Source organism: Schistocerca cancellata, chromosome 4 (genome assembly GCF_023864275.1).
Source record: "Schistocerca cancellata isolate TAMUIC-IGC-003103 chromosome 4, iqSchCanc2.1, whole genome shotgun sequence".
Classification (NCBI taxonomy): domain Eukaryota; kingdom Metazoa; phylum Arthropoda; class Insecta; order Orthoptera; family Acrididae; genus Schistocerca; species Schistocerca cancellata.
Genome location: NC_064629.1, coordinates 80,098,725 through 80,170,813, shown reverse-complemented (window position 1 = coordinate 80,170,813; position 72,089 = coordinate 80,098,725).

Genomic DNA, 72,089 nt, shown 5'->3' with positions numbered 1-72,089 from the left:
ACAGACTGTATTTCCTATAATCAACTACTAAATAACACCAGAATCTACCAAAATACACATACACACGCACACACACACACACACACACACACACACACACACACACACACTAACGCGCGCGCGTGCGCGGTTACTAGCGCACGTTCGGGAGTGTGGCCGTGCACACACGCAGCATAAAGGGCAAACTATTGGACAAAACACGATCTTATGACAAATGTTTTATTGCGATGTAACATATATACTGCGAAATTTTGACAATAAAATGGTTCAAATGGCTCTGAGCAGTATGAGACTTAACATCTGAGGTCATCAGCCCCCTAGAACTTAGAACTACTTAAGCCTAACCAACCTAAGGACATCACACACATCCATGCCCGAGGCAGTATTCGAACCTGCGACCGTAACAGTTACGCGGTTCCGGACTGAAGCGCCTAGAACCGCTCGCTCACAACGACCGGCTTTGGCAATAATTTGGAGAGCTTCTGCAGTGTTTGCATTCATCATAACACGACACCAAAGATGGTGCTGGAACAAGAGGTAGATGAATCACAGCCAAGAACGATGGTGCAACAATACAGAGATTGAAGGTTGATATCTCAAAAATAAAATCTTTGGATCAAAATTAAATTATTTATCATAACAAACAGCGATTTCCAAGTACATTACGCACGTGAGTTGCTTACTGTACTGTACAAGTATAGTTACAAATCTCTGTTCACAAACTAAAATTAAAAATTGCAGAAAAATAAATTTATATTATTTGTTAAAATATTTAAAACTTCGCACATGAAACACATATGACACTACTGTCGTAATTTAATCACTCTATAAGCTTTTTCTTACAAACACACATGGCTTGCATATTGATTATAGATGTAAACAGCACTTGTTAATAAGAAAATTCGACTGTCCTTCCACACTTTGTAACCAGAATAGACCTTCAAATTTAATAGTTTCACCTCTAAATTGTCTGTGTTACATTCTCAAATACATGTAACTCATTTACTGAAACTACTTATAAAAATCATAGATTAGTCAACGACCATAGTTCGATCTTATTACCAAGCATTACATTAATCAAAATACATGAAATTTGATTCTATAACGTTGCAAAACATAGATGAACACCACAGCTTAATGTGCGCTTTTCGATGTTACTTCAACATCATTGGCAGTATCCATCCTTTTTATTGAATGCATACTTATCAGTTTGGATTTACTTATAGCGCCTGTTTGAATTTAATAATTTGTAGGAGACATAGCTTTGCTATGAGTTTCCGTAGCCCTGAGAATTTTCTTTCGTGACTTGTTTTGAACACCATCACCGACATCCTCAGTATATTCGTCATCATCATCATCACCACCAACATCATCATCACCATCTTCTTCTTCTTCTTCTTCTCTGCTTTCTGCTTCCATAAATACATTGTTTTCTTTGGTTTCATATCCTTTACCCTGGTCTGGCTTCTTTCAGATTTTCTCCTCTGACACAACCTGGTGAGATCTTCTGTATCCAACATTACGCACAGCTCGAGTAGAGTCTGAAATTGAGATTCATATATCTCGATTAAGTGATGATAAGAGACTATATAAATAATATATTTAACGTTGTTTTACATATTGATTCAACGTGCTTTTTGTGGGTATAGAAGCAAATTTGAAAATTAATTCATTGTAAAATAATCACTCTGTTACTTTAAATAAAATAATGTAGTCTTATCTAATTAAACTGTAGGAAATATGCATCTAGAAATAGTATTACCAGAAGAATGAGTTTCCACATTTTGACGAAAATCTATTCCGCATTTATTAGCTGTGTTCCTAAGTGAAAACTCAGCTGTTACTTCTTTTGTCACTTTTCTATATGTTTCTTTTCGTGCTGTGCCTCTGTTTCCTTGTAATTTCTCATATTGCCTTCTCAAGGTAAATAAGATTTCTACACCACAACAAATCACAAATAACTGTAAAAAAACAATCGACGTATCATCATTTTATATTTGGTTCACATAAGCAGTTTCCCATTCGTCAGCATTGTTTCCATGTTACACCAAAAATGTAAGAAACTGACATCCATTTTACAGAAAAATTTCAACATTGTAAAATTAATACGGGTTGTATCCACCCCTCCTCACCTTTATGAGGACTTGAACTCTTCTGGGGATGCTTTCAGTCAGCTGTTTCAATGTCTGCTCACTCCTCCTTAAAAGCCAAAATCAGAAAAAGTAGTAATGTTGGATACTGGGGCCTGGAATAAAGTCGACGATTTAACTCATCCCGAAAGTGTACTATTGGGTTCAGGTTGTAACTCTGGGTTAGTTTGTCCATTTCACGAATGTTATTGTCCACAAAACGTTGCCTGACCACGGAGGACAGTTTGCTAAAGTTTTCCTGTAAAAGGGAGGGAAACTTGTTACGGTTTACATCTACAGGGTAAACTGTTATTGTTTCAGGGTATGTTGTCACAGTTTCAGCAGGCATTTGATACGGTTTTTGTGGCAAGTAGTTCCTATTGCAGGGCAAGCCGGAACAGTTATGTGGGGAAAGTTACTACAGTTGTGGGGAAATTTGTTACAGTTATGCAGCAAGTTGTTTCAGTTGCACAGAAGTTGTTACAGTTACAGGGAAAATTGTACCAGTTGCAGGGCAAGTTTTTACAGTTTTGGAGGGGAAGGGCAAGTTGTTACAGTTATGCTGTAACATGGGGCAGCTGTTGAAACAGGTGGCAACTTGCCAGAACAAGTCTCAACCTGCTTAATTAATGTCGTGATTAGACTTGCTAACTTCTCTGCTTGTGTCTTGAGGAAACCTCCAAATATGTCATATTTCATCAAGTAAGATAAATGCTGGTGTAGGTAAATTGCAGTCACAATGTCAGCCGACCATCATTGCCCTACAAGTTGATTCAAAACTATAAGTTCCCCATGATACAGTGAACCTGTAACAACTTGCGCATATTACAGCAAAACTGTAGCAAGTCCCCTCCATGCTGCAGCAAAACTGTAACAAGCTGCTCTGCACGACAATGTTTTGTGGGCAATAGCATTATTAAAGTGAGCAGGACTGCCCAGAGTTCTAACGTGAACCAATTTGCGATGAACTGGAATGTCAGCTTTGCGCCAGACCCCAGTGTCCGACGTCACAGTCTCCTCTGGTTTCGGCTCTTGAGGAAGGGTGGGCTGCCTTCAAAAAATGGTTCAAATGGCTCTGAGCACTATGGGACTTAACTTCTGAGGTCATCAGTCCCCTAGAACGTAGAACTACTTAAACCTAACTAACCTAAGGACGTCACACACATCCATGCCCGAGGCAGGATTCGAACCTGCGACCGTAGCGGTCGCGCAGTTTCAGACTGTAGCGCCTAGAACCACTCGGCCACCCCGGCCGGCGGGCTGCCTTCCTGTGTAGATATTCAAATACCACAATGAAAGCGTGCCACAGCAGAGATGATGGCATCATAAAGGTGACATGTGGACATAACTCATATTAAATTTACAATGTTGCAATTTGGCTGTAGAACAGAAGGCAATCTGTTACAGTTTCGCTGCAACATGACAACAATGCTAACATATGGGGAATAATTATCTATAACCAAATGTAAAATGATGACGTATGGACTATTTGTTACAGTTTGTTGTGATCTGATGTGGTATTACCAACTAATTTTCCATCCGAAGGCAATATGAGAAATTACAAAAAGACGACAAACAGAGGAACAACAATAAAAGAAACATATTATGAAACAGAAGCATATGTAATAGCATGAATTTCATGACACTACAGTAATTCTGTAACAAAATCACAACTGATTCTGCTGGTAATAATATTTATAGTTACACATTTTCTACTGTTTGATTAGATTAGAAAACATTATTTTATATAAATTAACTGAGTGAATATATTATTGTGAATTAATTTTCCTAAATATTTCTATCATCTCCAACAAGCATGAGGAAACAATGCCTAAATGAAAGTTAAACAGAGTATTTGTAAAATATTCCCTCATTATCACGTCATTGGGTATTATATTAATCTCAGTTTCAGACCTTAACCCAGCTGTGGCCAGTACTGGATACAAAACATCTCCTCAGGTTGTACCAGAGAAGAAACTCTGAAAGAAAGCAGGCGAGGACAAAACAGATAGCGCCAAAAAATACAACGCATTTACGAAAGCAGAAATATTGTGAGAGCAGAAATCAGAGAAGGGGAAGAGGAAAAAGAAGAAGAAGATGATGATTATTAATAGAATGAGGATTATGATGATGAAGTTGAACAAGGGTCACGAAAGAAAATTCTCAGGGCTACCGATGCTCATAACAAAGCTATATCTCCTACAGACTATTACACTCAAACAGGTGCTACAGAAAAGAAGAAGAAGATGATGATTATTAATAGAATGGGGATTATGATGATGAAGTTGAACAAGGGTCACGAAAGAAAATTCTCAGGGCTACGATGCTCGTAACAAAGCTGTATCTCCTACAGACTATTACACTCAAACAGGTGCTACAGAGTATTACACTCAAACAGGTGCTATAAATATATTCAAATCGCTAAGCCTGTATTAAATAAACCTGGTGGATCGTTACTGAGTGACGATGATATACGTATTGGTATGGGGGAGAATGAAAATTTACTCTTGACACTCACAGCTGGAATAATACAAATGAATTCGTGGAGCTATTAGTTTACCTGTTCGCTTCAATAGCAGTAGGCAATAAATCACATGATAATGAAGTAATAACTACTGTAAAAGAACTTTGAGAAGCATGTGTTATTCTATTATGTGTGTGAAATCTTATGGGACTTAACTGCTAAGGTCATCAGTACCTAAGCTTACACACTACTTAACCTACATTATCCTAAGGACAAACACACAATCACCCATGCCCGAGAGAGGAATCGAACCTCCGCCAGGACTAGCCGCACAGTCCGTGACTGCAGCGCCCTAGACCGCTCGGCTAATCCCGCGCGGCTGAGAAGCATCGATTACTGATTGAAGTTCTCAATAGAATAATTTTTGCTACGAAAACGAATGTAGAACAAAATTATTTCCAGTTTCAGAACACTCATTACAATTAATCTAGTAGCCTAGCTATGGGTTCTCCTCTCAGTCCTACACTATCTGAAATTTCTAACAGAAGATCTACTGGATTGTGTCAGAGGAGGAAATCTGAAAGGAGGCAGGCCAGGACAAAGGAGATGGTGCCAAAGAAAGCAACTCATTTGTGAAAGCAGAAATCAGAGAAGAGGAAGAGGAGGAGAAGAAGAAGAAGAAGAAGAAGAAGAAGAAGATGAAGAAGTTGTTGTTGTTGATGACGATGATGATGAAAATGGTCATGATTAATGTGGTGTCACCGCCAGACACCACACTTGCTAGGTGGTAGCCTTTAAATCGGCCGCGGTCCGTTAGTATACGTCGGACCCGCGTGACGCCACTATCAGTGATTGCAGACCGAGCGCCGCAACACGGCAGGTCTAGTCTAGAGAGACTCCCTAGCACTCGCCCCAGTTGTACAGCCGACTTTGCTAGCTATGATTCACTGACTACAGACGCTCTCATTTGCAGAAACGACAATTTAGCATAGCCTTCAGCTACGTCATTTGCAACGACCTAGCAAGGCACCATATTCAGTTACTATTGATATTGATATTGTGAATCATGTACCGTCAAGAGTGACGTTCATCATTAATGGATTAAAGTTAAGTATTAACTAATGACGTCCGCTTCATAAATTCTAATTCCTTGTCATGTTCCAGACCTCACGTCAGTATAGTCCTTCCCTCCTCACGCCTGACTGCGTGAGCTAAAACGCGTGCATTTCGGCCTCCTCTAGTAACACTGTGTTGGCTCTTCTGCCAACTACAACAATTAATACAACGGCACCACTAGACAGTTAGATGCAAACTTCAATATTTAAACTTCCAGCATGAGAAAACTGAATTCACATAGGAGCTGGGAGCTCTTCTGTCAACTTATTTGACCTTAATATAGATATTACCACAAAAAATCTCTTATTTAACATTTACAGAAAAACAATAGTTACAGATACAGTAACCCCTGCAACTTCCCCGTACCCACTTAGCCAAACATGCATCTTTCCATTCAATGGGTTCATGCCTTATATCTGCTCTGTTATCTCAATCTGCCTTTCAAACATAAATACAGACCAACAAACATATCGCTTAAAGTAATGGTTTGCCGGCCGGTGTGGCCGTGCGGTTAAAGGCGCTTCAGTCTGGAACCGCGTGACCGCTACGGTCGCAGGTTCGAATCCTGCCTCGGGCATGGATGTGTGGGATGTCCTTAGGTTAGTTAGGTTTAATTAGTTCTAAGTTCTAGGCGACTGATGACCTCAGAAGTTAAGTCGCATAGTGCTCAGAGCCATTTAGCCAAAGTAATGGTTGCAGCTCTGTCCCCATTGATAAAATAGTACACAAAAAGAAATTAAGTAACATTACACCATTCCTGAGAGTTGGCCAACAGGAACCAGTCAGTAGCCAGGAAAACTGGTGCATCATCCCATATACTTGCAAAATTAGAGATAACCTCGCTAAAATGTTCAAGTGTCAAAAGTACACACCTGCATTTTATAATGCCAACAGAATTTTTAAAATAATCAACAGTTAAGACCCTTGGCATAGAGTGGTGTATGTAAAATCACACGCAAGCGGTGTGAGAATGTAGTGCATATAGTGATCTGTCAGGTAGAACTGTGACAATTAGGTTATCTGAACATGAGAGAAACTGGAGATTGAGATAGAAGGATTCAAGCTTTTCCGATCATCTCTGAACAGAAAATCACTCACATGATGTAGAATGAGAAATTTTACATTCTGTAAAGTAGAAAGATGACTCTACTGAAAATGCTGGTAATCAGCAAACGTATAACACAGAATGCCAGCTTAGTATTAAAAAAACCATACTCAATTTCCTTTTACTCACTCTGTAGATTTAAATAGTAAATTTAATTTTATTTTTAAATCGGTTGTTAAATGTATTTCCACATAAAAACTTTGTTTCCTTTTTTAGTTAACGTAACTATTTCTGTGTGACAAAAAGAGTATTACTTTCCTATGTACACTCTCTACATGCCACTATTTTTGTATCACTTGTATCTTCGGCGTAAAGAAGATTTGTGTAAGTCACATGTCATTTTATTTGTGTTTCCAACTATATCAACATGTAAATGGCCTAAGAAGCCGACAGACGGTTCATGTCTAAATAAATATAATTTTGCAGAACATCAGGAAGTGTTTCATTTATAACATTAATTTTTTATAACTGTCCAAATGTATTACCTCAGTACGTATCAAAGATAGTTACCTCCATCTTCAATATTTATTCATCCTTCCTGTAATGGTTACCTGACGTGGCAAATGTATTTCATTGTCAATGTCTCTGCTAAATTTGTAGCACCTTCTACCATATTGCAAGGGTGTGTTCGCATTTCTTAATACCTTTCAATAAATCCCAGAGAAAGAAATCCAGAGATGTAAGTGTTGTGATCCAGGTGGGCAATTTATTCTAGAAATCTTCCGATCCACCAACCACTTAACTTTGATCTGACAGCTGCCGTGTTTCTCGAGAGAAATCGTCAAACTAGACTTCATGATCTGAAATTCGTGAAGATTAAAATCTTCCAGCAATAACTGTAATGTCTCCTCCAAAATGCTTACAAACGTTGGCCATTTAACAGCCACAAGACAATAAAGTCCAACAGGCCGCGAGGTGTTAACTGATCGAGGACGCTCTTGCTGTTTCACTAAACGAATACAGTTTTGCCAGACGTCGGTGTATCACATTCTATCTACTGGCCTCGCCATGAGTCGTGAAATTTAATACATATGAGAAAAAAACATGGCGTAAAAATATGAATTTATTTCTCTTTGAAACACTGAGTGATTACGAAAACAATCCCTATGAAGTTCCTGACGCATCTGAATATGATAGGGTGTACGCCGTAGTATTTTGAGAAACATCCGGAAAACTTAAATAAGGGTTTACGAAAACTATACAGTAAAGATTTCGGTCTCATTCTTTTCCACCTTTACCGTTCTTATAAGTGCCCTTCTGTTGTACTCTTTCATTAATGGTGAACTCCTTCAAAAATAAAATAAAACGAAGCACGAGACGGTATTTACGACGCAAAAAGCCTACATAAAGGTTGACAGAATTTTTTACTATTTTTGCGTTTTCTCTATAAAATTAAATCATTTAAAAAAAATGGCTCTGAGCACTATGGGACTTAACATCTGTGGTCATCAGTCCCCTAGAACTTAGAACTACTTAAATCTAACTAACCTAAGGACATCACACACATCCATGCCCGAGGCAGGATTCGAACCTGCGACCGTAGCGGTCCCGCGGTTCCAGACTGAAGCCTTGAACCGCACGGCCACATCGGCCGGCTAAATCATTTCAGTTTGTTCATTAACAGTGTATACCATTTCACTCACTACTTAAACTACTGATTCCCGCCATAACTACACATATACAAAAAACAGCAGAGGTAACTAATAAAAATCTGCAGTATTCTACAAGGCAGTATGACGGTAAAAACAAAACAAGGCTCTTGAGCCGTAGGTATTTACGACAGAAGGTCCTGTAACGACTACCTACAGCGCGATGCTGTTTCACAAGACAGAATGAATCAGGACTAACGCTCAGTAAAGCACTGTTCGGTATTAGTACTTACATAAACTTAAATAGTGATGGTACAGCTGACATAACGTCACATTTAAACTCCGTGTATGAATTCATGCTTATAACTTCGGTTTCGTACTTCATTTGAAAGTAACGTTTCAATAACTTCTGGAGTTAAAAAGAAGGATTCTTATTTTTGTTTAATTAATTTGTACGCTATTTTACAGGCCATAGCACTGTCTAGTAGAAAGGGGATAGTGCTATTTTGCCAGCCCCTGTCATTCATGGGGATTTGGTCTTTATTATTTTCGAGAAGGATTCACAGTTGTTGAGATATTTTGCTATCATCTTTTACATCTAAATCTTTGATTAAGATGGAAACTACAACAGCTGACCTAACTGGCTCACTCGAGTGAATGCTTCACAGTGTCTAAAATACACACTCGGATTTGTTAACATGCTGAGATCCCAATGTGCTACACCTACCTTGTCTAGAAAGTCTGTTGGCTATGAGAAATTACAGTATGTCACAAGTGTTGCAGACGTGCCATGTTTAAGCTGCTAATAAACACTACGGTGCTAGTATACACTTTCCTGGCGCAGATGAGTCAGATGAAAGTGTTTACTTTACTGTCTGAGCTAACTCTACCGGCAAACGTTCTGAGGTCACAGGCTACAATGAACTGTACGAAAACCATGTTCGTTGGAACCTCGCTAGTATTTTATTTTAAACCAATCGTTAGGATTCATTGGGCGTACTGACGTAACGAATCGTTTGCTCATCACTGTATGATTGTGAGAGAAATGTCTGTCTGCATCGCGTGTGCTGAATTGAATTGTTATGGCCTTGAAATGGGTGAGCCGGTGAAACTCTCGGGACGACACACTTTTCTGCTTGCTCTATCGATATTCGAACCGGCCTCGGGGCAGAGGGCCACTGCGTGGTCCAGCAACTTTCGCAACGGTGCCGCGTATTCCGATAACAACTACTCATTAAGTTCATTCGAAGGAAGGCAGCTTGAAGTTTAAATTCACAGTAACAACATGTGGGACTGGTTGCTTTGACTGTAGGGCTGAGAAGGCATTTTTCGTAAGTTTCGTTTGCTCCCTGTGTCCTTTGAGAAAACTGAAATTTACTGGCGCCTCTTATAGGAAATTTAACGTACTTGCACGTGAAGTAGGGCTTTTGTTGATAACAAGTATATTTTTCGAGTTGTAAGGGAGGGGTGGGCGTTTTTGCAGAAGGGCTAAAAGACTGCTTCTTTTCAACGCGCTCTAGCGCCGATGTGGCAAGTCAGAATATCAAATCTAACTAGTGCAATTTGTAGGAAATTCTTGTTTATTTTAATTTTGTGTAGAGCGGTCATCTTCGAAAGCTGCGTAGTCTTCAAGAAATAAAGATAAAACTGATAAAAAGCGAAACTTTTGTGGTTTCTTGAGGTTTAAGTTGTGAAGCCGAGCTCCTAAAAGACAGCAAACTATAAATTCTGATTCAGCACTCCATGAAACATACTATAGAAGTTCTGATGAAAAAACTTATGCACTACAGGCTCCCTGCCGACTTCCCTCCAAGAGACTAATTCCGCCCTCAGGAGTTGTCTAGCCATTAGGCGGGTCATGGGCTATTACATAAGCGTCTAGGACATTGTCGGAGTCGTTGTGCTAGTGTACATCCACGATATTGGCGCAGCTATGGTCACCGCATGGAACCTCTCCTGGGAGTCCAGTAGCTTGTAACCGATGCTCCTCTGCCCGTTTACTGTAACCCTCCCATCCTCACACTGACGATACGATACAGAAATTGCTTCGCCATTGCACACTTCAGGCTCCCGGCCGACTTCCCTCCAAGAGACTAATGTGGTCCTCAGGAATTGTCTCGCCATTAGGCGGGATCTAGACGACTGCATAAACCTTAAGGACATTGTCAGAGTGATTGTTCAAGTGTACATCTATCATACTGGAGCTGCTATGGTAACCGTATGGAACCTCTCCTGCGAGTCCAGCAGCATGTAACTAATGCACCACTACCCGGTTACTGTAAACTTCGCACTTTCACATGGACGATATGACACAGAAATTGCTTCATGATTGCATACTACAGGCTCTGTGCCAACTTCCCTCCAAACGACTAACGCTGCTCTCAAGAGTTGTCTCGCCATTAGGCGAGTGGTGGTCTACTACATAAGCCTTGGGGACATTTTCGGAGTCATTGTGCTAGTGTACATCTACGATAATGGCACGGCTGCTGTAGTATAAGGGCAAGGCTGTTACCACCCCACTTTCCATTAGTGCCAGATGTATCCAAGATGGCGGCGATGATGTCATCCAAGATGGCGGCTATGACGTCATTCAAGATGGTGGATTTTGGCTGGAAGTCTGAATTTTGGCGGGAAGAATTGGGATACCTCCACTAACGCCGGCCGCAGTGGCCGTGCGGTTCTAGGCGCTGTAGTCTGGAACTGCGCGACTGCTACGGTCGCAGGTTCGAATCCTGCCTCGGGCATGGATGTGTGTGATGTCCTTAGGTTAGTTAGGTTTAACTAGTTCTAAGTTCTAGGGGACTGATAGATGTTAAGTCCCATAGTGCTCAGAGCCATTTGAACCACCCCACTAACTAACCACCTCACCTCCATCAGGAAAACAGTGGGAAGTTCAGATTCTAGCAGGGTAATGCACCACAATACGGTTATCTCTACTAAGCAAAGAAAATCACTGGAAGATAGGCCACTTGGGCTACCTCCACTAACCTAAGTCACCCAGCCACCACTTCCTCCTATGAACTGGCGCCAAAATTTGAATTTTGGTGGTAAACAAAGGTCAATTCGTGTATATCTACTAAGCTAAGAAAATGGCACAAAAGAAAGGACACTTGCACTGACCTTAGTCACCTGACGGCCACCTCCTTCTAAGGATTTGTGGGAAAAGGACTTGGACATAAGTCTTTATTTAAACAATTTCAGGTAGTACAGGTATCCGGTGTGTTCACCATGAGGTGCAGACCCCAACTGACTTAGTACACATCGCCACCACCAGAGTGAGCTCTCATCTGTGACATAATCCAAGATGGCACCCAACATTGCGTTCACCAAGAGCTCCAGACTCCAACTGACTTAGTACACAGTACGGGCACCAGAGAGGGCTGTCGTGACGTCAGGTGATGACGCAAGTACCATTATGCAAGTTGGCAGCATACAATCTGTTCACCATAAGTTCTAGTACATATCGACACCACCAGAGAGCGTTACTGTGGACTTGGAATGAATTTTCGCGAATGTCATGCCCACCTGGACTTGGAAGTAAACAGTTAAAGTCTCTACCACGTTCCTCAACCGACAGCCACATCCCCCTACCAGCCGGTGTTGTCAGGCTAATGTGCACTAACGTGTACTAACGTGCATAGTGCATGACGTAATCCAAGATGGTGGGGGGAAATGGCGGGAAAACGACTCTGAGTATGATGGACATAAGTTTTTATTTCGCAAACAATGTCTCCACCACGAGATCTAGACTCCAACTGACCTAGTACACATTACTGCCACCAGAGGGTACTGTCATCCCTCCTGTGATGTACTCCCAGATCGTGGTCTGTAGGTGGAAAATTGCCTGAAAATGACTCAACCCGTGTTGGGCTCCTGGGGAGAGTAAGGAAGGAGTGCAATCTATTTATTTTGGAGCATTTTATTTAGGGATGGTGTACATTTATCAAACTGATACAAAACACACGCTCTGACATACTAGGGACCATCTCACACAACCCACAGACCTGCAAACTACTTCAAAATAACGCTCTCTAGACACTCAAACAACTCCTAAATTAACGAAATAATTTCAGTACACACTTGCAGACTCCTCTTAAATACTGCAGCACATTGATGTGCAGACACGCTCAGTACTTATAAACTGTCCAAATAACACATATCACATCCTACAGACCTGCTCCAAAATAATGCAACAGACAGCACAAGCTCCCTCCGCCACACCAGGCACACCTTCCCCCCCTCCCCCCCCACCGCGATGTGAAGCGGCCATCAGCTGTCAAACCATATACAGACACCCGTTCAGGAACGTGCTCACCGTCACACCCGCCAGCCACCACCGCCGGACGCAGGTGAAAGCTGCTTCTGTTTTTGAGTATACATTTACTGTTATATACTGACATCACAGAACTCTAAGGCGGGCTCACACGAGATGCTTCTGGGCAGCATGTGTTTTTGCCACTAATGACAGGGTACACAGGGCCCATTGCTCCTAGCGTGACATGAGACACGCATTTCTGATGCAGCACCATGAGGTGCTTGCGTGTAGCTACAAACTCATCTACAATGTTCCCAATGTTATTCTTACATCACATGGCTTTGTAGAAAAATAAAAGGCAAGTCGACCTCTCGAGAATTGAATAGTGTCTCAGAAATAAATAACGCTCGCTTTCTGGATGTCTCGACTTGTATGCACAGAAATTCTTGCCCTGACAGAACCTGTTTACGAAAATAACATCGAATGCACTCTTCCCAGCGCTCCTAACGTGATATTCTTCCTGCTCTCAACATACGCAAGCGTTCTCACCACTATGTAGAGGCTCCTATATCCCAGCACAAAAGATGTGAATGAATCGAGCACCACCAGATTGACTCTTATCGAATTTACCCGCCGATTTACTGTTGCCACTGGTATACAAGCACCATCCACCTTTTCTGGGACTTTCATAGATAAAATTATTTTGCACAGATCGCTAAACTGTATTGACAGTTAAACCCACAGAGTTGTCTACAGATCATCAAATACCTATGAGACTCGCGAGAATATTGGGAGCCAGGAAGATATTTACCTGTGTAACCACAACTAAATATTACTATTGCTGCTACAGTCTGACACCAGTCGATGTACAGGTAATGTCTCCTCTTGACAATTTTGCTTCTGGAACAAATCTCAGTATCTATATCGCACACAATTTTCCACATAAAAATCTCTCTCATACCCTCGCGGTTATCGATGTGCTGAATCTATATGTCCCTCACGATAGAACACACAGTCATCCTCTCTAGTCATGCCACAACATAAACCACATCAACTTTACAATGCAATATATACACATTTTACACAATATAAGCCACAGTAACTTTACAATACAATATATACACATTTTACACAGATAGTGCAGTTATCTTTTATATCTGTACAGCACCCGAAAAAATTATGGCATGCCTACACTCACACCGGCTATATTTCACGACGCTCCTCAGCCCTAGGGAAGCACCGTCCACCTTTTCTTTCTTTCTACAGACGTGACATTCAGTTAATAAACTATTTTACACTGATCACCCTACTGCACTGACAACTGAACATAGCAAATTTGTCTACAGCTCATCAAATACATACGAGACTCACAAGAATATTGGGGCATGTAACCGATCACCATCCCAGCAATATATCACCGCGTACCGTGCCGATCTAGTAAACATACAATTCATATCCTCCGCCATACAGAATCATCCCTTTTACGTCAGAGCACACTCAGCAGACCGAAGTCGCTCTCAGAAGTCTTCTACAAATTCGGGATCGTTTCCCCTCGGCACCAAGCGTTAATGTTTCTGATCCAAATCTGTTTCCTTGCTTGCTCGCTTTTCTGCGCACATCTCCAGTCTCGGGTATTACAAGAACACACTTATTTTCGCATGGTTCGCCTTAGTATTATACCGTTTTCACGATACTTCTCGCTATCAAGCACTAGACAGCATCCTACCGATCGCCTGCGCAACATAATTCCCAAGATATAGACTGGAAATTATTTCTCTACAGACCCCAAACTTTAGCGAGGTGCTGCAAGGTGTAAACCACTGAGTAACTAGAAACAAATAGAGGAGACTGATATTTCCACTCTCGAATACCGAAGTCGGTGATATAACAAATTCCAAATCATCTCTATAATTTACAAGCCAACTAAGGTCTTTCCCATGTCTAGACAACAGACAAACGTGTCTTCCACACACACGATAATCGATCTTCTCTCAACTAAATAAAGGCGCGAAATGTGCATAAGCAGTCAACCGAACAATTTACATGGGAGGGAATAACGGTTCAGCGCAAACGCACATCCATACACAATCTTCTCAAATTTCCACTTGATCACGAAAGGCGCCCAACACATACTAAGTATTAGTTCGCTATTCAGTCGCTAGAGGACAGCAAAGTTAACTCAAATATATTCCTACACTCCAACAGGCCTATACATTTGGAAGGCTGCTGCCATTATTGGGAAACATGAATCATTCCCACCACAGGCCATGAATACACGGATTCATTCTAGAAAACCAGTCACATATATGTTTTATCATTATACTTACAATTAAATGTTACGATCGCGGTCTCAGCTGAACAGCATTCAACAGTGAGTAAGGTATCGGAAATACACCTTGCTGTCGGCAATGGCTCTGGAAATAGAAATAGCACTACCTTTCTTATGATTTGACATACTCTTCCCTTTGCTATCATAGTACTCCAAGTCAACTCCATACCCTCCTTACGACTGGAGATAGTCATTTCCTTTCTACAAACACATACTTTATAAACTCAATGCTCAAATGCAAACATATCACGCACGCACCACTACTACTAAGTATAATACTTCGTCAATAACTGATTGCGTACGATAAGAAATAATACCGACGAAAATTAGCGATGGGTGGACATGTCTCTAAGTTTTATTGTTGCGAGTTCTACCACCGTGTCCTAGAAAGAGAGACGTATTCTATCAGATGTTAAAAAAAACTCGATCGGAACAACTACTGCGTGCTACTGTCACAAGCAGTCTTGGTTCTACAGTATCCATTTCAAAAATTATACCCGCTTTACGAATCGAGATACGACATTACCTCTGAAAGTCGTGGTATGTAAGCAGTATTTGCGACTCCATCACACCGATAATTCTATAGTATTTGTAGCGCATTCTGTCTCGAGACCATATCAGAGTTTCCACGATATATCCACTGAGTTATAGGCGATAACTGATTGAGAAGGAGCACAAACAGTAGTAGTAGATGATGTGGCATTTGAGGTCGTAAGAAAATGAACACTAGCTTCTCAGATCTCTAGTGTTATGCTATCCGCTAGAAATGATGTCCATGATTTGTAATTGGGTCTTTACATTCAAACACATACCTGCGTTTGATCCTATTGACAATTCCTTTAATGGTTAAAACCACTACTAAATCATATTTCTGGCACTCCCATATCTCAAAATGAGTAACCTTTCCTGAACCTAGCTGCTACAGTAAAATTCTAATGTGGTTTTAGTCATCCCCCGTGCATCATGCAACTGCTCCCATTTCTACACCTTCCGAATGTGACCATTTCAATTTAAGTCGGAACTGAGCATAAGTCAGAGAAAGACATATCCACCACCTTCTGCAACCCATGTAGAAGCAGAATGACCTGAGTTACTGCAACAGGATTGTGCCATTCGGCGGAAATGCGAGCAATGTGGTACGTCACCAAACTAGATACAAGTACTACAGTCCGAAGCAGATCCGCGACCATTCGAATCAATCAGCCCAACATGCTATCATCGTTATTCTCTACCCCAGAACAGAGAAAAATTATGAACTATAAAAGCTCATACGATTTAGAAGTCACCTAGGCACTGATGTTTGCGCAATGATGCAAAGCTGCAGTGGTGCTTCAGCACGGAGAAAGAAATTTCGCAATACTCAACAGAATAGTTCAGCGTCCAGCCATCCAAGCATTCCTAACGGTATACACAGTCCCTCTCCGAATTTACACCTCAAACTGCTGCTGCTACTGCCTCCTTTGTCTTACAGCGGATACCATAACATGCCACACATTGGCTGGTTTAAAATAATAGACCCTTACAACATAAGGAAATGGGAAGAGTTTGCTCGCCTTGTGCAGAGTCCCCAAACTACAGTCCGGAGGTCATTCACGAGCTGTACATTTAGACTCGTCTCTCACACTGATGGAATAGCTGATAACTCTCATGGTGAACACATTGTATGCCACCATCTTGGATAACGGTACCTGCGTCATCACTTGACGTCACAACAGACCCCTCTGGTGTGGGTACTGTGTACTAAGTCAGTTGGAGTCTGGAGCTCTTGGTGAACGCAATGTTTGCCGCCATCTTGGTTTACGTCACAGATGAGAGCGTTCTCTGGTGGTGGCGATGTGTACTAAGTCAGTAGGGCTCTGCCACTCATGGTGAACACACTGGATGCCTGTACTGCTTGAAATTGTTTAAATAAAGACTTATGTCCAAGTCCTTTTCCCACAAATCCTTAGGAGGAGGTGGCGGTCGGGTGACTGAGGTTCGTACAAGTGTCCTTTCTTTCAGGCCATTTTCTTAGCTTAGAGATACACGAATTAACCTTTGTTTATCACCAAAATTCAAACTTGGCGCCAGTTTATAGGAGAAAGTGGCGGCCGGGTGACTTAGGTTAGTGGAGGTAGCCCAAGTGGTCCATCTTCCAGTGATTTTCTTTGCTCAGTAGATAAGCGTAGTGTGGTGCATTATCCTGCTGGAATCTGGGAGTACAGTAGCTTGTAACCGATGCGCCACTGCCTTTTTACTGTAACCCTCACACCCTCATACTGACGATGTGACACAGAAATTGCTTCATAATTGCATACTACACGCTCCATACCAACATTTCCAGAAGAGACTAGTGCCACCCTCAGGAGTTGTGTCACCATTAGGTAGGTGCTGGGCTATTGCTCAAGCGTCGAGGATATTGTCGCAGTCATTGTGTGTAGTGTAAATCTGATACTGGCGTGGCTACGTTCACCGCATGGAAAATATCCTGGGAGTCCAGTAGTTCTTTTCCGATGCAACGTTCCCTTTTACTGTACCTCTCGGACCATCACATTGACAATGCCGGACAGAAATTTCTTCACGATTACATGCCACAGGCTCCATGCTGACTTCTCTCTAAGATACTAATGCGATCCTCAGGAGTTGTCACTCCATTAGGCAGGCGCTGGGTTAATACACAAGCCTCAAGAACGATATCAGACTCATTCTCCTAGTGTACATCTATGATCCTGGTGCGGATACGGTCACCACATGGAACCTCTCCTGGGAGTCCATTAGCTTCTATACGATGCACCACGGCCCATTTACTGTAACCCTCGCTCCCTGACATTGACCATGTGACACAGAAGTTACTTCACGATAGTATACTACAGGCTCCATGCCGACATCTCTCCAGGAGGCTAACGCCGCCCTCAGTAGTTGTCACGCTATTATGCTGGTGCCGGGCTATTGCATAAGCCTCAAGGATATTTTTGGAGTCATTCTGCTTGTGTACATCTAAGATACTGGCGCGGCTATGGTCACTCGATGGAACCCCCATTGGTAACGCAGTAGCTTGTGTCCGATGCACCACTGTTCCTCACACCACGAAATTGACTATGCGACACAGAAATTACTTCTCCACTAGAAACTACATACTCCCTGCAGACTTCTCTGCAGGAGACTTCTGCCGCCCTCAAGAGTGGTCTCGGCTTCAGGAGGGTGCTGGGCTACTGTATAAGCCTCGAGTATATTGCTGGAGTCATTCTTCTACTGGATATCTATGATCAGGGCGTGGATATGGGCACCACATGGAACCTCTCCTGGGAATCCAGTAGCTTGTAACCGATGCATCGCTGCCCATTTACTGCAACCCTCGTATCCTCACATTGACAATGCTACCAAGAAATTGCTTGGCAGTTGCTCACTACACGCTCCATACCGACTTCTCTCCAACAAACTAATGCCGCACTTAAGAGTTGTCACATCATTACGTGATTGATGGGCTACTGCATAAGCCTCTATGATATTTATGGAGTCATTCATCTAGTGCACTTCTGATACTGGCTTGCCTACGATCACTGCATGGAACCTATCTTGGGAGGCCAGAAACTTCTATCTGATGCACCGCTGCCCATTTAGTGTACCCCTCACACCTTCACATTGACGATGCAGCACAGAAATTTCTTCGCAACTGCATACACAGGCTCCATGCCAACTTCTCTCCAAGAGACTAATGCCGCACTTAAGAGTTGTCTCACCATTATGTGGGTGCTGGGCTACTGCATAAGCCTTGAAGACATTTATGGAGTCATTCATCTGCTGAACAACTATGATCCAGACGAAGCTATTTTCACCACTTGGAACCTATCCTGGGAGTCCAGTAGTTCGTAACCGATGCACAGATCCCAGTTCACTGTAATCTTCGTACCATCACATTGAGGAAACGACACAGAAATTGCTTCTTTATTGCATACTACAAGCTCCCAGCTGACCTTCCTCCAAGAGACTAGTGCCTCCCTCAGCTGGCGCAGCTACAGTCACTGCATGGAACCTCTCCTAGGAGTCATGTAGTCTGTATTCATTGCACCACTGCCCATTTACTGTAACCCTCGCACCATCACATTGACCATGCAACACAGAAATTGTTTCGCGATTGCATACTACAGGCTCCCTACCGACTTCCATTCAAGAGACTAATGCCGCCTTCAGGAGTTGTCCCGCCATTAGGTGGGTGCTGGGCTACTGCATAAGCCTCGGGGACATTGTCAGAATCAGTCTGCTAGTCTACATATAATGATATGGTCACCACATAGAACCTATCCTGGGAGTCCATTTGCTTGTAAACGCACCCCCACATTGACGAAAAGACACACAAATTGCTTTACGATGGCATACTACAAGTTCCCAGGGGACATTCCTCAAAGATACTAACGCCACCCTGAGGAGTTGTCTCGCTATTAAGCGTATGCTGGGCTACTGAATGAGCCATGAAAATCTTGTTGGAGTCATTCTTCTAGTGTACATCTATGATCCTGGAACGACTACAGTCACCGCATCTTACCTCTCATGGGAATCCAGTGGCTTGTATCTGATGCACTATAGCCCATTTACTATAAACTTCAATTCCTCAAATTGACGATGCGACACAGACTTAATGCATGATGGCCTACTACAAGCTCAATGCCAACTTCACTCCAAGATACCAATGCCGCCCTCTGAAGTTTTTGGGCTATTCCATAAGTATCGAAGACATTGTCACAGTCATTTTGCCAGTGCACATATATGATACTTTAGCAGCCACGGACAAAGCAGGGAACACCTCCAGGGATTCCAGTGGCTTGTATCCGATGCACCAGTTCCCCTTAACTGTAACTCTTGGAGCCTCACAATGACGATGCGACATAGAAATTGCTTTGAGATTGCATACTACACACTCCATGCCGACTTCTCTCCATGAGACTAATGCCGCCCTCAGGACTTGTCTCGCCATTAGGCAGGTGTTGGGCTAATGCATAAGCCTCGAGGACAGTGTCAGAGTTATTCTCCTAGTGTACATCTAAGATCTTGTTGCAGCTTTGGTTAGGTTAGGTTAGGTTAGGTTAGGTTAGGTTAGGTTAGGTTAATGCATAAGCCTCGAGGACAGTGTCAGAGTTATTCTCCTAGTGTACATCTAAGATCTTGTTGCAGCTTTGGTTACCGCATGGAACCTATCCTGGGAGTCCACTAACTTGTAACCGATGCACTGCTGTCCATTTATGTAACACTAGCACCCACACATTGACGATGTGACACTGAAATTGCTTTGTGATTGCATACTACAGGCTACCTGCCGATCTCCCTCCAAGAGACTAATGCCACCCTCAGCAGCTGTCTCACCATTAAGCGGGTGCTGGACTACTGCATACACCTCAAGGACATTGTCGGAGTCTTTCTGGTAGTATGAATCATGGCCCTTGCCGTTGGTGGGGAGGCTTGCGTGCCTCAGCGATACAGATGGCTGTACCGTAGGTGCAAACACAACGGAGGGGTATCTGTTGAGAGGCTACACAAACATGTGGTTCCTGAAGAGGGGCAGCAGCCTTTTCAGTAGTTGCAGGGGCAACAGTCTGGATCATTGACTGATCTGGCCTTGTAACACTAACCAAAACGGCCTTGCTGTTGTGGTACTGCGAACGGCTGAAAGCAAGGGGAAACTACAGCCATAATTTTTCCCGAGGGCATGCAACTTTACTGTATGGTTAAATGATGATGCCGTCCTCTTGGGTAAAATATTCCAGAGGTAAAATAGTCCCCCATTCGGGTGTCCGGGCGTGGACTACTCAGGAGGACGTCGTTATCAGGAGAAAGAAAACTGGCATTCTACGGATCGGAGCGTGGAATGTCAGCTCCCTTAATCGGGCAGGTAGGTTAGAAAATTTAAAAAGGGAAATGGAAAGGTTAAAGTTAGATATAGTGGGAATTAGTGAAGTTCGGTGGCAGGAGGAACAAGACTTTCGGTCAGGTGAATACAGGGTTATAAATACAAAATCAAATAGGGGTACTGCAGCAGTAGGTTTATTAATGAATAAAAAAATAGGAGTGCCGGTAAGCTACTACAAACAGCATAGTGAACGCATTATTGTGGCCAAGATACACACGAAGCCCATGCCTACTATAGTAGTACAAGTTTATATGCCAACTGGCTCTGCAGGTGATGAAGAAATTGAAGAAATGTATGATGAAATAAAAGAAATTATTCAGGTAGTGAAGGGAGACGAAAATTTAATAGTCATGGGTGACTGGAATTCGAGAGTAGGAAAAGGGATGGAGAGAAGGAAACATAGTGGGTGAATATGGATTGGGGGAGAGAAATGAAAGAGAAAGCCATCTGGTAGAATTTTGCACAGAGCATAACTTAATCATAGCTAACACTTGGTTCAAGAATCATAAAAGAAGGTTGTATACATGGAAGAGTCCTGGAGATACTAGAAGGTATCAGATAGATTATATAAGTAAGACATTTCCAGGGGCAGATGAGGACTCTGACCACAATCTATTGGTTATGAACTGTAGATTAAAACCGAAGAAACTGCAAAAAGGTGGGAATTTAAGGAGATGGGACCTGGATAAACTGACTAAACCAGATGTTGTACAGAGTTTCAGGGAGAGCATAAGGGAACAATTGACAGAAATGGGGGAAAGAAATACAGTAGAAGAAGAATGGGTAGCTCTGAGGGATGAAGTAGTGTAGGCAGCAGAGGATCAAGTGGGTAAAAAGACAAGGGCTAGTAGAAATCCTTCGTTAACCGAAGAAATATTGAATTTAATTGATGAAAGGAGAAAATATAAAAACGCAGTAAATGGACCAGGCAAAAAGGAATACAAACGTCTCAAAAATGAGATTGACAGGAAGTGCAAAATGGCTAAGCAGGGATGGCTAGAGGACAAATGTAAGGATGTAGAGGCTTATCTCACGAGGGGTAAGATAGATACTGCGTACAGGAAAAATAAAGAGACCTTTGGAGAAAAGAGAGCCACTTGTATGAATATCAAGAGCTCAGATGGAAACCCAGTTCTAAGCAAAGAAGGGAAAGCAGAAAGGTGGAAGGAGTATATAGAGGGTCTATACAAGGGCGATGTACTTGAGGACAATATTATGGAAATTGAAGAGGATGTAGATGAAGATGAAATGGGAGACACGATACTGCGTGGAGAGTTTGACAGAGCACTGAAAGACCTCAGTCGAAACAAGGCCCCGGGAGTAGACAACATTCCATTGGAACTACTGACGGTCTTGGGAGAGCCAGTCCTGACAAAACTCTACCACCTGGTGAGCAAGATGTATGAGACAGGTGAAATACCCCCAGATTTAGGGAAGAATATAATAATTCCAATTTCAAAGAAAGCAGGTGTTGACAGGTGTGAAAATTACCAAACTATCAGTTTAATAAGTCACAGCTGCAAAGTACTAACGCGAATTCTTTACAGACGAACGGAAAAAACTGGTAGAAGCCGAGCTTGGGGAAGATCAGTTTGGATTACGTAGAAATGTTGGAACACGTGAGGCAATACTGACCCTACGACTTATCCTAGAAAATAGATTAAGGAAAGGCAAACGTACGTTTCCAGCATTCTTAGACTTAGAGAAAGCTTTCGACAATGTTGACTGAAATACTCTCTTTGAAATTCTAAAGGTGGCAGGGGAAAAATACAGGGAGCGAAAGGCTATTTACAATTTGTGCAGAAAGCAGATGGCAGTTATAAGAGTCGAGGGGCATGAAAGGGACGCAGCGGTTGGGAAGGGAGTGAGACAGGGTTGTAGCCTCTCCCCGATGTTATTCAATCTGTATATTGAGCAAGCAGTAAAGCAAACAAAAGAAAAATTCGGAGTAGGTATTAAAATCCATGGAGAAGAAATAAAAATGTTGAGGTTCGCCGATGACATTGTAATTCTGTTAGGGACAGCAAAAGACTTGGAAGAGTAGTTGAACGGAATGGACAGTGTCTTGAAAGGAGGATATAAGATGAACATCAACAAAAGCAAAACGAGGATAATGGAATGTAGTCGAATTAAGTCGGGTGATGCTGAGGGAATTAGATTAGGAAATGAGACACTTAAAGTAGTAAAGGAGTTTTGCTATTTGGGGAGCAAAATAACTGATGATGGTCGAAGTAGAGAGGATATAAAATGTAGACTGGCATTGGAAAGGAAAGCGTTTCTGAAGAAGAGAAATTTGTTAACAGCGAGTATAGATTTATGTGTAAGGAAGTCGTTTCTGAAAGTATTTGTATGGAGTGTAGCCATGTATGGAAGTGAAACATGGACGATAAATAGTTTGGACAAGAAGAGAATAGAAGCTTTCGAAATGTGGTGCTACAGAAGAATGCTGAAGATTAGGTTGGTAGATCACATAACTAATGAGGAGGTATTGAATAGAATTGGGGAGAAGAGGAGTTTGTGGCACAAATTGACAAGAAGAAGGGACCGGTTGGTAGGACATGTTCTGAGGCATGAGGGGATCACAAATTTAGCATTGGAGGGCAGCGTGGAGGGTAAAAATCGTAGAGGGAGAGCAATAGACGAATACGCTAAGCAGATTCAGAGGGATGTAGGTTGCAGTAAGTACTGGGAGATGAAGAAGCTTGCACAGGATAGGGTAGCAAGGAGAGCTGCATCAAACCAATCTCAGGACTGAAGACAACAACAACAATAACAACATCTTTGATACCAATGCGTCTACACTACTGCATGGAACCTATCCTTGGAGTCCAGCAGCTTGTAACTGATATATCGCTGCTCATTTACTTTAACCTTCGCACCCTCACATGGACGATGCGATTCAATGTGATTCGATATTACAAGCTCCATTCCGATGTACCTCCATGAGAACTATGCCACCCTCAGGAGGTGTCTCGCCACTGGGGGCGTGCAGCGCTACCGCGTAAGTGTCGAGAATATTGTCAGAGCCATTCAGTTAGTGTACATCTATGATACTGGCTTGGCTACAGCAAGTCCAGTAGCTCTCAACTGATGTTCTGCCGCCCAATAAGAGTGACCCTCGCAGCCTCATATTGACAGTGCAACACAGGAACAGCTTCGCGATTCAATACTACAGTCTCCATGCCGACTTCTCTCCAACAGACAAAAGCCGCCCTCTGGTGTTCTCTCGTCATTAAGTGGGTGCTGAGCTGCTGCGTAAGACTCGAGGACATCGTCAGAGTGGTCGTGCGGTAGCGTTCTCGCTTCCCACGCCCGGGTTCCCGGGTTCGATTCCCGGCCGGGTCAGGGATTTTCTCTGCCTCGTGATGACTGGGTGTTGTGTGATGTCCTTAGGTTAGTTAGGTTTAAGTAGTTCTAAGTTCTAGGGGACTGATGACCATAGATGTTAAGTCCCATAGTGCTCAGAGCCATTTTTGAACATCGTCAGAGTCATTGTGCTTGTGGACATCTACGATCGGGATGCAGCTACGGTCACTGCATACAACCAATCCTGGGTGTAAAGTACCTCGGAATCGATGCACTGCTGCCTGTTTAGTGTAACACAGGAGTTGCCTCACGATTGCATACTACAGGCTCCCTGCCGACTTCAGTCCAAGCGTCTAATGCCGCCCTCAAGAGTTTTCTTGCCATTAGGCGGGTACTGGGCTAGTGCATAAGCCTCGATACTATTGTCTGATTCAATCTGCTAGTGTACTTTCACGATACTGGCTCGGCTTCGGACACCAAATGGAACCGCGCATGTGAGTCCAGTACCCTGTAACCTATGCACCACTGCCCATTTGCTGTAATTGTTGTACCGTCACACTGATGATGTGACACAGAAATTACTATGCGACTGTTTTCTACAGGTTCACTACCGACTTCCCTCCGAGAGACTAATGCTGCCATCAGGAGTTGTCTCGCCTTTAGGCAGGTTCTTAGCTATTGCAGAAGCATCGAGGACATTATCAGAGTCATTCTGCCACTGTACATCTACGATACAGGCATTGTTAGAGTCACCGCGCGGAACCTACCCTGGGAGTGCAGTAGCTCGTAACTCATATATCGCTGCCTGTTTACTGTAACCCTCGCAGCCTCACATTGACGATGAAACACAGATATCTTCGCGATTCCATATTACAGGCTCCATTCCGATTTACTTCCATGAGAACTATGCCACACTCAAGAGGTTTCTCGCCATAAGGTGCATGCACCGCTAATGCATAAGTGTCAAGAATATTGTCCGAGTCATTCTGTTAGTGTACATCTATGATACTGGCGGGGCTATGGCCACCACATGAAACCTATCTGTGGGTGAAGAAGCTTTTAACCAATGCATCGCTGCTTGTTTACTGTAACCCATGCTCCATCACATTGACGATATAGAACAGAAACTGCTTAGCGATTGCATACTGCATACTCCATTCCGACATCTCTCCGAGAGATTAATGCTGCCCTCAGTTATCGACTCGCCATTAGGCGGGTGATGGGGTATTGCATAAGCCTCTAGGACATTATAGAAGTTATTCTCCTAGTGTACATCGATAATGCCAGCACAGCTACGATCACCGTATGGAGTCTATCCTGTGAGTCCAGTAGCTTGTATCCTATGCGCCGCTGCTCGTTTACTGTAACACACGCACCCTCACATTCGTGATGTGATACAAAAAATTGCTTTGCGATCCCGTACTACAGACTCCCTCCCGACATCTGTCCGAGAGACTAATGCCACTCTCAGGTGTTGTCTCACCATTAGGCGATCGCTGGGCTATAGCATAAGTCTCAACTACATACACTCCTGGAAATTGAAATAAGAACACCGTGAATTCATTGTCCCAGGAAGGGGAAACTTTATTGACACATTCCTGGGGTCAGATGCATCACATGATCACACTGACAGAACCACAGGAACATAGACACAGGCAACAGAGCATGCACAATGTCGGCACTAGTACAGTGTATATCCACCTTTCGCAGCAATGCAGGCTGCTATTCTCCCATGGAGACGATCGTAGAGATGCTGGATGTAGTCCTGTGGAACGGCTTGCCATGCCATTTCCACCTGGCGCCTCAGTTGGACCAGCGTTCGTGCTGGACGTGCAGACCGCGTGAGACGACGCTTCATCCAGTCCCAAACATGCTCAATGGGGGACAGATCCGGAGATCTTGCTGGCCAGGGTAGTTGACTTACACCTTCTAGAGCACGTTGGGTGGCACGGGATACATGCGGACGTGCATTGTCCTGTTGGAACAGCAAGTTCCCTTGCCGGTCTAGGAATGGTAGAACGATGGGTTCGATGACGGTTTGGATGTACCGTGCACTATTCAGTGTCCCCTCGACGATCACCAGTGGTGTACGGCCAGTGTAGGAGATCGCTCCCCACACCATGATGCCGGGTGTTGGCCCTGTGTGCCTCGGTCGTATGCAGTCCTGATTGTGGCGCTCACCTGCACGGCGCCAAACACGCATACGACCATCATCGGCACCAAGGCAGAAGCGACTCTCATCGCTGAAGACGACACGTCTCCATTCGTCCCTCCATTCACGCCTGTCGCGACACCACTGGAGGCGGGCTGCACGATGTTGGGGCGTGAGCGGAAGACGGCCTAACGGTGTGCGGGACCGTAGCCCAGCTTCATGGAGACGGTTGCGAATGGTCCTCGCCGATACCCCAGGAGCAACAGTGTCCCTAATTTGCTGGGAAGTGGCGGTGCGGTCCCCTACGGCACTGCGTAGGATCCTACGGTCTTGGCGTGCATCCGTGCGTCGCTGCGGTCCGGTCCCAGGTCGACGGGCACGTGCACCTTCCGCCGACCACTGGCGACAACATCGATGTACTGTGGAGACCTCACGCCCCACGTGCTGAGCAATTCGGCGGTACGTCCACCCGGCCTCCCGCATGCCCACTATACGCCCTCGCTCAAAGTCCGTCAACTGCACATACGGTTCACGTCCACGCTGTCGCGGCATGCTACCAGTGTTAAAGACTGCGATGGAGCTCCGTATGCCACGGCAAACTGGCTGACACTGACGGCGGCGGTGCACAAATGCTGCGCAGCTAGCGCCATTCGACGGCCAACACCGCGGTTCCTGGTGTGTCCGCTGTGCCGTGCGTGTGATCATTGCTTGTACAGCCCTCTCGCAGTGTCCGGAGCATGTATGGTGGGTCTGACACACCGGTGTCAATGTGTTCTTTTTTCCATTTCCAGGAGTGTAGTTGTAGTCATTCTGCAGGTGTGCATCTATGATCCCGGCGCAGCTGCAGTCATCACGTGGAACCTATCCTGGAAATAGTGCAGACTGTAACCGATGCACCACTGCCTGTTTACTGTAACCCTTGCACCCTAGCCGGCCTCGGTGGCCGTGCGGTTCTAGGCGCTCCAGTCCGGAGCCGCGCTGCTGCTACGGTCGCAGGTTCGAATCCTGCCTCGGGCATGGGTGTCTGTGATGTCCTTAGGTTAGTTAGGTTTAAGTAGTTCTAAGTTCTAGGGGACTGACGACCACAGCAGTTGAGTCCCATAGTGCTCAGAGCCATTTGAACCTTGCACCCTCACATTGACAAATGTGACTGAGAAACTGCATCGCCAATGAATAGTACAGACTCCGTGCCGAATCCTCTCCGAGAGCCTAATGACGGCATCAGCAGTTGTTGCGCCATTAGGTGGGTTGCGGGCTCTTGCCTAAGCCTCGAGGATGTTTTCGGAGTTATTCTGCTAGTGCGCATCTATGATACCGGAGCGGCTAAGGTCACCACATGGAGCCTATCCTGGCAGTTTTATAGCATGTATCCGGTGCACCACTGCCTGCTTAGTGTAACCCCCGCACCCACACATTGATCACGTGACACACGAATTGCTGGCGATTACATACTACAGGCTCAATGAGGACTTCTCTGCGAGATACTAATGCCGCACTCAGGAGTTTTCTTGCCATTAATCGGGTGCTGGGCTACTTCATAATACTCGAGCACATTGTTGGAGTCAGTCTGCTTCTGTACATCTATTATCCTGACAGAAGTACGGTCAGCATATGTAAACTCTCCTGGGAAGCCAGTAACTTGTATCTGATGCACCACTGCCTGTTTACTGTAACCCATGCACCTTCAGATTGACGAAATGTCGCCCTCAGGAGTTGCCTCGCAATTAGGGTGTGCTGGGCTATTGCATAAGCCTCGAGGACATTCTCGGAGTCATTCTGTTAGTGTACATCTATGAAACCGGCACTGCTACAGTCATCGCATGGAAGCTGTACTGTGAGTAGAGTAGCTTGTATCAGACGCACAGCTGACCATTTAATTTTCCCTCCTACCATCACAAATACGATGTGACACACAAACTGGTACCCAGTTGCATACTACAGGCTCCATGCAGACTTCTCTCAAGAAAGTAATGTCGCGCTCAGCAGTTGTCTCTCCCATAGACGCAGATGGGTTATTGCATAAGCCTCAAGGATATTGTTATGGTCATTCTGCTAGTGTACAATTATTATACTGGCTCGGCTAGGGTCACCGCATGGAACTTCTCCTGGGAGTCCAGTAGCTTGTATCCGATGCAGCACTGCCCATTTATTGCAACCCTTGTACTGGCATATTGACGATGCGACATAGGAATTGCTTCGCACTTGTATACTGTTGGCTCCATTCCGACATCTCTCCAAGAGACTAATGCATTCCTCAGGAGTTGTCCAGCTACTAGGTGGGTGCTGGGCTATTACATTAGCCTCAAGGACAATGTCGGAGTTATTCCTCTAGTGTAGATCTATGATCCTGGCATAGCTACGGTCACAGCATGGAACCATTCGTGGGAGTCTAGTAGCTTGTAACTGTTGCACCGCTGCCCATTTACCGTAACCCTCACACCCTCACATTGATGATGCGACACAGACATTGCTACGTAACTGCGTACCACAGGCTGTCTGCTGAATTCCCTCCATGCGACACCGCCCTCGGGAGTTGCCTCGCCACTAGGTGGTTGCTGGGCTACTGCACAAGCCTCGAGGACATTCTCGGGGACATTCTGCTGGTGTACATCTATGAACCTGGCGCGGATACAGTTACGCACAGAACCTATCCTGGGAGTCCAGTAACTTGTCTCCTATGCACCGCTGCCTGTTTACTGTAATCCATGCACCCTCACATATAGACTGCGACACAGAAATTGCATCGCAATTAGTTACTACAGGCTGCATGACCATTTTTCTCCTAGAGATTAATGCAGCCGTCAGGAGTTGTCTCACCATTAGGCGGGTGCTGGGTTATTGCATTAGCTTTCAAATGGTTCAAATGGCTCTGAGCACTATGGGACTTAACATCTATGGTCATCAGTCCCCTAGAACTTAGAACTACTTAAACCTAACTAACCTAAGGACATCACACAACACCCAGCCATCACGAGGCAGAGAAAATCCCTGACCCCGCCGGGAATCGAACCCGGGAACCCGGGCGTGGGAAGCGAGAACGCTACCGCACGACCACGAGATGCGGGCCATTAGCTTTCAGCACACTGTCAGAGTATTCTGCTAGTGGACATCTATGATGCCGGCACAGCTGCAATCACCGTGTTGAAACTATCATGCGGGTCCAATAGCTTGTATCGGATGCACCACTGGCCGTTTACTGTATCACTCGCACCCTCACATTGACGATGTGACACAGAAACTGCTTAGTGATTGTATACTACAGGTCCCTGCCGTCTTCCCTAAAAGAGAAAAAAACTTTGCCCTCATGTGTTGTCTCACCATGAGGCGGGTGCTCGCCTATTGCATAACCCTCGAGGACTTTCTTGGCGTCTTTCACGTAGTATACATCAATAATGCCAGCACGGCTTCGATCACCACATGGAGTCTATTCTGGGAGTCCAGTAGCTTGTATCCTATGCACCGCTGTTCGTTTAATGTACCACATGCAACCTCATATTGGCGATGTGATACAGCAATTGCTTCACGATCGCATACTACAGGCTCCCTCCCGACATCCCTCCAGGAGACTAGTGCTGTCCTCAGATGCTGTCTCGGCATTGCATAAGCCTCGACTAAGTAGTCGGAGTCATTCTGCAGGTGTCTATGATCCTGGCCGTGCTGTGGTCACCGCATGGAACCTATCCTGGGAGTAAAGCAGCTTGTAACCGATGCCTGGCTGCAAATTTAATGTAACCCTCGCTCCCTCGCACTGACGATGTGACGCACAAATTGCCCTGTGATTGAACACTACAGGCTACATTCTGACTTCTCTCGAAGAGACTAATGCCGCCCTGAGGAGTTGTCTCTCCACTAGACGAATGCAGCGCTTGTGCATAAGCCTCGAGGATATTGTCAGAGTCTTGCTGTTAGTGTACGCTTACGATACTGGTGAATCTACCGTCATCGCACGAAACCTACCCCGTTTACTATAACCATCGCACCCTCCACTGATGATGCGACACAGAAATTGCATCTTCATTGAATACTACAGGCTCCGTGCCGACTTATGTCCGAGAGACTTGTGACACTGTCAGGAATAGTCTCGCCATTAGGTGGGTTGAGCACTACTGCATATGGATCAAGCATATTGTCGCTGTCATTTGGCTAGTGTACATCTATGATAGTGGCGCTGATACGGTCACCACATGGAACCTATCCTGGAAGTCCTGTAGTTTGTGTTCAATGCCTTACTCCCGTTTAGTGTACCACTCACAACATCACATTGACGATGCAACACACATGTTGCTTCGCGATTGCATACAACAATCTCACTGGCGACTTCCCTCGCTTCCGCACATTGACAGTCCACACAGAAGTATCTTTGTGATTGCATACTACAGGTTCACTGCCGACTTCTCTCCAAGAGACTAATGGCGCCCTCAGGAGTTCTCTCGTCATTGGCGGGTGCTGGGCTATGGCATATTCCTCGAGGATATTATCGGAGTCAATTTGCTAGTGTGTATCTATGATACCAGCGCGGCTACGATCGACACATAGATCCTATCCTGCGAGTCCAGTACCTTCTATACGATTCGACACTGCCTGTTTCCTGTAATCCTCGCACCATCACATTGACGATCAGATACAGAAATTGCTTCGCAACTGCATACTACTGGCTGCCAGCCAACTTCCCTCCAAGAGACTAATGCTACCCTCAAGCGTTGTCTCGCCATTAGGCAGCTGCTGGACTATTGCACGAGCGTCGAGGATTCACCGATTCATTCTGCTTGTCTACACGTATGATACTGGCTCGGCTATGGTCACAGCATTGAAACTGTTGTAACCACGACTGTTCCGGTTGCGGGGTTGCCGAGGACGAAGCGTGGGGAGACCAAATGGAAGCGGCCCGCGAACAAACAAACGAACGGGAAATGACGGACACGAACGACGGCAGACGACCGAGCAAGACCTTACGAACAACAACACGCAAGAAGGAACGGGGTCACAATCGACAACGTAACGAATCCACAGCGTCCACTCGTACGCAGAAACAAAGTAAACTAAACACACTGTCTGTAGGTGAGATGTCGATAGACTCACTCGAATATCAGACTGCCTCGCTGAGCTTTTTTTTTTTTTTTTTCTTTATTGTTATTTTCAAACCTGGGTGCAGGCAGGCCAACAGCAGCATGCTACGCCGCTCTTGGGCCTCAGAGATACACACAAGATATAAAGGAAGAAATCGAGAGAAAAAACATGGTGGACATAGAAACGGAGACAATCACTATTTAAAACACATGGAGCAGTTCACGGGCGTAGAGTCCAAGATAAAATTTGTTCAGACACTTGGACAGAGACGAATATTGTCACACGTGAACAGAGGTGCACAAAACGAATAATACAGAACCACTAAAGCACAAAACGACGATACACACAGAACACGAGGCGTAGATCTCTGGCGCGCGAATGTTCACTAACCGTGTACGAGTCCGGGGACCTGCCAAGAAAGGAGGAGGGGGGGTGGGAGAGGGAGAGGGAGAGGGAGAGGGGAGAGCAGATGCCAAGGGCAGGGTAGACGGGTGGAAGGGAGGAAGGGGGAGGGGAAGCCCGGGGGAAGAGGGGAGGAGGGAGGAGACAGGGGAAAAGGAAAGAGAAGGGAAGGGAAGAGAAGGGAGGGAGGGTGCCGAAAGGAAGGGACACAGGAAGTGAGGGGGAGGATCAAAGTTGGTAGGAGGGGTAAATGGAGGGGAGGAGGACATCATCAGGGAGGGGGAGATGGCGGAAACCACCTTGGGAGAGGGTAAGGAGGGTGGAGAGATGGAGACCGGGTGGGACGTGGGAATACAGGCGCGGCAGCGGGCGGGGGTGGGAGAGGATCGGGGAGACTAGCGGGTGAGGAGGATCAAGTTTACGGGAGGTGTACAGGATCCGTATCCTTTCAAGGAAAAGGAGGAGGTGGGGGAAGGGGATGAGATCGTACAGGATCCGCGTGGGGGAGGGGAGACGGATGCGATAGGCGAGGCGGAGAGCATGGCGTTCAAAGATTTGGAGGGATTTGTAAAAGGTAGGGGGGTGGGGGCGGAGATCCAAGCCGGATGGGCATAACAAAGGATAGGGCGGATGAGGGACTTATAGGTGTGGAGGATGGTGGAGGGGTCCAGACCCCACGTACGGCCGGAGAGGAGCTTGAGGAGACTGAGTCGGGCGCGTGCCTTGGCTTGGATCTCGCTGAGCGAGACGCAGGCGCTTAAATACAGGATAGGGTACGTCGCTATTGGCTGCTGGGACCACGTGCTCCACCGCGGCGCCCTCACGCTATACGCGGGCCAGGAACGCACGCAGCCACGGCTTACGGTGCGACGGCTGCAGAGACCTCTAGTGGTAATGGAGGTCAGTGCCGTCTAGTGCCGATTCGAAACCCACTGCGCTCGGTACCAGATCCCTCTCCCCTGAAACTTGCGCACAGGGGCGGAAACGCCCCGGGCGGTGCCGAGGTGGTCGGCAGATGGGAGAAGACGTGGGCGCGTCGACCGCCGTTGGCAGGGAGGAAGGGACGTCCGAGCTGTTCACGACAGGCGACCCAGAGGCCAGGGCGGCGGAGGGAGGCGGGGAGGACCGGTGGCAGGCCCGCGGGTTTAGTGGCGGCGACTCGACGAACGAAGGAGGAGGCGGCGGTGGGCGTCCTGCGGAGGCACGCGGCCGGAGCTGGTTGTGATGGCAGTGCTCCGACCCTTTTGACGTCTGCAGCGACGTCAGCGCCACCCGTGGGCCGCGACGACCGTGGCGGGCGCCCAACCGCCTCGTTCCCGCCCACACGGCCGCTTATCCCACCCCAGACCGTAAGGCCTCGGGTGGGGCTAGTGTACCTCAGACGAATGCACTCTATGAGACAGCGCTCATCGGGTCTACGTCGTATGCGCGAACAACCGTCACTCGCGTGCAGACAGAGGTCGCTTTCACCGCTGAAGACCACAGAGCGCCATTCCATCTTCCGAGTGACCTCCGACAAGTCGATGCTGTGGCAAGAGCGGAAGACGGGCTAGAGGTGTGCGTACTTGTAGTTCCACTGCTAATAACGGGTCCACAACAGTTACTGTTGACACATCTGGGCTCACAAGCCCTCTTTCCTGTGCTGTGGTAGCTGTAAGCTCTGCCACTGCTGCCTTTACAGTACGACGATACAGGCGGGCGTCTGTGCTGCGTTGGCGTCCAGAACCTCGAGCACCCACTTTGCTGACCCCCTATCAAAGTATAATAACTAAAATAAAGGGTAGGGACTATCATCAGTGCGCGTAGCCTTAGATTTGAATGATGATCATTGTTTCATTATTTATCGTGGATTTAGTTGTGTGTGACGTCACAAGAAGTATTTCAGGGCGGGCGGCAACACGCAGGCTGTATTTTGACGGTAGGCTATCGTCGTTTGAGGTTTTCATCTCTTCTGAGTGGTACTGTGTCACCGAATGTCCTTGGGGGCATTCGAGATGGTCTGGGTGGCAGAACAGCGGTGCCAGTTAAATACTTTAACTTTCTGTTCGTCTTAGAATATTTGGCGGTGGCTTTGGTAATTGATTTTGAGGGTCAAAATAATCTTCCACTTTATTTTGTTGGACTAGACACAGCTGAGAATTTTAACTATTTCGCTGCAGTTTTGGATACGTCTGCTTGCTTTTGCAGCGATTATTTAGGATAACGAACTTTAGTTTTATGTCGTGATTAATTGCCAGAAACTGTGCTGCCAGACTTTGACTGTTTACTTTCGAATTCCGAGGTTAAGTTTTTTAACGAACTTTGCACACACATGTTCGATTTACGTTGCACTGTAGGACTAGATTAATTATTACTTATCATTGTTTTTCTTTGGTGCCGCAACTGTGTAAGGCTACCATTAGCAAACGTACACATTATCTGCAAGAAACGTTTATTTGATTTAAACGATAATTATTCTGTTTCGACGATATTATTAAATTACCCATGCATTTTCTTTACTTATAAACTATTTTGCTCGTTTCCCTACTACATTATAATGGCACAAGTGTCCTGCCTGTAGTACCTTTCCCGAATTGTCATTCAAGATGTGTCAACACATTTATTCAAATGCTTTCTTTATTTGGTCACTATTTTCTGTCACAAAGGTAGGAGGAAGCCCTTGGAAACAGCAGTCTGAATTTATCCCGCCCCAGATAGGGACAGAAGATGCCGCAGGAGATAATAACGTAACATGACATAGATTCAAATAAAAAAATAACCAAGTTACCAGTAACTTACGATAGCCAGGTGATAGTGTATTATTAACTGGGAACGAAGATTACGCAGTCAGATCTGAGAGATAACTTACATAAAGTTCTCAGAACGCAGATTTCCGTAAATATAAAATCCGATCAATTGACATAAATAAACAGCTTTGGCGGCTCATTTCTAACTTCAGTATTTCGCTGAAATTTTTATCTTTACTCTGAATAGTGCGTAAAACGAAATTTCAACTGAAACAGCTACTATTTTCATGTTCTTTGCAGTTTTTTTACATGTCGTTGCTAACAGATATTTTCTGAGGGTAACTTTATATTGTCACGTATAAGAAAGTGTAATTAGATGAATGACTAACACTAACTTCAGTTAACGAAGGTTTATTCAGCACATACACTATATATAGAGCTACAGAACATTCCAATACAATGGTTCTTGACATTTGTGGACACTTCTAGAATGTACTCGAACCGAATACAGAAATCAAAATCGTATAGACGACGGGAGTTTTGAACTCACGACCCTTCATGCAATCCATCAGTATCATAAGCACTACACCACGGGTCTACTCGCCTGCTGCTGCAACATTGCTCTCTCCTTAAGGGGCTCCGGAAAGGCTCAAAATCATGAAAAGTTCAATTTTTACTTTTTTGCGTTTTCTGAATCTGCAGACTATTACCTTTTAATAGATATATAATTTATTCAATTCCGAAGACTACAACTATTTTTAATTTTTTTTTAATGTGTTCTACATGGGCGTGACCCACTGTGGCGCTGTGCGATATGTTAATTACCTTGGTGACGGTGATTCTAAAAGTTTCAAACATGTTCAAGGACTGAAGCCCTATGGTGATGATGTTGTAGTGCAGAAATTTGAGTGTATTGGACAAGTACAGAAGCGAATGGGAACAAGACTTCGGCGACTGAAAGCTTCGTAAAAAAAACGAAAACTCAGTGATGGTAAAGGGTTGGATGGGAAGGGAAGGTTAGCTGACAGTGTAATTGACAAAATACAGAACTATTATGGAATGGCTAATAGGCAAAATACACAAAGTGTCGACGAAATGAAGAAGGCTGTTTGGGCTCTTTTTTTTCATACTTCTTCAACCGATGAAAATCCCCAACATAGCTTGTGTCCCAAAGAAGAAGACAGTTGGTGTAAATATAACAAAGGATTGCTAACTGGTGAAGTGTACACTCATAAGCATAGTCTGCCTCATGCAATAATGGGGGTGATAAAACCTATTTTCAGAGACTTAGCAGCACCTGACCTGTTGAAAAAGTGTATTCACGGAAAAACTCAAAACCCCAATGAAAGTGTAAATAGTGTTATATGGTAGAGAATCCCCAAGACTGTATTTGTTGGAATAGAAACACTTCACTTTGGTGTGTATGATGCTGTTGCGACTTTCAATGATGGCAACATTGTAAGGTGCAAGGTATTTAGAAATATGGGAATGAAGATAGGTTCTAACATGGTGCGAGCGATGCTTGCTTTAGACAAGGAACGCCTTCGGGCTGCAGACAGGGCTGTAAAGAGTCTAGAAATATAAGTAAGAGTAAACAGGAGGAGGAACAAGAGGAAGCTGGAGGAGGAGTTTGTAGAGGATGAAGATAATCCATCCTATGGACCTGGAATGCACTAAAAAGTTAATCCAATCTTCGTCGCTCGATTCCCAAAACTTTTATTTTCTCATACTAATTACATGTTTTCTAAGGATCTTCCAAACATATTTGTTTCAAACTTTCAGTAAATGTTACACAGTACCTTCTGCATAACTTAACACAGCCTTTTTCCAAAAAACCTTATATTTTTGAATATATAAATAAAAAATTGCAAAAAAATGTTGTGAATTTTCATTACAATTGAAAAAAAAATCATCTTTAATAACTGAACTAAAATTTTGTAAAATCCCTGTGTTAAGTTGTAGCCCATATTCCAATACATAATCTGTAAAAAGTTCAACTTCCTACCTCAAATACTTTGTGAGGAAAGATGTAATTAGAAGCGTTATTTTAACATTGCAAGTATAGGGCGTTCCGGAGCTCCTTAAGGTAAAAGCGTCTCTGTGCTACGTCGTCCTAGTCCGGGAACGTGCCATCGGTCCTGCATACTCCGAATCGCGATGACTGATTCTCGCCCTGGCGGTGATCTTCTTACAACTTCTTTTGCCCCTACGCTCTTCGTCACCTTTTCGCTTGATGTCTGTCACTGGAGCTTCGAATTTACCCTGGGTTGCAGGACCCTTATAGGGCTTCATTTGAAGAGCGTGGATCGTATCTGTGATTTTCGTAAGTAATATCAGACAACTCTCTTACAACCTTATAAGGTCCAAAGTAGCGCCTGAGGAGCTTCTCAGAGAGACCAACCTTCCGAACAGGAGTGCAGATCCAGACGAGGTCACCAGGCCGGTAGACAACGGAGCGGTGGCTCGCGTCATACCTTCGCCGATCGCTTTCTTGAGACCGCAGCGTGCAGAGTCGAGCTAACTGCCGAGCTTTCTCAGCTCTGGTTAACACCTGGCCGATGTAGTCGTCGTCCACGCCGTCTGGATGTAACGGAAACACAATGTCCATCGTTGTAGTCACCTCACGCCCATGCACCAGGAAAAAGGGCGTAAACCCTATGGTGTCTTGTTTCGTGGTGTTGTAGGCAAATATCACGAAAGGTAGCACCTCATCCCAGTTGCTCTGCTCAACACTGACGATCATTGATAGCAAGCTGGCCAAGGGCTTATTAAGGCGTTCAGGAAGCCCGTAAGTTTGCTGATGGTAGGCAGTCGCCATGTGATCAGTAATGTTGCACCGACGAGTTATCTCTGTTACAAGGTTCGATTGAAAAACTTTCGCTCGATCCGTAGTTAAAGATCTTGGGGCACCGTGTTTTAATACAATGTCTTCCACGATGAATTTGGCTACCTCGGATGTTTCGGTTGTTTCCGCGGCTTTTGTAATGGCATAGAGTGTCAGATACTCAGTACAAACAATAATCCATCCATTGCCACTAGCAGACGTTGGATACCGTCCGATGAGGTCAATACCAACACGCTGGAAAGGCATTTCGGCTGGTGTAATTGGTGTAAGTCGACCAGGTGGTTTCTGAGGAACTGCCTGTTGTGGCGTATCAAGACAGCCACGCCACTCGGAAGTAGCCGAAATGCACGCGTTACACACGCCGGCTGGCGTGGATTGGATGGCAATGGTGTCGTTCGGATCGACAGCGCTCGATTTCTGTACTGGAACAAGGAACTTTCAGAAGGTGTTGCCACATGCTGGCAAGGGTTATTGCACGAACCTGGGACTTGACTTCCTGAATGCATATCACGTAAAAATTGACCTTTCAAAATACACGATCAAACGCAGTGGAACATTGTTTCAGCTGGGAACGAACAGTGCAAGACTCACCTATCGTGAAGATGGTACCAAATAAACTGCAAATGTTCAAATGTGTGTGGAATCTTATGGGACTTAACTACTAAGGTCATCAGTCCCTAAGCTTACACACTACTTAACCTAAATTATCCTAAGGAAAAACACACAAACACCCATGCCCGGGTCCGCAGCTCGTGGTCGTGCGGTAGCGTTCTCGCTTCCCGCGCCCGGGTTCCCGGGTTCGATTCCCGGCGGGGTCAGGGATTTTCTCTGCCTCGTGATGACTGGGTGTTGTGTGATGTCCTTAGGTTAGTTAGGTTTAAGTAGTTCTAAGTTCTATGGGATTGATGACCATAGATGTTAAGTACCATAGTGCTCAGAGCCATTTGAACCAACCCATGCCCGGGAGAGGATTCGAAGCTCCGCCGGGACTAGCCGCACAGCCCATTACTGCAGCGCCCGAGACCGCTCGGCTAATCCCGCGTGGCTATAAACTGCAGACGTGTGCACTAAACATTAGTTCACATGATAAAGTGCCGAGAGGCATGGGAAAGTTACTCTGGCTTAGTGTGGATATCGACCAGCTGAGTGAAATGTTGTCTATTGTGAAGTTATTAGAGTGCAATCGTGATTTGAATGCATCACATTGCTTTGCGTGTAGAGGTGTAGTGTGTGTGAGAGATGTAGATGGGGTAACATAGTTCTAATGAGAACAGTTACTTTCGGCATGGAGGATGTGAGTCTGCCAAAGGCATTTTTAATTAGAGTTTGATTGTCCTGTATTAGGATGATCTCGATAGGTTGGAAGACAGCCTTGGCCACAAGCAAGCCATCAAAATATCTGCAGTGCATGAAAAGATAAGTCTACTACGGACGCTCTGTTGTTGAGATTTACAGACCGCTTTAATAAAGAAGGATCGTTGGTGGCAACACCTGTGACACAGCATACAATACCAACAGTTAGTAATTCTACAGTGTACAGAAAACCATATAGAATTCAGAGGCATTTATGACCATGATGGAAAAGTTTATTCACCAGTAGTTAGCTGATGGTATCATTGAGTATAATGACAGGCCATGCTGTGCAAGTTTCATCACTGTCCCAAATAAACAAATAGATGACACAAGAAAATATAGGTTTTGTTGTGATTACTCTACCTGAATTCAAGGATGCGTCTCCAATACCAAATATAATGGGGACTCTGGACAACTTGGGTCAATGTAAGTATTTGTCAACAATGGACTTGGGAAGTGGTTATCATCAGTTGGAAGTGGTTCTAAAGGACCATCCAAAGACGACTTTTACAGTACTACAGAATGCCATTTGTCCTTAAGAAAGAACCGGCTACCTTCCTGAGGCTACTAGATGGAGTGCTGAGAGGACTGAATCCAAAACAATATATGTCTTATCTCGATGACATTACTGTATATTTATGGAAGAGTATTTGGAAAGGCTGGAGGAAGTTTTTAAGAGGTTATGCGCAGCATGATTGACGTTCAGTATCCATAAATGTCACTTCATAGCTATTCACAAGGAACTGGTCCAATCAGACATGTCAAAACCGACCATGAAATTGAAGCAGTGACGAGGGGACGTAGCGCCACATGGCACGAAGTCCAAAGTTCACACACGCCAAGTTTAAGCGCTTAACTATATCGAAAATGGCTCAAATCTTTAATTTTTTGAGTAACTTGCAGTTCATATCGACAGCTAAGATGTTGCACATGTAATTGTTACACAAGTGACTAGCAGAGGGAAAAAATCGAAGCAGTGTATGATGTTACATTACAGACGACTTTCATCAACTGGGACTTCAGTTTCTAGACAACAACTCCTGAAACATCGTCCTTTCGATAATTTTTCAATAATGTATATTTTGCTAACTATGAAAGTTCCTTTTTATTCCCTGTAGTTCTCACAAAAACACAAAGTTTTTATTGGATGAGGAAAACAAACATTTTCCTTATGCCAAGCACACCTCATAAAAGAAAAATCATTGCATTCAGACACTTCACAGTAGTTATTAGTTTTACTTAAACAGAAATTGGATGGAGTAAGAAATAGTAGTGACCGTATACTGTACAATGCGCTGTGTACCAGGCAAACTTGATCAAATTCGTAAAATGTGGTGATGCCAACCAACAGTGCAGAAATGACTGAAGTTTAACAGTGCAGTTTGATGTGTTGGCAAATCTGCCAACACCTTGTAGATAGAGGAGGCCTAAATGCACGCTATAATCTAACGCAGACGGGCGTGAGGTCTGGAACAGGATACTTAATGAATGCTATAAAGAAAAGTACGTAGCTGCGGTTATACTTAACTTTTAATCCATCATTTGTATGCAGCGTTCTTGATGATACAAGTGAGACTCTCTATAGAAATGGTTAATGGCGCCTTGCTAGGTCGTAGCCATGGACTTAGCTGAAGGCTATTCTAACTATCTCTCGGCAAATGAGAGAAAGGCTTCGTCAGTGTAGTCGCTAGCAAAGTCGTCGTACAACTGGGCCGAGTGCTAGTACGTCTCTCTAGACCTGCCGTGTGGTGGCGCTCGGTCTGCAATTACTGACAGTGGCGACACGCGGGTCCGACATGTACTAATGGACCGCGGCCGATTTAAAGCTACCACCTAGCAAGTGTGGTGTCTGGCGGTGACACCACACTCAGTTCACAGCCGACCAACCTGGCGTTAGGATTTGCATCTGTCCATCCTCTGTTCATGGAGACCGTCTTCAAACAGTCCTGCAGCAGGACTTTGCCACTGCAAGCCACATTGCTGCCATCCGAATCAACACTGATAAGAAGCTCTGGACGTCAGTTACCATCAGGCCTTCTGGAGGCCTACTTGGTGGGTCCAGGGAGCAATCAACAATCGTCATAGTGGAGGGGTGTGCCGCAGCGGTTCCTGTAGTCGTAGTCGTAGTCTGAGACTGCAGTGTGACCCAGCGTGAAACACTCTCTGTGCAAGACCAGTGGATGCTAACCCTCTTTCCGACGCTGCTAACACCATAGGCAGCTGAGATAATACCAAACGAGCTGCCATCGCATGCCCTGCTGCCAGTTGTCACTGATGGTGGGCGTGGATGCAGATGCATTGGATTTTGGAACAATAAACGCTTGTTTGGTAATGATGTTTTATTAGCGCCTTTGGGCACAGAGCAGGCCATCTGCCACTGAGCCACGGCTCACCTATGCCTGAAAGATGACAGTCTGGACAGATTCTGACGTCAGCGAGCCAACACTGTCACCTAACGTAGCATCTAATGACTGGGCTGTTACATCTGGTATCAGAAGAGTTGCTGTCTATCACTATTGCTTCTGGGTTTTATGAGTGGTCCAGCAATAAGACTTCAGCAGCAGCAGCAGCAGCAGGTCTGCAATACAAGGTGATGAGTAGCTCTTATTTTTTGTTTTAACCTCTTTTGCTTCATATGTTTACCATTATGGTACGGCTTCATTAATGGCACATGAACTTGAAAGTGTCGTTTGTTAAGCCACAGGGTTCCGAATTTCGTTGGGTAATGGTACAGCGTTAAGTATTGATGTATTTTGTACCATAGCTGTGTGTGTTATCGTGTAATTTTGCTACTGTATTGTTGGAGGAAGCTTACGCAAAAGCCGAAAACATGACCAGCGACTATGCAGGAGGTGACCGAGGCCCTGCAGAAGCAAGTAACTGAATTGCTGAAATGTAACAATGCGTTGCGCAAGCAAGTAGGCAATCAGCGTACCATAATGAGCTTAGGCAACCTGAACCAGTGGAGACTAAAGCGTTATTTCATATACCCAATCCTTCAGTAGATTCTATTACGGCTAACCTGGTGACTCTTTTCGCTGGTAAATCATCATAGGATGTGTCAGTATTCGTTACTGATTTACAGGCAGCTTCCAAGTTAGAGTATTGGTCTAATGAAGCATGTTTAAACATGACCAAGCTACGTTTCGTTGGCGAAGCCACGTCATACAGCATGTACTATGACGGACTGAGTAAAGCACAGACTTCTAAACAGTTTGAGGCACGAATCAGTGAAGACACTTTCGACTAGAATCCTTTAAGTCAATGCGAGTACCTGTGAATTAAAGCAGAATGCACAGGCAGATACAGTCATTTTGCAAGAAGCTGAAAACAAGGCACTGGATGTGTTTGTAACAGGATATATCCAGGAGGGTGAGGAAGACGCAGCTTATGGTCTTATAGTGGCTACCCAACTTCAGGAAGCAAACATTGCGACAGGGGGATGGGATGGAGAGGCTGTTTTTTCACCTCAGGTGCAAGTGTTATAGATGAAGGCGCACGGGCCACATTCAGAAGCAGTGTCGGCAACCCCAGTGCTGTGGATGTTGGGTAATGGCCGATCGGACTCATCTGTGCCACAATAAAAAGCCGAATGGACAGAGAACAAGCGTCCGTTAACGGTCAGTGGGAATTCCTCAACTGTCGGACGGTATTCCCATTAAAACAGGATACTGTAAAAGCCACTGCAGAGATGGAATGTTGCTTGGTGGGGATAGTTAACGGAACGGAACGTAGATTTTTAATAGACACGGCGACTCATGTGCCAGTATCCAGTCTGGACCTTCTCGGAAGGATGACTCCATGATATAAGGTGCGTGGATTGGATGGCAATGGTGTCGTTCGGATCGACAGCGCTCGATTTCTGTACTGGAACAAGGAACTTTCAGAAGGTGTTGCCACATGCTGGCAAGGGATATTGCACGAACCTGGGACTTGACTTCCTGAATGCATATCACGTAAAAATTGACCTTTCAAAATACACGATCAAACGCAGTGGAACATTGTTTCAGCTGGGAACGAACAGTGCAAGACTCACCTATCGTGAAGATGGTACCAAATAAACTGCAAATGTTCAAATGTGTGTGGAATCTTATGGGACTTAACTACTAAGGTCATCAGTCCCTAAGCTTACACACTACTTAACCTAAATTATCCTAAGGAAAAACACACAAACACCCATGCCCGGGTCCGCAGCTCGTGGTCGTGCGGTAGCGTTCTCGCTTCCAGCGCCCGGGTTCCCGGGTTCGATTCCCGGCGGGGTCAGGGATTTTCTCTGCCTCGTGATGACTGGGTGTTGTGTGATGTCCTTAGGTTAGTTAGGTTTAAGTAGTTCTAAGTTCTAGGGGATTGATGACCATAGATGTTAAGTACCATATTGCTCAGAACCATTTGAACCAACCCATGCCCGGGAGAGGATTCGAAGCTCCGCCGGGACTAGCCGCACAGCCCATTACTGCAGCGCCTGAGACCGCTCGGCTAATCCCGCGTGGCTATAAACTGCAGAAGTGTGCACTAAACATTAGTTCACATGATAAAGTGCCGAGAGGCATGGGAAAGTTACTCTGGCTTAGTGTGGATATCGACCAGCTGAGTGAAACGTTGTCTATTGTGAAGTTGTTAGAGTGCAATCGTGATTTGAATGCATCACATTGCTTTGCGTGTAGAGGTGTAGTGTGTGTGAGGGATGTAGATGGGGTAACATAGTTCTGGTGAGAACAGTTACTTTCGGCATGGAGGATGTGAGTCTGCCAAAGGCATTTTTAATTAGAGTTTGATTGTCCTGTATTAGGATGATCTCGATAGGTTGGAAGACAGCCTTGGCCACAAGCAAGCCATCAAAATATCTGCAGTGCATGAAAAGATAAGTCTACTACGGACGCTCTGTTGTTGAGATTTACAGACCGCTTTAATAAAGAAGGATCGTTGGTGGCAACACCTGTGACACAGCATACAATACCAACAGTTAGTAATTCTACAGTGTACAGAAAACCATATAGAATTCAGAGGCATTTATGACCATGATGGAAAAGTTTATTCACCAGTAGTTAGCTGATGGTATCATTGAGTATAATGACAGGCCATGCTGTGCAAGTTTCATCACTGTCCCAAATAAACAAATAGATGACACAAGAAAATATAGGTTTTGTTGTGATTACTCTACCTGAATTCAAGGATGCGTCTCCAATACCAAATATAATGGGGACTCTGGACAACTTGGGTCAATGTAAGTATTTGTCAACAATGGACTTGGGAAGTGGTTATCATCAGTTGGAAGTGGTTCTAAAGGACCATCCAAAGACGACTTTTACAGTACTACAGAATGCCATTTGTCCTTAAGAAAGAACCGACTACCTTCCTGAGGCTACTAGATGGAGTGCTGAGAGGACTGAATCCAAAACAATATATGTCTTATCTCGATGACATTACTGTATATTTATGGAAGAGTATTTGGAAAGGCTGCAGGAAGTTTTTAAGAGGTTATGCGCAGCATGATTGACGTTCAGTATCCATAAATGTCACTTCATAGCTATTCACAAGGAACTGGTCCAATCAGACATGTCAAAACCGACCATGAAATTGAAGCAGTGATGAGGGGACGTAGCGCCACATGGTACGAAGTCCAAAGTTCACACACGCCAAGTTTAAGCGCTTAACTATATCGAAAATGGCTCAAATCTTTAATTTTTTGAGTAACTTGCAGTTCATATCGACAGCTAAGATGTTGCACATGTAATTGTTACACAAGTGACTAGCAGAGGGAAAAAATCGAAGCAGTGTATGATGTTACATTACAGACGACTTTCATCAACTGGGACTTCAGTTTCTAGACAACAATTCCTGAAACATCGTCCTTTCGATAATTTTTCAATAATGTATATTTTGCTAACTATGAAAGTTCCTTTTTATTCCCTGTAGTTCTCAAAAAACACAAAGTTTTTATTGGATGAGGAAAACAAACATTTTCCTTATGCCAAGCACACCTCATAAAAGAAAAATCATTGCATTCAGACACTTCACAGTAGTTATTAGTTTTACTTAAACAGAAATTGGATGGAGTAAGAAATAGTAGTGACCGTATACTGTACAATGCGCTGTGTACCAGGCAAACTTGATCAAATTCGTAAAATGTGGTGATGCCAACCAACAGTGCAGAAATGACTGAAGTTTAACAGTGCAGTTTGATGTGTTGGCAAATGTGCCAACACCTTGTAGATAGAGGAGGCCTACATGCACGCTATAATCTAACGCAGACGGGCGTGAGGTCTGGAACAGGATACTTAATGAATGCTATAAAGAAAAGTACGTAGCTGCGGTTATACTTAACTTTTAATCCATCATTTGTATACAGCGTTCTTGATGATACAAGTGAGACTCTCTATAGAAATGGTTAATGGCGCCTTGCTAGGTCGTAGCCATGGCCTTAGCTGAAGGCTATTCTAACTATCTCTCGGCAAATGAGAGAAAGGCTTCGTCAGTGTAGTCGCTAGCAAAGTCGCCGTACAACTGGGCCGAGTCCTAGTACGTCTCTCTAGACCTGCCGTGTGGTGGCGCTCGGTCTGCAATTACTGACAGTGGCGACACGCGGGTCCGACATGTACTAATGGACCGCGGCCGATTTAAAGCTACCACCTAGCAAGTGTGGTGTCTGGCGGTGACACCACATTCCTCCCCCGCAAATCGGCGAACGGTCGTGTTAGAAGGCGTCCGCCCGCCGTGGGGAGGGCCCCATGTTGACGTATGCGATGAGGTGGGGAGCCTAACAACAGGTCAGGCTGTGCCACCTGCACCCGGCCATTCGGTCCGAGGGGAGCTAGGAAACGCCTGGAAACCTAGTCCAGGGTGCACGTCAACATGCGGTGTATGCGCCCGTAAAGAGACAGGAGGGGCCGAAGGGTCGACCTCCATTGCGTCGGGGTATCCGACGCGCGATGACGCCATGTGGTCCGGAGCGGGCAAGAGTTCCATGGCGGAGGACAGCTGGTCACGGGAAGCGGACGGCGGCGCGTGACCCAGGGAGGCGCTTGGCGGCGGCAGCGAAGCGTCCACTGCGGGCGGCGCCGGCGGCGGCTGCGGCGGTGGCGGCGCGACGCCATGGGGCAAAATGGAAGGCATCGTCGGTAACACCTGGGGATGAGGCGAGCCAGTAGATGGGTCCCCAGGGCGCTGACCGGACGGCACCGTCGCTGAAAGCAGACGGGGAGCGGCAGAACCCAGGCGACGACAGAGGCGCAGCCGATTGAGATGCCGACGCACCTCACCAGAGGCCCCCAAAACCAAATACATCGCGCGGCCGAGGCAGCGAAGAATGCGCCCTGCGAGCCAACGCCGTGAACCGCGATAGTTGCGATAGAATACAACGTCGCCTGGAGCAAAAGCAGGAGTCTGCCGCTGCACAGGAACCTGATGCGACGGATGCAGCAAAGACATCAAGGTTCGATGAGGACGACCGTGGAGAAACTCAGCCGGCGAGCGACCATCTCGGGGCTGAGAGCGATACGAAGGCAAAAAAAGCAACAACGCGTCCTCCCGAGAATGCGACTCTTTCAACTTCAACATCTGTGACTTAAAAGTCCGGACCAAACGTTCAGCGGCACCGTTGGACTGAGGCGAAAACGGCGCGGACGTCAGATGTTGAATACCATTGGCCTTGCAGAATGACTGAAATTCTGCGGACATGAATTGTAGGCCATTGTCGGAAACAATAGTCTGTGTAAGACCTTCAATGCAAAAGATAGCAGACAACGCTTGGATGGTGGCAGATGACGTCGTGGAAGACATCCGGACAACAAAAGGAAAATGACTGAAGGAATCGATAACAACCAACCATCGAGCATTCCAGAACGGACCAGCAAAATCGATATGTAAGTGTTGCCAAGGGGAAGTGGCTTTCGGCCATGCAAAGAATTTCCGCGGTGGCGCGGATTGCTGTTCAGCACACGCCATGCAAGAAGAGCACATATGCGTAATCGCAGCATCGATTCCGAACCAAGTACAGTGCTGACGAGCAAGTTGTTTCGTACGCACTATACCCCAATGTCCGTGGTGGAGAAGCTGTAAGACAGAGGACTGTGACGAACGTGGGACCACGACCCTGGACTGATCATTATCAGAACGCAACAACACAACACCACGCCGTACAAAAAGTCTCTCCTTGTGAGCAAAAAATCGGCGAACCAACGGATCATCGATCCGCGACTTTGACAAGGGCCATTGCGTAGCAACAAAACGCAAAACGGTAGCAAGGACAGGGTCAGCTGCTGTGGCTGTAGCTACACGACGAAAATCAATCGGAAACGATTCGACCACGACATCAGTTTCCGCATCAATGAACATGCAAGCAAGTTCGGAAGAATAGAATGCTTTATCCTCGGCAACAGGCAAACGGGACAACGCATCGGCGTTTCCGTGCTGAGCAGTGGACCGATACAAGATATAGTAGCGGTACTGCGAGAGGAAAATAGACCAGCGAATGAATTTCTGCGCCGTACGCGGAGGTACAGGCTTGTTCGGATGAAAAAGCGATGTCAAAGGTTTGTGGTTTGTGATGATGGTAAAGTGACGACCATACAAGAAATCATGAAACTTTGTAACACCAAACACGAGAGCCAAAGCTTCTTTCTCTATCTGGGAATAATTTCGTTGCGCTGACGACAGCAATTTGGACGCAAAGGCAGTAGGGCGATCATGCGAACCATCTTTGTGCGCAAGCACAGCACCGATCCCGAAATCCGATGCATCTACCATCAACAAAAGGGGTTTCTGGGGATCGAATGGCGTAAGGCAAGTATTTGAAAGCAACGCCGATTTCAACTGGCGAAAGGCGCGTTCGCATTCCGTCGACCAGACGAACGGAACACCTTCACGGCGTAAGCGCTGAAGCGGAGCTGAAATGGAAGAGGCATGGACGATATAACGGTTATAATAATTAATTTTTCCCAACACACTCTGTAGCTGCTTCAGATTCTGCGGCGAAGGCAAGTCCTGTATGGCACGGAGGTGCTCCGGACTCAGATGTATGCGTTGAGCATTGATTACATGTCCCAGATATGGTAAGTCACGACCAAAAAACACACATTTGTCCTTCCTCAAGCGAAAACCATTCTGTCGCAAGACCTGAAAGAATGTTCGTAGGTTAGCGAAATGTTCTGCTTCCGTCTTTCCGGAGACCACAATATCGTCCAGATAGTTTGCTGCAGTAGGGACCGACGCACAAACAGTTTGTAAATATTGCTGAAACAAGGCAGGGGCGGATGCACACCCGAATGGCAGTCTTTTGAATCTGTACAATCCAAGATGCGTGGTAACCACTAATACGCGCTGGGATTCTTCGTCCACTGGTATTTGCAAGTACGCATCGGCTAGGTCCAACTTTGAAAAATATTTTCCTGGGCACAGTTTGTCAAAAAGATCTTCCGGGCGGGGTAAAGGAAAAGTTGCAGTCACAAGTTGTGGATTAACAGTTGCCTTGAAGTCCACGCAAAGTCTCAATTTTCCGGAAGGTTTTTGCTAAATTACTAAGGGGGAGGCCCAGAGAAAAGCCTGCACACGTTCAATTACACCTTGTGATTCTAAATCGTTTAATGTTCTTGCGACCTCATCACGCAATGCGTGGGGAACATTGCGCGCTCTGAAAAACTTCGGTTGCGTGTTCACTGTCAGTTCCAAATGTGCTTCATAGTTCTTAATGCAACCAAGGCCCGGTGCAAAAATGTCTGCAAATTCTGCACATAGACGAGAAACACTGGCAGAAGGCACAGTCTGGTTCACTGATAGGATCTGATTTACGATAGACGAGTTAAACAACTGAAATAAATCTAAACCAAACAAGTTCACTGCAGAAGAAGAACGAAGGACGTAAAAAGACACAAGTTTAGTTTGTCCCTTGTATGTTGCAAGAAGGCTGCACTGTCCTAACACAGGGATAAGCTGTCCTGAATAACTATTGAGCTGAACATTTGCGGCACGCAACGGAGGGGTGCCCAGTTGTTTGTACATGGCGTGATTGAGCAATGAAACTGCAGCTCCGGTATCGAGCTGGAATGGTATCACTTGTCCAGCAAAGTCCAAATCTACAAAAAGTTTATTGTCCTGCTGACGACAAGAGCGACTGTTGTGTGCAACGTGAACAGACACTGGTACAGAATCACTTGCGACGTGACGGGATTGCCGTCGACGTCGACGCACACTTTTTGTGGGACGAACACAGTCACTGTTAGAGAGAGAAACACTGGGCGGAGTGGCATTAACGACATGAATGTCCATGGGCGAAGGGTCCCGAGCCTGAGTGTCCTTGGTTCGATTCCGGCGCGAAGCAAAGGGCCTGGAATGGTTGTGAGTGTCCGATCTAAGCTTTCTCTGGCAAACACTTTGAACATGTCCTTTCTTATTACAGAAAAAGCAAATAGCTTGGCGTGACGGGCAATTTTCACGCGAATGTCTAGTTGCACACCGCGAGCATGATTTCAGCACTGCATTTGCTGGCTTGCGCGGCACACGTGGCGGTGCGGACGTGCGCGAAGGCTGTTTACAGTTAGGTGCAGCGCGCCTGGCGGGCCGGTTAATGCGACACACAGCTGGCGAAGTTGCAAATGATTCCTGAGCAAAGTCAAGTGTGTCTTGCCTATTCAATATGTCTATCACTTGTTGAAGGGAGGGAATGACTAGTTTCAAAATCTGTTCCCGTATACGAACATCAGAAACGTTCTGTGCAATTGCATCACGCACCATATTATCTGAATAAGAGAGTCCACATTCACACTCAAAAGCACAATCCCTTGTAAGGCCTTGCAATGTTGCAACCCACTCCCGATTAGTTTGACCGGCCGTACGTTTTGTACGAAAGAACGTATATCTTTTTTCAACGACATTGACTGTTTCTTTGAAATAGGCATCTAAAGCAGACAAAATTTCTTCGTACGACAGAGTTGCTACGTCGCGTCGGGGAAACAATTTCACTATCACACGGTAGGTGGACACACCTACACACGAAAGCAAAAACGGCTGCCGCTCATTACCTTGAATTCTGTAGGCGGCGAGATGGAATCCAAATTGGCGTGACTACTCCGTCCAGCTTTCGTCGTCTGGACGAAAATAACGGAACGGGGGTGCAACTGCGTGTTGTGGCTGCGGTAGCGATGAAGCGGCGGCGGCCGCATCGTTTTGCATTGCTCGTTGACCCTGAACGAGCTGTCCAAGGGCATCCTATAACGCCTGCGTCTGCTGATTCTGCAAGCGATAAAATCCGGACAGTAAATCTGGAGAATGTGCGAAGCCATGACACAAATAAATCAGAGCAAGTTACTATCAAAATGAATGCAACGTGGGCGCGGCACCAATACTCGTCGCCAATGATGTGTTGGCAAATGTGCCAACACCTTGTAGATAGAGGAGGCCTAAATGCACGCTATAATCTAACGCAGACGGGCGTGAGGTCTGGAACAGGATACTTAATGAATGCTATAAAGAAAAGTACGTAGCTGCGGTTATACTTAACTTTTAATCCATCATTTGTATACAGCGTTCTTGATGATACAAGTGAGACTCTCTATAGAAATGGTTAATGGCGCCTTGCTAGGTCGTAGCCATGGACTTAGCTGAAGGCTATTCTAACTATCTCTCGGCAAATGAGAGAAAGGCTTCGTCAGTGTAGTCGCTAGCAAAGTCGTCGTACAACTGGGCCGAGTCCTAGTACGTCTCTCTAGACCTGCCGTGTGGTGGCGCTCGGTCTGCAATTACTGACAGTGGCGACACGCGGGTCCGACATGTACTAATGGACCGCGGCCGATTTAAAGCTACCACCTAGCAAGTGTGGTGTCTGGCGGTGACACCACACAGTTCCTGCTGTTCAACCACAAATGACAAAGAGCTAAGGGAAACTATACTGGCCAACAATTTTCTGAAAAATGCTTTAGACTTGAAAAATCCATTTATCGAAAGAGTGAATCATACTACTAGTTCTGGGTGGAATCCGAAATATATTAACAGTCTTTTTGTCGCCATCCTAAAGACAGAGGTGTCATTCCCACGCCAAAAGTCCAACTAAAGCAATGAATTATTGTCTGCAAATGGAAATAAGACGTTTCGTATGTAACACGGAAAATTATTGTCTCTCATTTTCCCAGACTTTGCTATGTCGATTTCAAGTATTTGCAAGTAAACAGTCTTCTTTTTCTAATTTTTGGTCCTGATTTGCCTGGATGTTCCTGAAGACAGTTATAAAGCTGCAGAAATAGCAATTCACTGATATTTACCACTGGCATTATTGTACACAAGATTCATCGACTGCACGACCGACTCTGTCTTTTTTTCGCTCGAAATTATGAAATGCGGTTGGCGTTCCCATGACCAAATCGCGTGAGAATGATGATTTTTACAATAACGCGGTTGGCTGCCATATTTGTGGGCTGCCGTTAGATAGAAAAGCGGAAACTCCTTGTTGGATTCACTGTCGTTTTACGGGGAAATTCCGTGGCGCAGCTCACAATACGTGTAATTTGAAATGTCAGTTACCAAGGCACATACAAGTTTTCTTCCATAATTTAAGCGGGTATGACGATCACTTACTTGTCGAGCACTTGAACGAATTCGGTACGGAGAAAAATCAGGTCAGTGTTCTGCCTGACGGCGTCGAGAAATACACCTCCTTCTCCAAACGACAGAATTACGCTCCGCTTCCTGGAATCGCTACGTTTCATACACGCACCACTCCAGAAACTTATTGAAATTATGCCTCACGGGGACATTCACATCACTCGAGATGCGTACCCCGATGACGCAAAGTTTCAGCTTGTAACTAGGAAGGATGGTTTCCCATATAAGTATATGAATATCATGGGAAAACGCGACGAATCCATACTACCCAACATAATTGCATTCTCAAGTAACTTCACAGGCGATGCCATTACGCCTTTTATTTCACAGCATCTGGGTTGTCCTGGAAAGCTATCCTCAAGAAAAGGAAGCGCAGCATTGAACTACTGACCGACGTTCCTATGCTTCTTCTCTTTGAGCGCGGGATGTGTGGAGCACTTTGCCAATGTGTCCATAGGCACGCCAAGGCGAATAATCCACGGATGGGTGTCCAGTTCGACGCTTCCCTCAGTTCTAGTTATATCATGTACTTAGTCGTGCTTAACTTATACGGACATGCCATACAACAAGCCTGAATGCGAAAAATTAGGTGCAGAAATCTAATGTATTGTGGCTGATGCTGATGTACAGTTTGTTTTTGAGGCAGACCTCACATATCCTATTAGTCTGCATGACGCGCACAGCGACTTGCCGCTATGTCCACAGGAACTAGTTCCGCGTGGAGACTCCACCCCTAGGTTGCTGACAACGCTGGAGAATAAGCAGAGATACATCATTCACTACCGTAATCTCCAGCAGTGTCTCAGTTTGGGGATGAAGCTGGACAGTCACCCGAACCATCTCCTTCAAGCAGTCCCACTAGTTGAAGGAGTACATTGATCTGAATACCGCAAAGAGGGCTTCCAAGATGTGTGACTTTGATAAAGATTTTTTTTAAATTAATGAATAATGCAATTTCCGGCAAAACAATGTAAAATTTGAGAAAACACCGCGAAATTCTTATTAGAACACAACGGGATGGGCGTTATGGCGTAAGGAAATGTATAGCCAGACCAGATTTTAAGCGTGTTACTATTTTCAGTAAGAACTTTGTTGCTGTGGAGATGACGAAGATTGCAGTAGAATTCACGAAACCTAACTATGTATTGTTATGCAGAATAAGAAGGATATAGGTCTACTGAAAGACGAGGCAGATGGGTCTCCGATTGTAGAGTTTGTGGGTCTACGTGCCAGTATGCATGCATATCGCACGTAGGAAGGTGACAGCCAGAGGCGGGCATAGGGTTTTCGTCATGTGCCATCAAGGGTCCTCAGATTCAAAGACTATTTGCAGTACCTGAATGGCGGTGTTCGCAGTACTCTACTGCATGCACCACACATGGTGCAGGAAACTAGTGTTCAGTCTCGACGACATGAATTGTACACTGTGCTGCAGTCTAAAGTCGGTCTGTCGCCTCATGACGACAAGCAGGTCTTTTGCGAGGATGGGATTAAAACTTGCCCGCACTCACACTATTCACTTGTCGAGGCTGGGGGCTTGGGTGACTCCGACTCTCTCTCTCTCTGTGTGTGTGTGTGTGTGTGTGTGTGTGTGTGTGTGTGTGAGAGAGAGAGAGAGAGAGAGAGATACTGTAAATAGTGTATGTGAATAGTTTCTCTTTTTTAAGTTTCACCCACTGCTGGTCACCCAGTCAGATTAGTTTTTAGTGTACATATAGTTCACAGTCTACTGACAACTGTGATAAAGCTACTCTGTGAATTGTAAACTATTAATACATTCAGCCAGTTCCATTGCGTCAATTGTAAACTGAGAAAGATGAACTGTTTCAATTGTAAACTGTAAATGCACTCATTCAGTGCTACTGTATCAATTGTACATTGTGAAAGTGCTAGGCGGACTGTGGCTGTAATGTATCTCTCCTGAAATTCTAATAAAATTGTTAAAAAAGTACCTCTGCGTTAATTTTAGCCTATTGTAAAACCTGTGTAACTTTGGAATTAAAGTACCTCTGATGAAATTGTGAATGAATTGTATAACTGGAACTGGAACAAAAACTTGCATCACTGAAATTGTGAGTCAAATGTAACGTTTATGTTCGTGAAAAATGAATAAATGAAATTTGTTACCGTATGTCTTTGTTGTTGTTATTTCGCAAAAAACTCTCAGCATCATTTTTTAAATAAGCAAATATATCTTTTTCTTACAATGTGATTTTCTATAAGAATGGTCACATTGACACTTAACTGAAAGTTATACAGACTACACCTTGAACGCAGTGGCAGCACCAGCCGACATATCGTAAAGGACAGTTCAATATGAGTGACAGGAGGACGAAATGAATAACGAAAAGGTGCTGCTTAAGATGGTGGAAAATAAAATATATGTAATGATTACATGAGATTTCGCCTATCGTGCTGCGCGTATAGGTTTTTGGGAACACGCGGTGCGTAATCGTGTCCGCTTCCAAAGACATACTGCAAACATGTCTGAAACTATATCACCTGTTCTTGAACAAAGCCACAAACGTAGGATCTGGGCAAAGGTGCATACTACCTAAGTGGGAGCTAGGTAGAAAGAAAGGAAAACACAGAATGTGAGGTAAAAAATTAATTTATTTTCATTAATCCAACTTAAAAGTAATTGTGCATTTTCATAAACAACACTATTTTCGCACATCTTCTTCTTGAGCTTATGGGGAGCAGGGCACCCGTAGAATTCCAGGTCTTGAATGGACGTGAACTTTAAGATTCGATGCAGCCATGTGATCTTCTCCTAGCATTTTTGACGTAGATGATGGTATCAGATGAGCCAATATTCGAAGCGACGTCATCATATCTTTATAACATATACCTGGCCCATTCCAATGGAGTCTATGGAACAAACGTGTTAATCGCTTTGCACTCCTCCATGTTTTAGCACAATTCACTTCCTTGAAAGGCCTCAGCAAAGCAATGCTTGCTGAGCATGTTTCTATTATACCAGCGTCTTCTGTGTATGCTATGAATGCAACATCCTCAAATATGAATTTTCTGCACTTATCGTCAAAGAAACTTAGAATGCGAGCAACGATGTTCACACTCCAAGTTGCCACTGTGAAATGCTCTGAGTATGACACAGCACTTGGTCATTTATACAGCACGCTACACAACACCAGTAAGTGGGCAATAGTTAATCACACGCTCATACGCTGCACTCAGTTCTGGCAAATTTGATGAGGATTCAAATTAAATTTCTACATTTGTTGGTCCTGATTTAACTATCTCATTCTGCTTAGAACAGTCTATTATGATGATTGGTGCCAGCTCCTTGAATTTCCATGGCCTGAGTACACATTCTTCCTCTTCAACACTTCATAGTAAGAAGCACAGAACCTTGCATACATGTCAAATGCTAGACTCTATATATTCTGGTCCCTCTGTAGCAGTAAATTATCGTACGGATAGAATCCTGAATTCAAGTAGACTCTGGCATTAGTTAAATTGCAGTTGTCAAATACGTCGATCATTTGCTAAATTCCCCCTTCTATTGGCCTGAAATGCAAGTATGTTGACTCTCGGTGTCTCCAGCTGCACGAAGGTTTTAACAGCCCATGTTTGCTCGCTGTCGGTAGCACTGGATACTCAGGAACCTCCCATGGGCAGAAAGTTAATGGCAACTATGTACCAGCATTCAGAACTTTTAAAAGCTTCAAAATCTCCTTATCCGCCACAGTGATGTGTGGCATTTACCAGACAATGATCTGATTCTTCTCTTGGGCCCCTTGAATGCCCGAGTTGCTAGCCATTGCAATAAGTATCAGAATAAGTTCCTCTGTAGCATACATTATAATACGTTGCATGTCTTTGAAGTACCCCATAAACATTTTAGAGGCATGCATGCAGTAAATCAGCGGTACTCTTCTGGTGTTCTGGCCACGGGCTCGTCTATGAACCATTCTGCATTTTCCAAACCATTCAAATCCGACGGTGATGAGACATACGTTTTAAGTGGTGAAGCTATGCCCACATTACGTGTAAGATCAATCTCAGCGCCTTTAAGTTCATATCGTATTTCCTGGAACAGGAATACCAAAGCATTACGTGTAATCTTTGATCCCACTCTTAGACTGCCATCCTTTTTCTTAAATGATCCTTCCAAATATATGAAACTCTTGCATGGAAGGGCTAAAGCGTCTTGGTGTTGGATGACTATTCTAATTTAATCGTTCTTGTTAAATGTCGTTGAAGCATACGGTTTCGCGAGAAGTATTCCTGACGTGTGATTCGTTCATCATATTCCACTGGATGAGATATATTGAGCGACGACGTCGTAGCGAAGTGTCAAAGATACTGATTTAAGAAACTCGTACTTCGCACGTGCTATTACCTTGCGGTTCTGCTGTGAAGTGCTGTGCTGTGCGCTGTGTGCGTTGGTTTTATACCTTACACCCATCATGTCTTAGATGTAGTCGTACAATGATTTCCTCACCACGAAAGTCAACAAGGTGGTTATTCTGGTCCACAAGACGCAGCTCCAGGTAGGAGTCTCAACAATTTTATACCCTGTTCCAACTGGTGGAAAGAATCCGTAAACTGAATGAATCAATCAATCGTTGAGATATGAGTTCGTTGCAATGTTATACTCAACACGGATTGTACTGACAGGGGGAACATCCACTGTCTGATCAGATTTGTAAAATTTTCTGGGACCCGTCTTCAAAACATGTCCTTTGTGAAAACCAGTAGTGGGCCTATTGAACCTTTCTGCTTACAGTCAGTGGATGCATTCACCGTCCTTATTTCAGATCTAAGTGTACTGATGTCTGCACGGAGCTCAGTCCCTTTTCCAGAATGTTTTAAGACTTCGTTTAAACCGTCAAAATCGTATCCACCAGGTTCAATTTCCACAATCTCGTTTTTACCGTTTTTTTCCAGATGTTGTTTATTGGGTTGGTGTTGTATGTCTCCAGTCCAATCAGCGCGATACTCCAATCTCCAATTCTTAGATCAATTGGTGGGAATAATACAGACGATCGTTCTTTTAAAGTCAGAATGTACGACATTGCAGCTAAACCTCAACTCCTGAATGGATGCTTAGTGCCCGTCCTTATATACCATTCGCAAACGTCCGGAGGAACATGATGCATAGATAACCATACTGGTTATGTACAACACATGTCTTCTGTCGGTGAAGTATGGTTGTAATTCTTCTCGAGGTTCTAGATCACCGAATGAGTTGAAATGGTAGACGTTATTTGTATTTCTTTTTTTAACACATACTACCCAGTGAGTTCTAGGTCCTCCTGTTACATCTAGATTCACAATTCCGCATTCTCCTGATTTCACATAATCTTCGGTATTGTATTGCGCACAAACATACCTCTGAATCTCGGAATGTTGAATTTCTTCTTAACAAATTTAAGCAGGTATGTATTTGTAAGAGCTCTGTCTGTAAGGACTGCTGGTTTCTTTTTTAATTTATAAAGAGACTAATTCCTTCCTTGTATGATTTCAAATATAGTCCTTTTCTGATGGCTGCTGGCTCCGTCATGCGGTATGTCTTCATGCCTCGTGCAGTTCCTCCTGGGACTTTTGTGCATTCTTGTCTGTCCTGGCAATAGCCCCAGCACCTCCATCCAGTGAACCAGCTAGGGCATGAATGAGGAACGGAATAATTCCATCCGACGTCTTAGGTATTGGTAGGACCATAGGTGGTACAATACGTCTTGTTTTTCTCGGTCGGCCGGAGTGGCAGAGCGGTTCTAGGCACTACAGTCTGGAACCGCGCGACCGCTAAGATCGCAGGTTCGAATCCTGCCTCGGGCATGGGTGTGTGTGATGTCCTTAGGTTAGTTAGGTTAAAGTAGTTCTAAGTTCTAGGGGACTGATGACCAAAGAAGTTAAGTCCCATAGCGCTCAGAGCCATTTGAACCATTTTTTTGTTTTTCTCGCTCCTTTCTGCTTCAGGCCGCTTTCAGCTGCATACAGCGTTATCAGGATGCAGTTTTTCATACACCCTTTGCTTATCTTTTTCTTATTTAGCGCCCGAATTTTAGCGTTGATAACTTGCCTGAACTTCTTCACACCCAAGCCCAACTTAACTTTACCATGCATGGTTTTTTCAACTGCAAATGCTGCAGTGCGTTGACCTATACCATTATCCCCTTCTAGCTTTATCAGCTAAAACTCGATCTGCAGTGTGAGAATCTTTATTTGCTGCGTATGCAATGTTGTGTTCCATACACGCTTCATCGTGCAAATTTATCCCCTACCACCACGTGCCAACTGCTTTTGAAGTTTTGTTCCAGGTCCACAGTAGTTATATCCACGAGTGTGTAATTCGTCTGGTAGTTTTTCGAGAATACCACGTGCTCCTCTAATGTGTCTCCTAGTACGCATGCTATGCTACTACCGTGGTTGTGGTCTGCGCCCCCTGCTATATAGCAAATCGCCAGTGTCGATCCAGCTGTTTTGTGATGCAGGAAAACCAAGCCATTTAGCTAACACTCGATTCCCTCGACGCCGTACGACCCTCTTTACGAGATACACGTCTGGTTCCGAGCTCTCCTGTAACTCTTGTGTGTAAAAGCATCCTGCCATTTCAGTACAACTGGTGTCGTTTAAGCGGTAGGTACTAGGATTCGTTCTCTGTACTTTGGAAACTGTATCTCGGTTGAAAAAAAAAAAATGGTCCACATGGCTCTGAGCACTATGGGACCCAACTTCTGAGGTCATTAGTCCCCTAGAACTTGGAACTACTTTAACCTAACTAACTTAGAACTAGTTAAACCTAACTAACCTAAGGACATCACACACATCCATGCCCGAGGCAGGATTCGAACCTGCGACCGTAGCGGTATTGCGGTTCCAGACTGCAGCGCCTAGAACCGCACGGCCACTTCGGCCGGCATCATGGTTGATCAGCTTGGCATGTATTCAGATGCTGTCTTGTATTTTGATATGCATACTAAATTACCTACATTAAACTACTGTTTTCATGGATCTACCATTTTGTATACACGATTGTATACTGCATATAGAAGTCTATTATCACGAACATCGATTGGTGTAATTTTTATTATGCAATGTTTGCTTCAGTTATACTGTGCAATTATTTGTGGGAGGGTGTCGAGCCATTTGTGTGAGCCACGAAGATTGAAACACATCCACATTTGGGCTTTCAGTGTTCTGTTCAGACTTTCCACGATACTCGGCTTCATGTGGGTCAATATGATGTATTCCATACCGCTCCATTACAGTCTTGAAATATCTATTCTAAAACTCGTCGCCGTGATCTGTTTGAAGGTTGCCTGGGCTTCGATTCGTCCCCGTTTGCTGCTATCCCTCAAACACGTGCACGACATCCTTACCAGTTTTCACTTTCACGGTAGGCTATATAATGGATTTATATTTCCATTGCTTTGGATTTTCGTATTCTTATGCAGATCAGTTAAATGTGATATTTCACGGTACATTTCCAGATCTCTAGGTCAATTATTTAAAGTTTTTGTGGGTCTTAAGAAAATAAGGTTCAGTAGGCCAGGTGTTCTCTGAAACTGTCTGAACTGTGTTCTCAGTTTAACTTACAGACTGCGTGGCCAACATGTTTGGTTTCACTCTGGTGACATCAAATACTTTGTCTATTGTAGCATCACTGCGACGCTTAAAGAAATCGATAACGGCATCCTTGTAATCGCGCAACACTGCTGAGAGTTGTTAGAGAGATTCTGTAACTGGCTTAAAGGTTTCTCTTAGTGTTTGCTTCCACTTCAAATGCCCTAACATCAGTAGCCATAACTTCTCTCGAACAGCCTTCCGTGCCTTAATGACTTTATGTTTAGCTAACATCTCGTCGTATACTAATCGGAATTCTGTGCAGTATGAAGTTTTATATTTCTGCTCCTCTTCTTCTTGTGCTGCTCTCCTTTCTCGGTAACAGTTGTTTTCCCTTCAGTTAAGCCGCCTACATTCTTTTCAATTGCGTTAACCCATTCATACAATGCCCCTTTCTCATTAACAGCTACTTTTCCTTCAGTTAAGTCGTTTACTTTCTTTTAGATTGCATTGATCCGATCATTCAGTGTATTGTTGAGTCTCAGAAGGGTATGACAATATGTCTCTAGTTCCTTGCGTACCCCTCCAACTTTATGTTCGACAGTTTGAATTTTCACGTCCACGTACAAGCGAATGTTTTGTCTATGCACACCCATCATATCAGACTCAGCTTTCGACATGCGTGTGAATTTATCCATGGTGATGCGTATACCGATGTATTCACCTCTTTCCATGGCTATGTATACAGGAACTCCTAAAAATTCCATCTGTACCTTCCATCATTAAGTTTTCTTGTTTTATCAATAACGAGAATCCCATACTCTGAGTGATTCCAGCAATCTGCACATATCTTTACAAAAGCATTAAACGACATATCGGTACCTACATGAGCCTGGTAAATGGGTTTTAAATTCAGATTGTCGTGTTTGAATTTTATAATTAGGTCTGCATTATCCCTCATCAGCTGTTTTGGGATTCTGGAATATGTCTGACTCAGATAGAATACATCAACAGCCATATGGCGACCAAAACAGACATATCATCGAATTTGATATTGGTTTTCCACAGAAACATCGTCAAATATGAACACTGTGTTTGGCTTTACTTTTTCCGGTGGAGGAATATCAGTGCTCTCACAGAATGTCGTGTATGTCACACCATCTACACCCTGCAGTATCTCCTGTAATGGTTGGTATTTGGGCTGAAACAGTGTTTGTGAAAATACACATACATGTTCAAAGCACACTCCATCCGGATGTGTTAGCAGCGACATGAGAACATCTGTCTTGCCGAAGTTGGATGGACCTACAATTATTGCACGTATGTTGTCGGGAAGGAGTGCGCCATTCTTCTTCTTCTGGTCTTCTTGCACACCGTTACAGCTCCAGTCGCTTACAACAAAGTCTTGATGCTTCACCCACCCTGCCATGTTACCTACTACGTCAGTTACTGGCGTGCAGTGGGTTTTTATAGAAAATAAGGACCACTATGCCCTTCCATGATAAAGAGTATGTCAGGTACTGGCGTGCAATCGGCTTTTACAGAAAATTTAGTTATATGACATAATTTTATACTGTTGCATGATTTCAGTGAAAATACTGGTAGCAATAGCTTTAGTATTTCCACTACAATGAGTGGTAAGAAATAAAACTGATACATTGATATACACATATTTATTCAGTAATCATCAATGGGGCGCACTACATCAACAAGTTCTTTCTTTATCTTAAAACCAGTACAGAATACAGAAAATAAATCCTACTTGTAAGCACATAATTTTAGTACATATTTCTCTCAAACTTATTGGAAGTGCATTAGTTTCCGTTGGCACCATACTGACCCACTGTTCGAAATCGTCTACATGCACATTGTTCATACTGAGATGCTCTTCAATGTCCCTATACACAAGGCAGTCATTTGTTCAGGCTTTGCCGGCCGGTGTGGCCGAGCGGTTCTAGGCGCTTCAGTCTGGAAGCGCGCTACCGCTACAGTCGCAGGTTCGAATCCTGCCTCGGGCACGGATGTGTGTGATGTCCTTAGGTTAGTTAGGTTTAAGTACTCCTGAGTACTAGGGGACTGATGACCTCAGATGTTAAGTCCCGTAGTGGTGAGAGCCATTTTTTTTTTTTTTTGTTCAGTCTTTGCAACACAATGGATAGCACCATCTGTAGACCGAACACGTTTGTAACAGTGGAGTGCTGTAGATAACTGGACGTGTCGCCCTTTTTCACATGGAGTGCACAGTCATCAGACACTGTTGCAATGGACAGAGTTAGAGCGGCACATAAAGGAGGACAGCTCGAATCGTACTCGGTGGTCAAACGCTGCTTGATGTAGGCTTTTGCATGACACATTTAATCCCATTCCACCTCTGTAAACCACACTTTAACACGTTTAGCTGCATTCTTGATCTCTATCACCATACGCCAGTCTTCGGCTGCGGATACTTCTATAGGAATATGTAAACGCTTCAAACCACTAGTGGTTAAATTATTCACTGAAGCGCCACTATATCCACATTTTGTCCGTGCAGTATCACTGGAATATTCTGCAATGGTGTGTATGATGGCGTCCAGTAACAACGTGTGTCATGCTGTTTAGGACTCCCGGTGCACTTCTTAGAGTCAGGGACTGATTGGGTGTCTTCAACCGACAATAAGAGCTCATTGTCCTGCTCCAACAAAGTGACCAGGTGCGTGACAGGGTGGCAGCGCGCTGCCACTGCTGCAGGTCCTGACAGGCTGAGACAACTCCTGGGGGACGCCACATCCACTGATGAGCAAAGAAGGAAAACCGTTACACGCGACAATAGCACCACAAAGACTTCGGCTTGTACTTACTATTCTGCGGCTTCTTTCTATTCTGCTGCTGCTGTGCCTGGGTAGCGTTGGATGATCTCGGCTGGTGCTTCGTGCTGCAGCTGAGGCTGCAGAGCTGTTGGGCCCGCCTTTTATCCCCGACGTGTTCGGATGCTGCGTTCTTCTTGGCTACTGCCAATTTCGCGCTTTTCTGGTGGCATAACCGTGAACTACACCAGTTGCTTTATCCTCTGGTTTGGGAGCTGATTTGTCTAGTCAGGCGGAAAACTGACTGTGAATTTAAAAAATGGCAAACTGTTATAACAACAGCATTGGTCTGTAAGACTTGCAGAATGCATCTTGATACCATTCTGCTGCATAACCATTATCTGCTGAACAGTATTCCTCTTCTTCTTCGGGCACGCATCTAATATAACTTATTTCCATTCTGCATGTAGGAGGTTATGGGCGCAGTCCTCTGCTGTATGCTTACAGGCAACATGGCTGTTAAACTTCTCCTAGTCAGATACCAACAGCTCTTCGATAGAACACATTACGTAATTAAACTGATTAATTTGCATAATTAAACTGCAATGTTAGCACAGCTACCATTAAAACTCTTACCAAGCCAGGGTAGGGAGAGGAAATTCTGACAACAATGCAGACTGTGCTCGTAGCAGCTGTACCCTCCTACTACTAATAACAAGTTTTGTGTTAGCAGGAGAGCCAACATCGTGTTACGAGTGGAGGCCGAAATGCACGCGTTTTAGCTCACGCAGGCTGGTTTGAGGAGGGAAGAACTATACCGACGTGAGGTCTGGAACATGACAGGGAATGAGAATTCAAAAAGCGGACGTAATTAGTTTGATACTTAACTTTAATACATTAATGATAAACGTCGCTCTTGACGGTATATGATTCACAATTCTAGATTATAGTAATTATAGTAACTGAATATGGCGCCTTGCTAGGTCGTAGCAAATGACGTAGCTGAAGGCTATGCTAATCTGTCGTCTCTGCAAATGAGAGCGTATATAGACAGTGAACCATCGCTAGCAAAGTCGGCTGTCCAACTGAGGCGAGTGCTAGGGAGTCTCTCTAGACTAGACCTGCCGTGTGACGGCGCTCTGTCTGCAATCACTGATAGTGCCGACACGCGGGTCCGACGTATACTAACGGACCGCGGCCGATTTAAAGGCTACCACCTAGCAAGTTTGGTGTCTGGCGGTGACACCACAGCAAGCATATATGAAGAATTCAAAAAGAAAATTAATTCAGTGTTATCTCCAGTATTAAGATACCACAAAGACAGCCGCTAATTATTATGGACATCAAATTAGTTGGATATTCGAGCGAATGGTAACTGTGAACAATTGTGTCATAGTAACCATCAATGGAAACTGACATACGCTTTACAAAATACTATCGCGTTGCGCAGTGTTACCTGGTTACCGACGTGCCGTCAACCAAAGGTACGTGCCATCTGTGCTGTGCATGCTCTGTCTGCAACACCTAGGTACGGGTATACATTTCTCCGGCATATGTATCAACACAGCTGAATAAAGCACAACAGAATTACTCTGCCTCAGAGAAAGAGATGTCAGGTGCTGTTTACGGTGTGACATACTTCTGTTGATACTCGTGTGGCTCGAAGTACGAATTTGGCAAATTTCAACACATTTTTAGAAAATACCTGCAATGTGTCTTAGCAGCTAAAATTCTGACTTTTTCTTTCTTTGTATTCTTTCTGTACGAAAAATTTCAGGGCAGGTTTCGACATGTCAGATACGACAATTCCCTTGTCAGATGAATTACTTAGATCATTCGATTCGTCAGGAAAGTGACAGATCTTATTTACATTTGATTCATGCTGTCTGTGATTTTGTGCCACCACACACAACAAAAGAGCTTCAGTCGTTTCTTGGCTCTGTAATAATTATAGGAAATTCGTGAGGCGATTTGCTGAAACTGCTGAACCATTGAATGGATTGTTAAAAAAGGAGTAAAATTTCAGTGGCAAGCTGACTGTGAAACTACATTTCAACGAGTAAAGTAGGGCTATTTCCAAATTTTAGTAGAGAATTTATTTTATTATGTAACACATGTAATGTAGTGACTGGATGTATTCATAGTCAAGACGTGGATTGTAAAGAACATCCAGTAGGGTATGTATCAAGACAACTGAATAAAGCAGAACAGAATTACTCCATCTCAGAGAAAGAGATCTTAGCTGTTATTTACGGTGAGACATACTTCTGTTAACACTTGTGTGGCTCAAAGTTGAAAGTTGTAATAGACCGTGCTTTGTTAAAGTAGTTACTAAGGCTAAAGGATGTGTCGAGTAGGTTGACACGGTGGGCTCTGAAATTGAGCGAATTGACTTGTAAGGTGTCAGGCAAATCCAACACCTTCCATGAAAACCCTGACATGATAAGCAAATCCAGTAGTATGTCACATAGCTCCGAATAAATCGTGACATTAAATTAACCAAAGTAATACGAGTAACGAGTGAGCAAATGGAAAACCACAGACTAACACAAGAATGCCTAAATGCATGTCATACCTTCCCACCGTGAGACAAACACAGTTCTGAGGGGAGAAACGAGAACAGAAGCCGAGAGCAGAACCGTGTTAAGCGAGAAGGCCCTACGATAAGGGACGGACACCCACGTCGCCAGCTAACCGCTAGGACCACCCCGAGCCCATGTTAAAAGCTAGAGCCCTCCAGAAGAACACTATAGATCTTACGATAACACAAAAAGGGCTACCCCAGCCGCAAGTTTTAACGTGAGACTTTTTCGCGTCTCTGTTACGTTGCAAACTTTAAAAACATTGCCCCACCACGAAAAGTATAACGTTTCTCATTGGATTGAATTTTTGTAGGCAGAGCTTAAGCTTAACATTGAGACCCTGATTGGTCAGATGAAAACGCAGCCAGATAGTTTTTTTAAACCAACTTCGGTAAATTGTAGTAAGGAGAAATTAGGAGAGAATTGCTTCCGAGACAGCGAGGTGAGCGGAGCTGTGCTTTCCACCACCCCCTGACGAACACCGACAAGGTAATGAACGCACACGATGCTGCATAACAGCGCATAAAGCTTCACTCAGAACTGCAGAAGTCTCATCTGTTACACCCCCTTTTTGCGTAATACTAGTGTCGATCGTCAATTAAAGCTCATGGTGTTCACATTTGCCACTTGAAGCAAAAATCTGAAACGCGATGATTTTTCTGTTATATAGTTATTGAGAAGCTACATCAGCCACTGTAATTTACGACAAGTTAGATAAGTAATTAAAGATAATTGAGGGTCACTGTAGACCATTTTGATAGTTTTCTCTTTTGTGAAGCTTAATTTAAACCTAGATTATAGATGTGATATGGCATAGGTCATCCTTCCATCCATTGTAGAACTTGGAAACCCATTCAGGGAATATTCGTTCACATTTTTGTTGAACGCAGTTGGTTTTTACCATCCTGTATTAAAACATTTCCTTTTATCAATAGTGCAATTTATAAACAATGTTTTGTGAGTAGAATAAAATTGCCAATGGTAAACTTAACTGCTTTTTCGACGTTATTTTACCAGCTAACTAAAAATAGGAAAGCCTTGAACCCCTTCCACTAAATTTAGTTAGTATTAAGATTCTTTTACAGGGAGTGCAGTGGAGCTGACGCTGAAATCATTAAGTATTTGGTTATATCATCGCTAGTCTCACTGAACTCTTCTGAATTCTACATGTCATGTGTGGTCTGGCATCTCCTTACCAGCAACAGGTCCCAGGTTCAGACTAGTCAATTCCCTAAAAAAAACACGCTCAGAGCGTCGTTGCGCGAAAGTGGTAGGGAGACACGATATAGAACAACAGACACCACGCAGAATGTTAGAGACTATGAGCTAGTACATAAACCCAGGAGAAAGCGTAGTAATACCGATAGATTAAATAGAAAGATTGCAGTTTTGCAAGTCTTGGGCAGAAGCATTGCCGAGTGGCTACAGGTTCAGAGAGCTTCTGCTGATTCCGACTATATGGTTCACAGCTGCAAGTCACAACACATGAGGGCTTGTTGTGCAGAATTACGAAAGGCAGACCATGCGTTGTGGTACCTGTAGCTTTGACCGATGAAGTACTGAAGCAAGTGCACGACCATGTTTTGACAGGTCATGGCAGACGGAGAACAACTGACCGGTAGGTGACTGAAAAGTTGCTAGAAGACAATAAAACAGGACGTGGAACAATATATCGGGAATTGTAGATCTTGTGCGCAACGTGCCGACGTTAGTGACTGACGAGTTCCTGTACAGATGTTACCAGAAGCGTCCAACCCACTCGAAATGCTGGGAATGAATGTTATGAGCCCATTTAATCGTATACCCGCCGATAACCGTTACATATTGACAATGATAGACTATTTTCCGCGTTTTCTCACAATAGTTGCCATTCCATACCAGCAAGTGAGTATAGTAGTGCAAGCTATCGTGAATCTTCGTTTCAATTTGGTCTTCCTGGCACCATAGCCATGGGTCAGGACAGAAATTTTATTATATATGCTTGACATCACTTAAGTAGGGATCCATGTAGAGATATATGAAATACAGAAATAAAAACTTCAATATCAAGGATCGCTAATTATAATTTTATATTTGATGACCAGTTTCGGCCAATCTAAGTTGCCATTACTGGATCTTTTGCATAAGATTTGCTGAAAAAGTCACCGAGAATAAAATTATAATTAGCGATCTTGGCTGTTGAAGTTTTTACTTCTATATTTCACCAGTTTTATGCATGATCTGATAAAGAAGCTTTGCAGGTTGTTGCACATTCGCATTGGGGGGAAGAAAACTGATGGCATGTGAATAATCGTTTAGTCGCTGAGGCTCCTGTGGTAGATGCTACAAGAAAAGTGTTGTGCATCACAGAGAGGTTTTACTGATGCAAATCCAGGAGAGCATGTTGCAGGCAATATATTACTTCCTCTCACACATATCTCACAAAATGATCCCAACGATGAATTGGAGGTAATGTAGCTATTTACCAACAGTAATTCTTTTCTCATGAATGGAGTAGGAAAGGTGGTTAAATGGCAGATGTACTCTCCACCACATACCACAAGGTGTTTCACACCTGATTTTCGGTATAGACAGTAGGATCGTATTGGAAGATTATTGTCTTTCTTCCATGGAATCCCATTTAAATTCCTAGAAAAACCCATGTAGATTGCTTGTCATGATACGCTAGTGTGATTATAAATCTCCGATTACTATGACAGTGTTAGCATTTTGGAATTGAAACGATGGTAACCTATTGCCCTGTTGGAAGTCTGTAACCTTGTTGGTGGTATGGAGTCTACTATCAAGTGCGAATGAACATTTGTAACATACAGCGGTTGTTCATTGTCATGTAAAAGTTATAGCACCCACCAATTTCATAGTTGTGGAAGGAGTTTACCCCAATAGAAAAATAGTGATGATTTAGTGCACTGTTGGACGATTGCCAGATTGTGCTTTAACAGTTACAAAAGAAAAGTGCTAATAACAACAAGCCAACTGCATATCAAAATCAGGAAGATGAGAGTTGCATACGATATTTAACGAAGTCTGTGGTTTTAATGGAATATTTGTTAGTGGCAAGAATGTAGGGAAAGGCACTAATACATTAAAATGTGGCTGACAGATTTAGTGTACAAATCTCTTTTAATACAGATTTGCTGCCACGAATATTACGAAAAACCTCTTTGGCTCTGCTTAAAGAAGGGGATGTTATATTATGCTTATCCATTACGGATATTTTAGAACCGTGACTGTATATTAATGTAAATAAGTTATACACAACTGCAATTACTCACTTTTTTCAATAATAATGCTTTATTACATTAACCGGTTTTCGAACCCTTTCAGGTTCATCTTCAGATGATTTCGGGAGCATCCGGGAAGTTACATCATTACTGGTAGTAGCATAATGCTGGGTGATGGTTCTACGGCAGAAAGATGGGTCACACTTTAATGTATCGCCATGACTATAGCTTATCTGTCGATATGGATGTAAATTTAGTTTTTACTTACTGCGACAGTATAGGCGGCTTTTTTCGTATCTGTTTGCCTCCATTCTGATGTCCAGAACACTTTCACACGAACTATATTAGTTCACACTTTGACAGTGACACTTTACCAGCATCCAGCATGCGCTTTACAACTGTTGCTTATAACAAAGATCTTGACAGAGAGATAAGGCATGAGCCTATTTTGTACAGAGATGTAATTTGTTGTTCTTTACATGTGTTAAAGTCAATATAAGGGCAAGTTTTTTTATCAGAATGGCGATAACATGAGAGCACTAGATAAAATAATAATAAATTAATACAAGAACAAGTTTCAGGTGATCTGATATGTTATTTCTACTTGTATGTCACAGGCAGTTTTTTATTTTTTTATTTTTAGCGATTATAATGTTTGGCATTAATATGAATCCCAAGGAATCAATAATACAGAGTTATTGTATCTGCAGTGAGGTGCAGCTGTCTGTATGACTAGGACCTGTATATTTAAATTAATAACAAATCGTCAGATGAACTGCTGGCTTATGTCTGTTGTTACGTTAACGTGATCTGGAGTATTATCAGAGCAGATTCTGTTTATTTTAGCTAAAGGTATATGTATAAGAGTTAAAGTGATTGTAATGGATTAAAGCTGTTTGAATGGCTGTATTGGAATACTATTTTAAAAATCATGAACAAATATTCTTTAACTGTTGACTTATTTTTATTCTAACATTAGAGTGATCTGGGATATTGGTAAAGGCAGCTTCTGTTTGTTCCAGCTAGAATTAATATGTATAAAGTACTGATTTATGTTAGCAATGGAGGGCTTTAACATTTAGAGATATGGTACATGTCTTATTCTGTGGTAGTATATTACATTGACACTGGTGTGGTTAGGATGTTAGGAGAGGGGGGGGGGTGGATCATTGGGAGGGAAGGGGTTGGGGAGCCGGTGAAGAGTTCGTTGGGTGGTTACTTGTTTTGAACTAGTAGATCTCCAAAGTTCTGAAGGAAAAATTTGTTTCTCAGTTCAGTTTGATCATTGAGTAGGTAGTCAGGTGCTGTATTTGTGTAGATAAATATTTCAATTTCTTCAAGAAGGTCAAGTATTGTGCCTTTGTTGGCAAAATGTAGTATTCGGAGATTCTGTTCTATGTTGTTTGCAGAATGATTGTGTTGGGCAAGATGTGAGGCAAAGCTGGACTTGTTCAGGTTGTTAAGACGGAGTGCATCCATGTGTTCTTTAAATCTTATTGTGAAGCTTCTACCAGTTTGTCCAACGTAGAAGCTTGGACATGAGTTGCAAGTGAGCTTGTACACACCTGACTTTTGATATTTTTGTACAGTGGTTTTGGTACTGTGTGTGATTTTATTTTATACTTTGTTGTTGGTGAAGAAACTTATTTTTATGTTGTATGTCTTGAAGAGGTTGGCAATTTGGTCAGAAATCTTCCCTAGGAAAGGCAGGCTAACAAATGTGGTTTTCTTGTTTGTGGGTGGTTGTTCAGCAGTTGGTTGATTTAGTTTTGCTGTATGGATTAGTTTATCTATTATTGCAGGATTGTACCCATTGGTGGAGGCAATTGATTTAATAATTTCTGTTTCTTTTTGTCTTTCATTTGTGTCCATTGGGATTTTAAGCATGCGATTAACCATTGTTCTGAAGAATGCTTTTTTATGTTGGTCTGGATGGCAAGAGGATTTGTGTATGGTAACATTGGTGGTTGTTGGCTTTCTGAAAATTTGATATTTATGCTTCTGATTTTTATTTGAGATTGTTAGATCAAGATAGTTAATGCCTTCTGGTGTTTCATGTTCTACTGTGAATTGGATTTTATTGTGTATTTTATTAAGTTCTTTGGCTAGATTATCTATTTCTTCTGTTGCTCCATTGAACAGAATGAGTGTGTCATCAACATAGCGTTTGTAATAAAGCAGCTTATCTTTTAGTTTGGTTTGGGACCTGAAAAAGTTATTTTCAAGGTTATTGATATATATGTCTGCTAGCAAGCCTGCAAGACTACTACCCATTGCCAGTCCATCTTCCTGAATGTAAAACTTGTTGTTGAACAGGAAGTAGTTGTGTGACAATATGAGTTCCAGGATCTCTATGAGTTCATAGATTTCAGCTCTACCCATTGTCCCATGTTTCAGTAAGTTATTCCTTATTAAACTAATTGTTTCCTTGACGGGTATGTTTGTATATAGGTTTACTATGTCAAGAGATGCAAATTTAGCTGTGACTGTGATGGGGATATCTTTTATACTATTGATGAGCTCATAACTGTTTTTAATGGAGTAGTTATTTTCAAATACATATGCCTTGCGGATAATATCATTAAGTTTTTTGGTGATTTTATAGCTTGGGCTATTGATAGAGTTCACAATGGGACGTATTGGGCATTCTGGTTTGTGGATCTTCGGCTGTGATCTCAGTTTTGGTGCTGAAGGGTTCATCACTATACAGTGCTTTGCTTCTAATGGTGTCAACAAGAAGTTGCAGTTTTTAAGTAACTTTTTAATTTTATCATGGAATTTGGGAGTAGGGTCGTATGCTATTTCCTTTATATTATTCTTTCTGAAGAATTCACAAGTTTTGTTAATATAGCCTGATTCATACATGACAACAGCTGTGTTACCTTTGTCTGATCTGACAATGAGGGCATTTTCAACTGAAAGTTTCTTATTTATGTCACATAATATCTTATCTTCGGTATTCATCTTATTGTACATTTTGTTTTGGTGAATGTTTCTCATAATGATGTTGTTTGCCTTATGAGCTACAGCATTTTGTTCATTGTGTTTTAGTTTAGCTGCTGTACATGCAATTTTTGTGTTAACTATGAGGTCTTTAATGTTGCTTTTATTTAGTGAGGGGGCAATGTTGTGCTTAAGGCCTTTGTTTAACAGCTTTAATTCATTACTACTGAAGCATATTTCTGTAGTATTTATCACTTTATCAAAAAACGTATGTTCCGTTTCAGAAGAGATACTGGGGGACCTCACTGCATTCTTTGAAATTAGAGCATTTATCTTTTTCTCGTGTCTATGTGAGATGATAATACGTTCTTTGTTTACATATATTGTTTACATATATTGTATCAGCATGTGGTGGTCTGGACATTGTGCATCTTGTTGTAGGTCTTAAGAAAAAAGCACCATAAACTTATACTCTTCCCGCAAATACTATTATTCCTCAAGTCTTAAGAAAATGAGGCAACGTATCGAATAGATTTCAGCAGATCCCTATTAAGGAGATTAGTTCTAGGTTCCTCCAATACACCAATGGAATATAAACTGCCCTGCCCTAAATACAATATCAAAGTCATTTCACTTTCGAATAGTATATGGGAAAAATAATCAATGCCTGTATTAAAACCCAAAATCCTTACACATCCCATTGTTATGCATGTAATATTGTTGACCAATACAGACCTTAAACTATTAAATCCACTTTTCATCTCATTTACATCCACAAGCATATAACAGATCACTGTACATGGCAGAGGGTGATTCGTGCAGATTTTCTCGGTTTTTCTGCCTGTACACAGAATAGTGATTCGATACACACACGCTAAACTCTCTTATGTTATTCCTGCGGCCTCTATGAGAGCTATAGGATGGTGGCGGTAGAACTATCACGTACTCTATCTCGAATGCCCATCCTCTAAAATCACCCAACAGAGTTTAGATGCGAACTACGTTTTCCTTCTTCCATAGAATCCCCACAGAGATGAGAAACCTGCTCAAGGATTGCACACGCATATGTGCAAAGTGTGGTGTCATATACTATTGACACCACATCAGGAATTCTACATCCAGAGGTTGGCAGTAACTCTTGTTACTGCCCACTGCCAATCCGTAGCTCGCTTTTAGATACACTCTCTGCTGCACACGCAAGCCAACTTAAACGCCAGCTAGTCTAATTGAGGGTTCACTTGAATCCTTCGCAGTGTTACTAGTTGCCTCTCTGTTATTTTGATTGTTTTTGTCGAACTTGCCTGTGTAACCCACTAGTGTAGAATACTATTTGGACTTGCAGAAGAAAGTTAAGCAAACGATGTTACATGCACGTCATGCGTGCTTCTAATTATTTAGCTCTCTTTTCAGCACCCACCCATTCCTCGGCATCCTTCCCTGGACTGACCCAACAACTGGCAAAGGAACTATACCCGCGGGTGTTCCCAACTTTGGCCTACACTTGCCTGTGTTTCTCCTCTTCTCTGTGTCTCTAATTAATTTTTTTCAATGTTCGTGCGTATTTTTCATTGTAATTTTTGTGTGTGTTCATCATGGCTAGTCCTCCACAAGAACTGTCGTCAGTAACACAAATTGTTCAGTTTCAGGCACAGCATATGCAGAATTTGATGGCGAGGATGACAAGACTGCTCGTGACGCAAGATAACAGCTA